The 72089-nt window shown below is 33.6% G+C and overlaps 3 protein-coding genes and 1 long non-coding RNA gene across 7 annotated transcripts in view; 3 read left to right on the forward strand and 1 right to left on the reverse strand.

Moving 5' to 3' along the window:
• Window positions 1-20287: 20287 nt before the first annotated feature.
• Window positions 20288-24892, forward strand: LOC114166543 (ethylene-responsive transcription factor-like protein At4g13040). Of its 3 annotated transcripts, none has more exons than XM_085667896.1 (7): window positions 20288-20422; window positions 21179-21301; window positions 21429-21508; window positions 22476-22560; window positions 23402-23582; window positions 24360-24481; window positions 24600-24892. In XM_085667896.1, exons 2-7 carry the CDS (start codon window positions 21259-21261, stop codon window positions 24716-24718), a joined length of 630 nt encoding a protein of 209 aa, XP_085524022.1. In that variant the 5' UTR covers window positions 20288-20422; window positions 21179-21258; the 3' UTR covers window positions 24719-24892. The 3 variants fall into 3 exon arrangements, with proteins under 3 accessions (XP_085524022.1, XP_027907092.2, XP_085524023.1); XM_028051291.2 differs by having other exon boundaries at window positions 20310-20462; XM_085667897.1 differs by lacking the exon at window positions 20288-20422 and adding an exon at window positions 20535-20720.
• An 8259-nt stretch (window positions 24893-33151) lies between these two features.
• On the forward strand, window positions 33152-36319 carry LOC114166286 (uncharacterized). The gene is made up of 2 exons (XR_014985212.1): window positions 33152-35270; window positions 36103-36319. It is a non-coding gene; the product is annotated as an uncharacterized LOC114166286 (long non-coding RNA).
• An 8138-nt stretch (window positions 36320-44457) lies between these two features.
• LOC114166039 (Mitochondrial import inner membrane translocase subunit Tim17/Tim22/Tim23 family protein) lies at window positions 44458-54614 on the forward strand. Of its 2 annotated transcripts, XM_028050692.2 has the most exons (4): window positions 44458-44727; window positions 45380-45493; window positions 53022-53126; window positions 54007-54614. In XM_028050692.2, the coding sequence occupies exons 1-4, from the start codon at window positions 44604-44606 to the stop codon at window positions 54285-54287; spliced, it is 624 nt and encodes a 207-aa protein (XP_027906493.1). In that variant the 5' UTR covers window positions 44458-44603; the 3' UTR covers window positions 54288-54614. The 2 variants fall into 2 exon arrangements, with proteins under 2 accessions (XP_027906493.1, XP_027906494.1); XM_028050693.2 differs by lacking the exon at window positions 53022-53126.
• A 17451-nt stretch (window positions 54615-72065) lies between these two features.
• LOC146882059 (uncharacterized) overlaps window positions 72066-72089 on the reverse strand; it is a 1973-nt gene continuing 1949 nt past the window's right edge. Inside the window, exon 2 of the mRNA XM_085667256.1 lies at window positions 72066-72089. This exon is cut by the window's right edge and continues 128 nt beyond it. Coding sequence (XP_085523382.1) covers window positions 72066-72089 — 24 coding nt within the window.

Consider the following 72089-nt stretch of genomic DNA (forward strand, 5'->3'; position numbering starts at 1 on the left):
CTTTTTATTTATCTATTTTTTATTTATTTTATCTTGTTTTATTTTATTTTATTTATTTTATTTATTTTTACTTCACTTTATCTTATTTTATTTTATTTTTATTTCAATTTCCATTTTATTTTTATTTTCACACCATTTTATTTTTCTGCTCTAAAAAAAAATATAAAAAAATATATCTGAAATAAAAAAAAAGGGTAATTATGAGAGTCATTTGACTTGACTCTGCCATGGCAAAATATGGCCAGAGTTGTTGGGGGGGTTTTGGACAGCAGAGGAAGAAAGGTGGGGGATTGGTGTGTCATGGCAACAGCCAGGGGGATGCAGTCTGAGCATACCAGTGCAACTATGGTTAAAGGGCAATTTTCCACACACAAGCAAAAAAAAAAGGGACGAATTTGAAGGGGAGACAGTTTCAAAAAAAGCTTACACGGAGAAGAAAGAAAATGGGAAGGTAGCAGATATCAGAGGAGAAGAGAGCGAGTCAAAACTGAAAAAGGAAACAAATGCGTTAAGTTTTATCTTCATGGTAAGGGTCTTTCTTAACTTCTGTTGCATAGATTGATAAATACGCTTCTGAACATATTAGTGGAATAAGTGTGTGAAGTTTGTCTTGAGTTGAGCATTGTTCATCCTGTTGTTCATATAGTATACGTCCACTGCACTCATATTCATGCTTGTCGCCTTATCACTCGATAACATCAAAGCAGTTTCCATGATCATCATACAATACTCTCATTCACGCAAACAAAAAAAACGCAGACCAAATTCTGTTCCTTAGACTCAACATCGTTTCATCATCTTCCATTCAGCCTCTACACCTTGATAGGACCACCACCCTAGCTTGATCGTTCTCTCCACCATAACTGCAGCCCACTCGTAACGGCCATCTCCGTTCTCGGTTTTCTTCACTCCACTCACCCAAAAACCCATTCTCCATTCAACTCCCGCAACGTTCCCATTCGAGGACTACCACCCCAGCATCACTATCCCGCACTCTTCCATCCCGCACTCTTCCATCTGTTATCATCTTTATCATTCAATCAAAGAATAGAAAATCTCCATTTTAAACCAAACCAGAATCCCATTCTAGTGCCAAACACTCTCACTTCCTCCGATCAGTCACATCCAAACACAGCACGGAGATAGATAAAGGAGTGGGAACCATCGTCGACGGCCTCGCCGCCGGCGGTTCGGAGCTTTGAACGGAAATCGCAGCGACCCTGGGTGTCGCGATAGCAGAGCCTGAGAGAGGGAGAGTGAAGGTCGAGAGTCTCTGGGTTCTCGACGTCGACGTCTGTGGTGGACGCCGCGGCCGCTGCCGCCGCCGACGTCTTTGAATGGTGGCGGCGAGGAGACGATGTCTCGGGTCGACGCATGCGCGAGAACAAGTCATGAGCCGCCGAGAACGAGAGCGACGTCTCCGGCGTCGATTGACGCCGCCGGCAAGCTGGCCGTGATGGCGTGGTGGTGCGGTGACGCGGCGGCGGGACGTGCAGCGGCGGCCTGGACGTTGTGGTGTGCGGTGATGGGAAGAAGAGACTGCTGCCATCGTAAGAGAAGGAGAGGCTTTAATTTTCAAGAAGGGTTTAGCTTGAGTGGGAGTTAGGTTGAACATTTCCGCCACGCGTACCCCTATCTTCAATCTCCGCACCTCCATTTTCTATGTGGCCTGCTGTGTTTTCTTCTTTGTGCAACCTCCCGTTTTACTAATCTTACTCCTCATGTTTCATTGTCTCTTTTGGGCTTGTTTTGTTTTCTTTACTTCCCGCACCTGTAACTTTTCTTTCTCACCCTCCTTTGTTTTGGAAACTTCTTTCCTACACCCCTGTTATTTGCTAGCATCACACCCCCTTTTTTTTGGATTGGTTTGCTACCTGCTGCACCCCTATGTTCACTAATTCCACCACCCATTTGTGTTCTATTTTTTTTTTATTTGCACTCCCATTTTTATTGTATACACCTGATTTACTTCATGTACCTCCCCTTAATCACCCATGTACCCCCATATTTTGTTTTCCACTTTCATCCTTCTTAATTAAATTATTTCTTTTTGTTTATTTATTTATTTATTTATTTATTTTTATTTTTTATTATTTATTTATTTTCGTTTTTTTATTTTATTTTTTTTCCTATTCCTAAAAAACCAAATATTTGAAAATTATAAAAAAATGCAAAAAAATAGAAAAAAATCAAAAAAAATAAAAATATTCTCTTTCACTTTATCGTGTCTGTCCGGTCGCTCGCACCGCGTGACACTCATTTTCAAAAATCCCAAAAAATAGTTTTCTTTCTCTTTATTGTGTCTGTCCGGTCGCTCGCACCGCGTGACACTCATTTCCAAAAAAATACCAAAAATAGTTTTTCTTTCTCTTTTCGTGTCTGTCCGACCGTTCGCGTCGTGTGACACATACTCTCAAGCAATTCAAAAAATACAAAAATACAATTTTCAAAATATAAATATATCATATTTTCAAACAAAAATGTCTTTTAAGAACTACGTGATCCTTGATTCTCCACCGTGAGATACGTAGGAGCAAGGCCAGTCCTTGTCAGGTTCACCTCAAAAAAATCAAATTATTTTCTCAATTGTTTCTCATATCTTTTAAAGAACTACGTAACCCTGATTTCTCATTTTTAATGAGAATACGTAGGACCAAGGTCAATCCTTGTCGGGCCCAAAAAATTAAAAAAAATAATTTTGTTTCTTTTTAGCATTTTTGTCTTATTATTTTTGGGAAAATTAATATTTTGAAAACCACATCAACTTTGCATTTTTAATTAAAGGTACCGCCCTCGAGCGGGCGCGGTAGGGTGCTAACACCTTCCCTACGCGTAACCGACTCCCGAATCCAAAATCTGGTTTTTTGCAGACTTGTTTTATTTTTATGGTTTTCCATAGTTTTCCAGAATAACTATGGTGGCGACTCCCAAATCTTTTTTAAACTCGTTTTTCTTTTTCGGTTCGTCGTCCCGTCGCTTTTCCGGTTGCGACAGATGGCGACTCTGCTGGGGACATCTAGAGAGTCAAGCCATTTAATTAGAAATGCGAACTTGATGTGATTTTTTCCTAATGTTTTCTTTCCCTTTTTCTTTTATTTGTGTATTATTGTCTCTATATGTGCTTGTATATATTTGCTTCTTGGATTAATTGGGTGTGAATTACTTTGCCTATTTTGATATATATTTTGGAATTGTTCTATATCTGCCTGGGAAATTTTCTGGTTGTTTTGCAGATGGGGGTTTGGGTATGCATCATTCTCCCTTCACACACACACATTGCGCATTACATGAGTGGGGCCCTATACCCGGGTCTGTTTAACTTAGAATTAGAGGGGATTGTGTAGCAGTGCCACGGTGGATGAACTTCCCAAGTGGTCATTGTGAGAACCCCAGCTAGAGTTTGTTTGCTTCGTTGGTACTCCCACATCTTGTTGTATACCAACTATTGTGGGAAATATCATGAAGTGGGCCATAGCTCTAGTGACCTTGATCCTTAAGTTTAGGGAACCATCCCGGTGAGCGCATGTACTTCACCCTAGACCTTAAGCGCCAAACCTCTATTGAGCACAAAGGGAGATTGCTTGCTTTAATCATCATCTTGTGGTGTGCGTAATGTACATGTGAATAAGTGCCTATTGAGGCACAATCACGCATAGCATTTTTATATCATACATCACATCTCATGAAAACAAGCGCCTTTTGAGGCATAAACATGCATTTCATTATGTCACTCTGCATTCACGCATTTCATTATGTCACTCTGCATATCACACAGGATATTTCCAAATGAGTGTATCACATTTCATCATCATATCATGGGAATAAATGCCTCTTGAGGCATATGCGTTACATCTCATGTAGGTTTTTCAATTAGTTGCATATCATGCATGATACTCTTTAATCGCATCGGCATACAAGTGAGTAGGTGCCTCTTGGGCACAAACTTGCGTTGCAATTGTTGTTTTTAGTCATAGTGGCATGTACATAGTTTTTTTAATCCATATCATGCATCTCACCTCATATGAATAAATTGACTCTGCAAAAGAGAGAAAGGAAATAAAAAAGGGTTGTCACATTTTGAGTCACTTGTTTTTCTCGCAAATCATCAAATTCACTTCTTGAAAGAAAAAAGAGAATAATGGGGTGTCACGCTTTTATGGGGTCAAATGTTTAATCAAGAATAACGACTTGACTTTTTCTTTTGAGACGTTCGTGTGCGCATGGTTTGAAACAGTCCATCCTTCGGCTTCCCTACAATGAAGGATTTGTCCTATCAACATTGACATTACTCAAGTTGATAAACATAAACCCTTAGAGTTGGCAAATTTTCTAAGTTTATCCTTGTCTACACTTGTTGGGTGGTCCTTGAATCCATCGAGACAAAAAAAATTTCGTTAAAAAAAAGGAAAATGAGAAAAGAAAATAAAGTTTGCTAGACTCAAAACCAAAAAAAGGCAGTTTTGGCAACAAAAAAAAAACAAAAAAAACATGCTTTGGTCAAATCAATAGGTTGAATGCATAGATAATGTTTGATATCATATCTTTTGAAGCATTTGTCTAATCTGCATAACATGAGATTTTCAAACTCATCCTTTTTTTTTTTTTTTCATTACATTGTCACCATAAAGCCTACATTTTGAATTTCATGAAGGATCAACATAAAAGGGGCACACTGGCCTGGATAGACTACGAGCAAATCTCTTAGCATGAAAAAAAATAAAAAATGTCTGCTAGACTGAAGACCTGAAAGGGTGGTTTAGGCAAAAAAAAAAAAAAAAGGACAAGAATAAAAGTAAGGGACAATCTGTAGCATGAACCAATTTTCTTCCTGAGTCGAAACTTTTTGAAAAGGGAAATAATCATATTTTGGAAATGATGTTTGGCCATGTTTCTTTATCATTAAAAAGAAAAAATGTCGTCCTTTGTTATTACCCCTTTGAGCCTTAAAGGAGCAAATATTTTTCTTTCAAATTACCTTGAAAAGGGTCCCCTCACATCGATGGTTTGCAATTTTGTTTGACAGACGGTTCACCAATAAAAAAAAAATCCATCAGAATCAAAAAGTTTGAAAAAGACAAAAAAAAAATGATGATGATGATGATTTGGTTACATCAAGAAGAAAAAAAAATTGATGTTTAAAAAAAAAAATGAACACATAAGAGGCAAATGAATTTATGATGAAGCATTATTCAAAGATCATTGTTCCAAAATACCATCACATCTTTTTGAGCTTTTACTATCCACATTTGCTTTCATACCCTTAGCCTTAACCACGATACAAGCATAATAAAGCCCACGCAGATCCAAGACTGATTGTCAGTACCTTTCAAAAAGTTTAAGTCATGGAAATCATTTTGACGTGCTGAAAGGTTCGTCCCTAATCAAAAAAAAAGGAAAAATAAAAATTGAAAAATATGTTTTGAGATTTGCTTTTAGTGATTCAGATAGTTTTTCATTCACATGTGCCTAAAGCTCATTAAAATAAGCCTGGTTAATCAATTAGATAAGGGGCATCCTCCTTCGTTGTTTCATTCTCACCCTGTTCATGGATTTCATCTTCATTTCCTACCATATCCTCTACTCTCAGCCCAAACTTGTCCAACAATTTCATACAATTGTCCAACATTTTTCTCTAAAATCCAAACTAGACAGTTGCTTCATTTCACCATTCATATGACTTGTCATTTCACCCTAACCTTCATGGTTATGCTAGAGGCAACGTCTAGAGTCCCCACCACATTTAACCTCTTCATGCCTTACCATAATTGGGGCAGACTAAACACAATTTGTGCGTCAATCCAAATCCTCAAATAAGGGAAACCTTTTAAGTCCCCATCTTTTTTCAACCTCTTCATTCCTTCTCGATTGGGGCAGTATGTCGATCCAGATCCTTAAATTAGAGAAACCTTTGAAGTCCCCTCCTTTTTTCTAATCCTTTCATCAATAATTGGGGCAAGTCAAACACATTTTGTATCCCGAGGCAAGTCCATTCCCTCACACCGGGTCAACTTTTGAAGTCCCTACCATTTCTTCATGTCATCAATAATTGGGGCAAGCCCAAACCTACTTGGTGCCTTGACACCAAATCAAACTAGGCCGATCCCCTAGTCAATCCTCGTCTCCTCGTCACCTCATCCAACCCCTTCCAAGCCATCGGAAATTTCATACATGTTGTTTAGATAATGCTTCAAAAGAAATAAAAAAAGTTTTTCGATAATTTGATCAGACCAAAGAGTTGATTTCAAAAGTGAAGAAAAATGAAAGAAAAAATAATGTCTCATGAAGAAGGGAACACCCTATTATCTGACCGAAGGCAAGTGAAAGGAAAATAAACCAACTGGGGCAATCCTTTTCACCCAATCCTTTCCATTTCCACTACCCCTTTTGAAACAACATCCCTCGTTCATCCAATTTCTCCTCCATACACAAAAATTGGGGCAATTTTGTGAGTCTCACATAAATTTCTCACCCAACGCTCATGAATCCCCATATTCGGAAACAAAACCCCTTGTTCAATCAAAATTCTTCTATGAATACCAAAGTTGGGGCAGCTTTCCGGGTTTCATGTGAATATGTCACCATAACATTCATTGATCTATATCCTCATACCCCTTTTCCCATATACCAAAACTGGGGCAATCTTTGGGTCTCTCGTGTTTTTCATCCTGACATTCACAAGTTAGATCTTCTTTTAGGAGTCTAAGAGAAATGATGAGCCCACATGGTTATCCAAGTCTCCTCAAAATCCTCCCAAACATCTCTCGCTTTTCACTTTTTCGTGAACCCGAGCAAGCGTGCACGCATATTTCGAAAGAGAAAGTCAAGTTAACATTTTGAGCATTACACCTCAATAGGTGTGACATTCCTCAATTTCATAAAACATTGAAAATAAATATGAATTTGATGATCATAAATGAAACAATTGACTCAGACATGCGTGAAAAGAACAAAAGACAAAACACATTCAACTTTTTCACCAGGCTTTCGTCTTTTCATATCAGGGTTTCGACACCCTCATCCTAGCATTAAGGGTTTGACACCTAGTGGCAAGAAATTCAAAAAACTTTTCTCATAACATGTGTCGACATCAATCCATCAAGACAAAATCATCATATTGGAGCCATCTTCATTCATATGAATGGTTATCATTTTCTTCCATTTCAAAAATGCGAAAAGATCAACAAACATTCAGGTTTCCTCCTTCAAGTTACGAAATTCCTATCAATCAAGTTTCTCTTGCATATCGGGGTTACGACACCCTGATCTCTGCACCAAGGTTACGACACCTTGTTTCTCTTGCATATCAGGGTTACGACACCCTGATCTCTGCACCAAGGTTACGACACCTTGTTTCTCTTGCATATCGGGGTTACGACACCCTGATCTCTACACCAAGGTTACGACACCTTGTTTCTCTTGCATATCGGGGTTACGACACCCTGATCTCTCCACCAAGGTTACGACACCTTGTTTCTCTTGCATATCGGGGTTACGACACCCTGATCTCTGCACCAAGGTTACGACACCTTGTTTCTCTTGCATATCGGGGTTACGACACCCTGATCTCTGCACCAAGGTTACGACACCTTGTTTCTCTTGCATATCGGGGTTACGACACCCTGATCTCTGCACCAAGGTTACGACACACCCTGATCTCTGCACCAAGGTTACGACACCTTGTTTCTCTTGCATATCGGGGTTACGACACCCTGATCTCTGCACCAAGGTTACGACACCTTGTTTCTCTTGCATATCGGGGTTATGACACTCTGATCTCTACACCAAGGTTACGACACCTTGTTTCTCTTGCATATCGGGGTTATGACACCCTGATCTCTGCACCAAGGTTACGACACCTTGTTTCTCTTGCATATCGGGGTTACGACACTCTGATCCCTGCACCAAGGTTATGACACCTTGTTTCTCTTGCATATCGGGGTTATGACACCCTAATCCCTACACCAAGGTTACGACACCTTGTTTCTCATGCATCTCTGGGTTTCGACACCTTGATCCCTGCACCAATGTTTTGACACCTTGTGTCTCTTACATATCGGGGTTACAACACCCTGATCCCTACACTAAGGTTTTGACATCTGGTCTCTCTTGTTTAAGTTAGGGTTCCTACGCTTTGCCAAGGTTCTACATCTTGTTTTTCTCCTTATTAAGTTGGGGGTCTCGACACCCTATCAAAGTTTCAACAACTTGTTTCTTCTCTTTGAAAACATGGCTACCAATGTTTGAACGCCTTGTCAACTATCTCTTGCAATCATTACTCCATTTCAAAATAGGTCGATTTTCATCCTACATATCTCCACAACAATGAGTTTGATGATTGAAAAGAGAACAATTGACTCTAGCAAAATTTTCAAAATGCATAGCATAACAAGTTTTTCATCATGCATTCATGCATTCCATGATCTTGATCTCTACAATAATGTTTTGATCCCTTGTGCTTAAAAATAAGAAAACATGTTTTCTATCATGCATAACCATTTGCATGTCATATTATCATGCCGTGGTTTGACACCAAATTCAAAAAAACAAAAATCTTGACATCATAACACAAGTGAGCATTGTCATGCATCATACTTCTTCAAGCCATTGTCTCTTCTGAAGGAACCAATTTACAAGAATCATCCTCTCGACACTTCTTGGATTAGTGGTCCTCTTCATTCATATGAATGACCTATATTCTAAGCCCAGTTTCGTACTGGCCCACCAAGCCCAATTTTGTATTGGCCCATCAAGCGCAACTTTGCCTGGCCCACCAAGTCCATTTCTGTACTGGACCACCAAGCCCAATTCCGCACTAGCCCACAAAGCCCATCTCATTTGGCCCGCTAAGACTATCTCGCATGACCCTCAAAGCCCAAGATATCGAGCCCACAAAGCCTAGCTCGCCTGGTCTCCTAAGTCTCGTCTTTTTAGAAAAACAAATAATGAATAATAAATAAAAAATAAATAATGAAAGAAATAAAAAATGCAAAAAAAAAAAAAATATTTTCATCATGTTTCATCACTATCATACACTCACATCATATCACATCATACATCATACATCACAAAAATAAATGAAAGTCGATTAAAAAAGAACATCGCTCAAAAAGGAAATTGGCGAAAAATCAGTACAATTATTTTGCACAAGCTTCACCAATGTAAAGCATTCATGTGTTGTTTGCTGATACATCAAAATCAAACCTCAGGTTCTCCTTTCAGACAACGACCCTCTCCTTAGGATTGGTCAAGTCCAAATCTTCCTTTCCTCACGACCCTCTCCTTAGGATTGGTCAACTACAGATCCTCAGATCCTCACGACCCTCTCCTTGGGAATGGTCAAGTCCAGGTATAGACCCTCTCCTTTGGAATGGTCAAATCAACATTGCATCCAGACCCTCTCCATGGGACTGGTCATCGATTCCTTCGCCATCAAGGCCCTCTGCAAAGCAATGGTCATTGATTTCTTGGTTGCATCGAGGCCCTCTGCGAGGCAATGGTCATCGATTTCTTTACATCAAGACCCTCTCCTTTGGAATGGTCATTGATTCTCTTTGTCACATTGAGACCCTCTCCGTAGGACTGGTCATCGATTCCTTCACATTAAGGCCCTCTGCGAGACAATGGTCATCATTTTCTTTACATCAAGACCCTCTCCTTTGGAATGGTCATTGATTCTCTTTGTCGTATCGAGGCCCTCTCCGTGAGGATGGTCATCGATTCGTAGGCCCCCTCCTTAGGATCGGCCAAATCGTTTGTTGGATCAAGACCTTCTACTTTGTAATGGTCACTGAATCCTTTCAGATATAGACCATCTCCAATGGAATGGTCACTAATCTCCGTATGGTCACATCATGACCCTCTGCAAGGTAATGGTCATTGATTTTTGTGTCACATCAAGACCCTCTGCAAGGCAATGGTCATTGATTTCCTGGTTGCATCGAGGCCCTCTGCGAAACAATGGTAATCAATTTCTTTACATCAAGATCATCTCCTTTGGAATGGTCATTGATTCTCTTTGTCACATTGAGGCCCTCTCCGTGGGACTGGTCATCGTTTCCTTTACAACAAGGCCCTCTGCAAAGCAATGGTCATTGATTTCTTGATCACATCGAGACCCTCTGCAAGGCAATGGTTATCGATTTTTTTTTTTACAAAGAAACCCTCTCCCTAGGAATGGTTGAATCCACACATAAAATTAAAAAAAATGATGAGAAAAACAAAAAAATAATTTTTCAAAGTTTGTTGGCATAACGACCCTATCTGATAGAATGGTCGGTGATTTCTTTCTCCCACCCTGGATAAGATCTGGTGAATTCATTCTCTGGCCCTCTTCTTGGATTTGGTCATCTCATCCCTCTAAATTAGTTTTATTTATCCTTTTCTCTTTGGAATTCGGACAAAATTAGTGTTTATATCTTTACTTATTTTTCATTATGATAATATGAAAATTCCAATTTTTATATTATCTAATAAAATTTAAGTAAAGAGGGGCAGCTGTCAACACTCAATTTTGTCCGGTTAATAAAACAATTAACTAAGAAATTAGTTAAAAAAAAATAAAAAATAAAAAAGAGAAGAAAAAACACATCACAAAAAAAAATCAATCAACATTAATTTGAATGTACATATACACTCCTTTTCTTTTATTTATTTATTTGTTTTTGTTTTTAATTTTAATTTTAATTTTTGTCTTGCTTTTTATTTATCTATTTTTTATTTATTTTATCTTGTTTTATTTTATTTTATTTATTTTATTTATTTTTACTTCACTTTATCTTATTTTATTTTATTTTTATTTCAATTTCCATTTTATTTTTATTTTCACACCATTTTATTTTTCTGCTCTAAAAAAAAATATAAAAAATATATCTGAAATAAAAAAAAAGGGTAATTATGAGAGTCATTTGACTTGACTCTGCCATGGCAAAATATGGCCAGAGTTGTTGGGGGGGGTTTTGGACAGCAGAGGAAGAAAGGTGGGGGATTGGTGTGTCATGGCAACAGCCAGGGGGATGCAGTCTGAGCATACCAGTGCAACTATGGTTAAAGGGCAATTTTCCACACACAAGCAAAAAAAAAAGGGACGAATTTGAAGGGGAGACAGTTTCAAAAAAAACTTACACGGAGAAGAAAGAAAATGGGAAGGTAGCAGATATCAGAGGAGAAGAGAGCGAGTCAAAACTGAAAAAGGAAACAAATGCGTTAAGTTTTATCTTCAAGGTAAGGGTCTTTCTTAACTTCTGTTGCATAGATTGATAAATACGCTTCTGAACATATTAGTGGAATAAGTGTGTGAAGTTTGTCTTGAGTTGAGCATTGTTCATCCTGTTGTTCATATAGTATACGTCCACTGCACTCATATTCATGCTTGTCGCCTTATCACTCGATAACATCAAAGCAGTTTCCATGATCATCATACAATACTCTCATTCACGCAAACAAAAAAAACGCAGACCAAATTTTGTTCCTTAGACTCAACATCGTTTCATCATCTTCCATTCAGCCTCTACACCTTGATAGGACCACCACCCTAGCTTGATCGTTCTCTCCACCATAACTGCAGCCCACTCGTAACGGCCATCTCCGTTCTCGGTTTTCTTCACTCCACTCACCCAAAAACCCATTCTCCATTCAACTCCCGCAACGTTCCCATTCGAGGACTACCACCCCAGCATCACTATCCCGCACTCTTCCATCCCGCACTCTTCCATCTGTTATCATCTTTATCATTCAATCAAAGAATAGAAAATCTCCATTTTAAACCAAACCAGAATCCCATTCTAGTGCCAAACACTCTCATTTCCTCTGATCAGTCACATCCAAACACAGCACGGAGATAGATAAAGGAGTGGGAACCATCGTCGGCGGCCTCGCCGCCGGCGGTTCAGAGCTTTGAACGGAAATCGCAGCGACCCTGGGTGTCGCGATAGCAGAGCCTGAGAGAGGGAGAGTGAAGGTCGAGAGTCTCTGGGTTCTCGACGTCGACGTCTGTGGTGGACGCCGCGGCCGCTGCCGCCGCCGACGTCTTTGAATGGTGGCGGCGAGGAGACGATGTCTCGGGTCGACGCATGCGCGAGAACAAGTCATGAGCCGCCGAGAACGAGAGCGACGTCTCCGGCGTCGATTGACGCCGCCGGCAAGCTGGCCGTGATGGCGTGGTGGTGCAGTGACGCGGCGGCGGGACGTGCAGCGGCGGCCTGGACGTTGTGGTGTGCGGTGATGGGAAGAAGAGACTGCTGCCATCGTAAGAGAAGGAGAGGCTTTAATTTTCAAGAAGGGTTTAGCTTGAGTGGGAGTTAGGTTGAACATTTCCGCCACGCGTACCCCTATCTTCAATCTCCGCACCTCCATTTTCTATGTGGCCTGCTGTGTTTTCTTCTTTGTGCAACCTCCCGTTTTACTAATCTTACTCCTCATGTTTCATTGTCTCTTTTGGGCTTGTTTTGTTTTCTTTACTTCCCGCACCTGTAACTTTTCTTTCTCACCCTCCTTTGTTTTGGAAACTTCTTTCCTACACCCCTGTTATTTGCTAGCATCACACCCCCTTTTTTTTGGATTGGTTTGCTACCTGCTGCACCCCTATGTTCACTAATTCCACCACCCATTTGTGTTCTATTTTTTTTTTTATTTGCACTCCCATTTTTATTGTATACACCTGATTTACTTCATGTACCTCCCCTTAATCACCCATGTACCCCCATATTTTGTTTTCCACTTTCATCCTTCTTAATTAAATTATTTCTTTTTGTTTATTTATTTATTTATTTATTTATTTTTATTTTTTATTATTTATTTATTTTCGTTTTTTTATTTTATTTTTTTTCCTATTCCTAAAAAACCAAATATTTGAAAATTATAAAAAAATGCAAAAAAATAGAAAAAAATCAAAAAAAATAAAAATATTCTCTTTCACTTGATCGTGTCTGTCCGGTCGCTCGCACCGCGTGACACTCATTTTCAAAAATCCCAAAAAATAGTTTTCTTTCTCTTTATTGTGTCTGTCCGGTCGCTCGCACCGCGTGACACTCATTTCCAAAAAAATACCAAAAATAGTTTTTCTTTCTCTTTTCGTGTCTCTCCGACCGTTCGCGTCGTGTGACACATACTCTCAAGCAATTCAAAAAATACCAAAAATACAATTTTCAAAATATAAATATATCATATTTTCAAACAAAAATGTCTTTTAAGAACTACGTGATCCTTGATTCTCCACCGTGAGATACGTAGGAGCAAGGCCAGTCCTTGTCAGGTTCACCTCAAAAAAATCAAATTATTTTCTCAATTGTTTCTCATATCTTTTAAAGAACTACGTAACCCTGATTTCTCATTTTTAATGAGAATACGTAGGACCAAGGTCAATCCTTGTCGGGCCCAAAAAATTAAAAAAAATAATTTTGTTTCTTTTTAGCATTTTTGTCTTATTATTTTTGGGAAAATTAATATTTTGAAAACCACATCAACTTTGCATTTTTAATTAAAGGTACCGCCCTCGGGCGGGCGCGGTAGGGTGCTAACACCTTCCCTACGCGTAACCGACTCCCGAATCCAAAATCTGGTTTTTTGCAGACTTGTTTTATTTTTATGGTTTTCCATAGTTTTCCAGAATAACTATGGTGGCGACTCCCAAATCTTTTTTAAACTCGTTTTTCTTTTTCGGTTCGTCGTCCCGTTGCTTTTCCGGTTGCGACAATACGGTCACCTAAAAAAAGGATGTCAAAAAGATTTTTAAGTAATAAGCTAGCTTTTATTCTTAAAAAAAAAATTGAGTTGCATTCTTTGAATTAAATTGATTAGATTACACTTATTTTACTTTCCATTCACCACTCACTAATTATGTATCACCTTGTGTTGTATGATTCTAATAGGTTTGTGACAATAGCTCAATATATACTTAAGTATTTTAAAGATAAAAGTGAAGAGACAAATTTACCAATTGTTTAATGTTTCGTTATTTTGGATATATATTATTTATATTACAATTCGGTTGTAATTTGAACTTCTTCGTACTTTTCATCTTACATGAATGATATGTTGATAAATATTTATATACAATAATATTAGTTATATTATATAGACATTTCTTTTGTCATAAATAATATTATTTATATTTGTTAGTGCGATGTTAAAATCTAGAATAATTGAGGCGTTGTAAAATATGTAGTCATTGGTTTAAAAAAATATGTTTAGAAGAATAGGGAAAAAAGAATATGATTGACCAACATGATGATTTTTCAAATCCGAAACATTACCAATACAAACATTACCAACATGATGATTTCATAGAAATTGTCATCATTGATGATGTGATATGAAACTCCCCTATTGGCTACAAAAGTGGATTTAATACTAATGGATGAAATGGTTAAAATACTATCTATCATATTAAAACCTTGAGTGTTGACTTGAGATTTCTTAAGCAATGCTTTAAAATTTTTAACTAAATCCATGTCAACAATCAAGACTTATATGTTCAATTTTATCACAAATGATTTTTTCAACAAATTATCACCACCCTCAAAAACAATTTGCATGAGTTTCAAACCTCAAAATGTGACTTGTTGAGATAATTTTCATTATTATAATTTTGAGAGAAATTGGTACTTTTAATGTACTATAAAAGAAGAAGAATTTATTATGGAAACCATAAATTAAATTTCACTACAATGCTACAGTGTTGAGATGAGGACAAAGGGTATGAAATTGTTGAAGGCGATGAAATATAGAAAGAGTGTGAACTTCAAAGATTTGGGTGCAGACGGTGCATGGTAATATTATGCACATTAGATTAGTTTGACTTTAATAAAGGGTCCACATAGACAAATTTCAAAAAGGTGCACCAAAGCATTCACCTTAACTAAAATGAATTTGTTTATCAAAACTATTAATATTAATAACTAGAGTACTTTTTAAATAATTACAATAATAACTTAATTTATGTTTTCAGAGATGATATAATATTTCTAAACATGTTCAAGTTAGTAAACATAAATAAGAATTGAACAAAATAAATTTGATTTCACTAAATTAAATATGTTTATTTATTATATATTACGTCAAATAGAGCATTCAAATTCATCAAACAAATCAGTTTGGTGTAACTACATGGTTTGCGTCAATCTTTGTCAGCTAGGTTTACCTAAAAATTAATTTAAAATTGATACGAAATAGACTCATGCTATAACATCACATCTAGATATGGCTAAGCTCATGCTCTATAGTATTTATGTATGGTCGACTCTATAGTATATATATATGACCGACTATATAGCATCTAAATATGACCAATTATATAATGTCTACATATGGCCAACTCTTTTGTCCATAGATTTTGCATCATAGTTTATTGGAACATTTGGACGACACTGTAACGACCGTTTTCACTTTTAACGTCTACTCTTTGACCGACTCTAATTTTTTCTTTTCTTGTAGTGGTTACTCATAATTAAAATTAGAAATTTTACTCTTTTATAAACAAATCATTTTAACTCAATATAATTCAAATTTTAAAAACTATATTACAAATATTATATCATTTTAATATCAAATTGTTTTTATTTTTTAGTTATCTCAAATTGCAAAATTATATATATATATATATATATATATATATATTTGTTAAATATATTTTTAGTCTTTAAATTCTGACGTGAAATTGAAATTCATATTTATCTCAGATAATTTGTTTCTCAAACTTTAAAAATGAATAGATATAATGGTTAACCCAATTGTGTTATTCAATGGTGTTTTAAGCTAACATTTCCATTTAACACCTTCTAACTCAAATGATAATCTAAAGTTTTATTTAAAAAAATTATATTCTTTCATTTTTTAAGTTTGAAAATCAAAATGTATCAAAATTTAAGATAAAAATGAATTATAATTTGTCAAAATTTAAGTACTATAAACATATTTAACTCTTATCTTATTTAACATATTGATATTTTTATTTAGTTTATTAGTTGTAAATTTTTTATTTAATTTAATCATTGAATTTGTGGTTGTAGAATAATTTGTTTTTATAATTGTGCCTCCAATCTAATTATCTTGATTTTAATTCATTAGAAAAATCATTTTGTATATGAAAGTTATATTTTATAGTTATTATTTAAGTTATATCTAAATATGTTTTTAGTCACTAAATGTTTACATAAAATTAAATTTTGTTTATATTTCACACCGAGAATAAATTCCATCCCAAAATCTTGTACCTCAATGACAATTAAAAATTTGTTGATGCAACATGTTTTATTTTTTTTAAATAATTATGAAAATTTGCTCCAATGAGCTTAATTTAAATTTGAATATCTTAAAGAATAGTTAAAATTTCAATGAAATAATAAGTCATATACACATTAATATGCAAAAAAAAAAGTTATTAAAAAATTTGAATTTAAATTCAGTAAAATAAAATAGACTGATATATATATATATATATATATATATATATATATATATATATATATATATATATATATATATATTGATGGATATGTTTCTATCAGGTAAGTTTGAAAAAAGGTATTAGTTCATATGTTTTTCTGTAGTTAATTACAAAATAAATTTTTATATTAATATTATTTTTTAGTTGAAGTGCAAGTAAACCTATGTTTTAAGTTGCTTATAAAACGAAGAAATATTCCAAAATATGCCATAATATGGGCCTGTAACGGTTTTCCACATAATCAGGATTACATTATCTAACTTAAAAACTTACCATAGTGGTTCCATATTTTTTTATAGTAAAACTTGTTAAATATAAATAGTAAAATTAAATGAAATAAAATTATAATAAAAAAATTAATAGCAATTTATTTTTATTCAAAATATTATTTATTCATTTTTTTATTTTTTTTCTCCTCTATAAAAAAAAAGTAATGTTAAATTTTGATTTATAGACAAATGTTCATGCAAAATATAATAATGTTTTGTACTTATTCTACAGAAGAAATATTTAAATTATATAACAATAAAAAAATAAAAAATAGGTTAAAACCTGTACAAAATTACAAGAAAAAAATATTTTAAATATTTATACTTTTATTTTTATTCAATCTTCGATAAACTATTGATTACAACTTTTTTCAATTTATGCTATTAAATTTCATACGTAGAATATACAATGTGTAAAATATTTTTTTTAATCAAGTCAAAATCATTTAATATATCATGACAATAATAGAGTGAAAAAAGATAGAGCACACACGAGATTTATATTGATTTGATTTCTTGATATCTATATTTAGGGTCTTCTAATAAATCATAATTAGAGAGTTTTTTCCATTATGTTTCAAAGATTTATAATATTTATAAAACACTTAAAAAATCTTATATCTAAGACAAGAAAAACACTTAACAAGGCTATACACACTTGCACCAAACAAATCACTTTCATAGTGAATTTCAGCAAATAACAGGTGACAGGGAAGCCAAGATGGAGGTACAGGGACATCAAAATTCACAATTCAGTAATCAGATTGAATACACTTTGTTAAATTCTGATTTTTCTTCATCTTGCCAAGCCAAGATTCATGTAGTTAATTGCAGTCTTGAGAGATCTTGATGAACTTTAGTTGATCCCTTCAATGTGCTCCAATGCCTTCTCTAAATCTTTTTTCCAAAATTCAATTGCTTAAAAACGTAATGATAGAATAACAACTTTCATGTTTAAAAACCTGTGCTGATAATTTCAATCGATTATATTAATTTTCTAATTGATTAGGTTTTTAATCAATTAGATTATTGACCTAACTGATTAATATTTCAGTTTTTTAACCACCTTTTAAATTTTTCGCGCCATATTGATTCATAACAGACTATGCTTAGGTTAAGGTGATTCAATATGTACTCTACTTTGCTCTAATTTTAATCTACCTTTATTTTTATCCTAATCACAAGAAGATATGCATGACATTATTCATTTTCCTATTTCAGGGGCATAATCAAAAACACAACTCTACCATACAAACACAAACATATAGATAACACTCCTAGTCCAATGCTCTAAGGGCAACAAGATTTCATATGTATCCCAAACTTGGGATTATTTTTATCTTCAAACTTTATTAATGAATGGATGTAGTCCTCGTGAGTAATCGAAGTTCAAGATTTGTTGATGTGACATACAATGTTGTCATGTGATGACATTTGCCACACCAACATATCTTTACATTGTGTTTAGATGAATAATTTCAACAATTCCAAGAAATTGAAATACCTAGTAATTAAATTACTTGAAATTGAATTCTCTTTATTTTTTAAGTAATTATTGGGATGAAGTAATTGAAATATTTTAAATTTCAATTTTCTTGTTTGGATAAAGCAATTTAATTTATATTTTACGGCGAACTCAACTCTACCTTTGAGTCTAACTAACTTAGCTCGACCTTCAATTCAGTACGACTCATATTGACTTTTGGTTCAAGTTGACCTTCGGCCCGACTTGACCCGACCCGACCCTACTCGACCTTCGACGTGGCGCGACCTGACTTGACCTTCAACCTAGCTCAACCTTCAACCCGGTCTGACCCGACCTGATTTTCGGCCAGAACCAGCTCGATCTTCGACGGGGCCATGCTCGACATTCGGCCCAACTTGACCTTCGACCTTTCCTGACCTAGCTCAACCTTCAGCTCGACTTGGGTCGGTCCAGCTCGACCTTTGGTCCAGCCTGGTCCAACTTGACCTTTAGCCTGGCTCGACCTGATCCAACTTGACCTTGGACCCAAATCGACTTGTCTCAACCTTCTGCTTGACCCGACTTGACTTTTTGGACCTGTAAACTTTTTTCATAACTTAAAAATTTCAATTTCTTTCTATTTTAAGTGAATTTCAAATTCTATTATTTTAGGTATTTGAAATACTTTCTAAAAATTCTTCAATTTCAACTTTCTTTTACTTTTCTCATCCAAACATGTCATTCTCTTTAAAAGAATTTCAATTTCTCCAAATAAATGATTACCTTATTGAATTATCTCATCTATAAACACCATTAATATTGTCTGGTTACTAGGACTACATCCTACTATAAAATTTGGGATAAGGACAAAATCTAACTTCACATGAAAATGATTTAAAACACATTTAACTCTTTAAATTATATAGCATAACATTATTTTTAATTATTGAGTTTTTTAAAAAAACACTAATAAAAAATATAGAAATAATATAGAAATAGTATATGAAATAAATGAGTGAATTGTTTTTGGAAAATAAAATTACTTTCTTCAAAAATATCTATTGAATAATAATAATAATAATAATAATAATAATAATAATAATAATAATGTAAGTATATAACTGATATAAAAATTCAGATTTGTCATAAGAATATGCTAAAGAATATTGAGAATATTTAACAAATAAATTATATAGTTTTTATTAGTATCCTTATGTGATTAAAGGGTTTTATTTTAATCTCAACCATTATGTAAAGATAACTCCTTTAAATCGCCAAACAATATTTCAAACTAAAAATATTATATTTGGATAAATCGTGACATATTCTTTTTATTTAACAGATATTAACCAATTCTTTCATAATATTCATTATCATCCTGTTCTTTCCATACATACTAAATTATATTTTGAATTTAATTAAAATATATTGATGATATACAATAAATTCGAAATTTTATAATTGTTTTATTTTAAAATTTATTAAAAATAGTATATCTATGCTATTTAATAAAGAAAATGTATCTTTATAACAACTTTCTAACTATTTTTTATTGAATATAACTTGTTATCAACTTATCACTATGAATAGATTATATTTTATTACTTTTTAGATTTTGTAATTATTTTTTTAAATTCAGTTAATTATCTACAATAAAAATATTGTCTATAATAAAGTTGTAAATATTATTTATTTTATAATATTTTATATGAATATTTTTTTTTTAAATTTAATAATATTTTTTTATTTTAATAATTATGATAAGAGTTATTTTTTATTATCATGAGAAAAAAATTGACACACATGTGTGGGCATGTTTTTATTTATTTTTTCTCTAATGCTGATATACAATTAGTTTTATTTATCAGTAAATAATTTTAAAACATTAAAATTTAATTTACAAACTAAGATGAAAAAAGGAAATAGGTAACATATCATAAAAAACTGCTAAGAAAATCATAATCAGAGAAATAATCTAATATAACATATTCTCCTGAATATAATAAGGGAAATCTCTCACCCATTATCTTAAAAGGGTTAATATAGTAAATTTATCATGTTTCTCAAACTCCTAACAACCTTATACCTATTTGGTTGTTTTAAAAGGGACAACACAGTCATTCAAAAATTGGATCAAAACCTTGTACACAGAACTTTCTCTCTTCATGTAATCACTTCACTACCCTTCCTTTATATATAAGTCACACTACAGAGGCTGTGGAGAAAAAGCACACACCAAACATCAAGGTGAGGGTTGATGGTAGATGTATCTGTAACAACAATTTACGTAAATCTTCATCACCTTTTCCTTCAAAAGTTGGTGCAAACCAATTTTCTTATTTTGCCTACAATGATTTCTTTTCATTGTTTTGAAATTTCTCTCTTGGCTTAGTGGGTTTTCTCTTGGATTTTTGTCTTGACCTACGTGTGAATGTCTGCTATGGTTTGTTCTCTGTGTGTGGTCAATTGGGTTTTGGTGGAACAGGTGTTTGGTTCATGGGTTGACCCAAAGCAGAGAATTCTGAGTTCGCGCAGATGAGATGATGTTTGTGTGGATGAATTATTTTATTATTTTTTGTTTCTACCAAATTAATATTATTGTGGCGTATATTAATTAATTCTGGGAATTTTACTCTGTCATGCTTTATTTTCTTCTGCAGTTTTTTGGTTTATGTCTTTGGGAAGAGTTTAGTGTTGATGTGTTTTTCATGGGCTAGTTGTACTTTGTGAGATGATATGATTGGATTACTGATTTTCATGATTACACATATAAAGGTTGTAGTGGTGGTTAAAAATGTATGGTGATGATCATGGTTTCTCTGCATTGTTATAGGTCTGTTTTTGTATGGGTTTGTCCAAGATGGCCTAAAGATGAAAGACATCTTCATTTTGATTGCATTTGCATTCTGGGATGCCTTTCTTGATGTTTATTCAATGTCTTTGTTCTCCTATGTTTATGTTCCTATTTGTTTTCTCTCTGAGAATGTTTTATTTGTCTTGCAGGTTCTCCTTCAGTATTGAAGAGGGATTGGTACTGCTATCAGTGTCCTCTAGAAAATTTGGTTGGTAGATTGAAACTAACAATGGTAAGTCTGAGAAGACGTAGACTGCTGGGACTATGTTCAGGTGAATGTTTTATAAAATATTTCATTTAATTTGGTTTATGTCTTTTTATTTTAGTCTTGAGTTTGCTTTTGTAGCTTTGAGTTTGCTAAAATTGACATTATTTACTAATTTAATTCAAACTTTGTAGGGAATAGTTCGTTTGTCACTCCCCTTCCTCTTTACTGTGAGCATCTGAGTGCTACTGAAGCTTCAGGTCAGCAAGTTCAAGTAAGTGAACAATCTAATTTTTCTGATATGACTCACTTCTCCAATCCTCTAGGAACTAATGAATGATTGCATATTTCTGTTTTGGTGCTTTTTTTATTTCCTGTAATGGTAGTATCTGAGGTTTTTGGTCCTCTTGTATTTAATGTGATAACTCTTTTTCTGTTAATATTATGTACTTCATTAATTTTATATTTTGGTGTATGTGAAATTGAGGCATAATTTAAACATCATTTATGTCATTTTCTATAATTGAAAATGTTTAAATATGTTTCACCACTATTCATTGATATAGGGTTTTTACTTTCCACTTTTCCTACAATAGTTTTGTATCAAGATTCAACAAGCACAAATCATTTGTTTATAAAATTTTCATTTATGCCTCCACATAGTTGTTTTCGGTTTACAAGAGAGGAGTTTCTCCTGTTAAGTAATAGCAGTGAAAGATAACTTGGACAAAACTAAATTGAAAAGTGATCTCCTAACATTTTTCTGTTGTCATCTCCATTTGGCTGAATGAATTGAATAACTCCTTTTTTCTAGCATTGGTTATTTGCACTTCATGCATTGCATATTGCATAAAAAAGCACAAAAATAGGTTCACACTGAATTTGATTGAACATATAATAAACTTCCAGTTATAGGCATCTGGTTTTCAACAAAGTCCACTAAATCCTATGAAAATTTCTGTTGGTGGAAAAAATCAATGTTACTAGTTACTTGTGATGGTAAAAGTATTCACTACAAGAAAGAGGAATAAAAGGATTGTTTCTGTTTGTTTATACTGTGCTTGTTCTTTACATCTGGGTTTACTTAAATCCTAAAATTTGCAACATGCTATTGTTTAATAGTAAAATCTTGATGAAATTATCCATTGATTGATACAATTAAACGTTTATTCTATCTTTTCTTTCAAATTTTTTCAATTGAGAAACTTATAATAAACAACACTTCTGTTTGTGTTTCCTAGAACACTGTCGTGAAAGATGAACCGGGATCATCAAATGCATCTGGTTCCAGCTTGTCCAAAGAGGAGTCTAGTCAACAAAGCCTAGGTTTGGTTTCCTAGACATCATGTTATTCTTTTTGTTATATCTGATCTATTTTGTTTTGTAACTGGAAAGTCAACCTAGTAAGAGATGTTCTGCTTACAAAATGTTTGTAATGCTTCTTCCCCTTTTGTTTTTTGCTATTTTTTCTTTATTATTCACTGATTCTATACAGTATGAACTGCAACAAGAAAAGTATAATGGGAAAATCATGAATAGAAGTTGGTAAGGAATAAAACTTACACAATCCTACCTTTTTTGTAATAAAGAAAAAGTGACACTCTTAGTTTGTAGGAGTTAGTAATCAGTCTTATCATAGAATGAACACAAGGTCTATCTTTTACTTATATGAGAAGGAGATGTGTTTGTCATTTTTTGTTCTGATCTGATATCATTTTAAATCACTAGTCTAATTTGATCTTAGATTGTGGTCTGTCTTTCTTATCGAACATTGTTTATGACAATGTTTTCAGATACAAATACTGAACAAGATTATTTAATAATTTTTTATTGGAACATCTGCAACTTCTTGGTTAATTCTTCATCTAATTAATTGAGCCTTTTAAACATTAATTTCATTGAGTATATATTTTCTTCACTGAAGTCCATTATAGAATATAATTTTGCATAAAACTCTTAATTGATTGACATTGAATGTTGTGCTGTGCAATGCAAATGGTACCTGACAATCATGGGTTAATTGAAAAGGTAGGAACTGTATGCTGTTTTGATCATAACATGAAATGGTCATTTAGTTTACTTTCTCTATATCTGATTTCATTTCAAATTGTCAGAGTTTTATCTTCTTTTTTTTTTAACTATAACTTACTGAAAAAGCATATATCAGGACCACCTGTTAAACGCAGAAAGCAACATTTAAGGAAACATGCTCATGATCAAGAACCATGTTTTATGAGGGGGGTCTATTACAAAAACATGAAGTGGCAGGCAGCCATAAAAGTAGACAAGAAACAGATCCATTTAGGGACAGTTGAGTCACAAGAAGAAGCTGCTCATTTATATGACAGGTATTGTTTTGAATTGTACCATATTAAGACTACGAATGGTCTTTTTAGATAACTTCTGAGTCATACTCATTTACAGAATATGCATTTCTTACAGTCGTATTGTGCTTGATAAACTGCCAAACTTTGGTATTCATTTGCTTACTTATTCAACCTTAGACAACTTACTGAGTCACAAGAAACTTACAATAATAATCTGTACATTTTAGATATTCAATTTTTATTATTGGACCTTCTACCGTATACTAATTTTTTTCTTGATTAACACTTGTAGAACTGTAGTGACCTTTAATTACTCTTTTTACAGCACCATTCATTTCTGTTTTTGAGTAGTAACATTGCATTGGGAGAAGGATTATTGTGCTATCCAAGAGAGTTATCTAGATTCCTCTGCATGTATAATCTATTCTTATGAGGCTATTTTTTTTTTAATGGAGTTTAAAAGCCATTTGCTGTGGCAAGTATGTGTATCATAGTAATTCTACATTCTCTATACTTATAAAGTCTTGTGAAGATTTAAACATTCAGTTATGTTGTTCTGCATTAGCAAGATGATTCAGAGTCTTTAACTATGTTATTTTGCAGCCCCCAATTTTATATTAAACTTTGTTACATATATGTAAAGTTCACTATCTGCAGTAGAAGTCTCAGCATGTTTGAGATTTTAATATCTTCAATGAACATGAACTAGAAAAATAGTATTAAATCTATGCATTGCAGAATTTTACTATTGTTTCATTGTACTAACTGAGCTACTACTTTGTGATCTATTTCTCTAAGGGCTGCTTTCATGTGTGGAAGAGAACCCAATTTTGAGCTTCAGGAAGAGGAGAAAATGGAATTGTGTAAACTAAAATGGGAAGATTTCTTAGCAATGACTAGACAAGCAATTATCAGCAAAAGTAATTTTCTTCCCTTTCAATTATTTTATATATATATATATATATATATATATATATATATATATATGCATTTTTAGTCTTAAATTTTAACAGTTGTTCCATACAAAATGTTCAACAGAGCATAAGAGAAAACATGGTCCTGAAGCAAAAGATGTCAATATGGAAGTTTCAGTGCATTCTGATGATAGGAAAGTAGTAAATCTAAACCAGCAAACAACAGTCTCCAAAGATCTCTGAGTTAGGTGGGAAGGATAATTCGGTTTTAAGAATTTAGATTTAACTTTTAGATTACTTTTCAATTTCATTAACGAAAAAATTGTACATGGCACAGTTCATAGCTATTTGCTTCCTTGTAATGGAGGATGAAGATTCGTTTATGTTTTATACACAACATTCTTTTTTCTTTTTGAACTGTTATTAATTCTCATTCTAGATAAATAAATCTTTAGACATATTTTTAGGCATGCCTTTTATTACACAGTAAACAACTCACATCCACTAAGAACAAAACTGATCCACTAAGAACAAAACTGAAGAACTCTCTTTATGAAATAAACAGAAAAATTGAAAAATAAATAAAATCAATTCTTTTTACTTTCTCTTAAACCCAAAGAATTTATTCATATATTAAATTAAAAAGTAATAATCAAAATCAAATAGAACAAAATCACTTATTATATATTGTTGTATATTTAAAGTTATTTTTACTGGGATCTAGAGCGTGAATTTTAAGACAAGTGACAAATTCAAGTGGTGGTTAGAGTAGTCTTGATGGAGAATATCCACTTGCAATATACTTTATGATGTCTAAGTCGGTAAGAGAGTTTTAAGATCTATAAATATATAAGAGTAGAATAGTGAGTATAAATCAGATTATACTCCCTAAGAAAATATCATATGTATTTATAGGTTTCTAGTACCATGAAATATGTTATAAAATTTGAGAATATTAGATAATATCAACAAATAATCAAATAATAAAATCTTAATGTATGTGTCATAAAATAACAATAACAAAAATATACCACTTAGCTATATTAACCATATATTTTTGTTGATATACGGTATAAAAGGAAATTTATGACATCAATATATCATATAATTAAATTGATTTCACCATATATCGTGTTAATATATGGTAATATAACCAACAAATATTTATGTTAATATTATTTAACCACCTTAGGCCAATAATGTTGAATGAGCCTTGTTGGACCATGTTCTTTAGTGTATTTGTTGGGTTGGGTAAGTATACAAACCCCCCAAGTTCGGGAGTTTGATTGGCAGGTGGAACGAACTCGTTGCGATTATAATGGGCCCTTTGGCTGAGTTGTAGTCAGCTTTGTGCTTGCAGGTGGATTGAGTTGTTGTGACTGTAGGTGACCTTTTGGCCCGAGCTGTAGTCGGTTTTATGCTTGTAGGTGGATTGAGTTGTTGCGACTGTAGGTGATTGTCTTTGATTGTGATGTAGTCGGTTTATTGATGCAAGTGTCGTCTTAGGCATTTTGAACTGCCATTTTAGGTAGCTTTTTGTGCTCTTGTTTAAGTAGACTTTGTATGTGCTACCGTGTTAGGCATGTTTTGCATGTGCTGCCGTCTTAGGAAGACTTTGTATGTTATGTCGTCTTAGGCAGGTTTTATATGTGTTGTCATCTTAGGTAGGTTTTACATGTGTTGTCATCTTAGATAGGCTTTATATGTGCCAAAAACTTGTTACAATATTGACAACTGTACCAAATCGTACAAGTAATAAAGTGGATAAGTCCAGATATCGTTTTCCCAAGAGACTTGTGTAACACTCAACAACTCTTGCAATTTACACTTAATTGGACAACAAAGTTCACAAAAATACAAAGAAACTATTTTTGTATTTTTATCAAAAGTTGTTGTGCAACATAAATTTAACATAGAATATTTACAATTTTCAAGATTAGATTTCATTCACTTCATTCTCATGCATTCTTAGATATCTCAATTCCAATTTGATGTCAAAATCAACTCACAAATATACCCAAATCTATTCCAAGTGACATTGAATGTATGATAACTATCAAGTTCCAATCCCTTGAATCCTCAACAAGCAATCATGCATCAAGTTTAAGAGTTTTAAGATTACTAATGAATCAAGTTCTATGCATAGATACAATAATCCATTAGGTATTTAACTTTAGTTATAGGCTCCAAAGATATTTCCCAAAAGAACCAACAATCAAGGCATAGGTGATTAAGTCATAATAAGCATTAAGCATAGAAATCAAATACTAACAATGAATTGGAAAAAATATATGTATTAACATCGCAAAATACACAAGAAATCATATTATTACATTTAATACCAACAAATAGGTTTAACTCTCAATGGTGGAGAACATGTTTACAAGATTGAAGAATAAGGAAGAAATTGAAACCATAGGATCTCTCCCAAGGTCCTTAGTAACTGCTCCATGACCTTATCTTTCCTAACAAGAGTTTTCCTCATACCCTTACTACAAACTTTCCAATAGAAATCCTAAAAATGATTTTACATTCTTAGCCATGACATTAACACTCCGCTAGAGAATATCATTCGTACTTTATCCTCTCTCACTTGAGTTTCTCGTTGTACCTTGTTATAGAGTCAATCATTTATTGATCTATTAGCATTTTCAGGCATTAAAGATTTTGTGGTCATCTTGATTTAGACCAATTTATAAGTTATCATCATTGTGAACTTCATCAAAACTCCATCTCTGAGTTGGTATATTAGACTTTCTTTTAAGAATCGAGTTATTGTCTATTTGATGGAAAATGTCAAGTTCTGATGAGAGAGATTGAGAGAGGAGAAACACACCACATAAAGGAAGTTATTTTTAATTCAAGTTTATGTATTATTTTTATTGTGTTTGAGATAGTTTTCAAATGATTTTTCATCCAAACATATATGTTGCTCTTAATGCTTTTAAAATAGTTTTCTGATGACCTTTTAATTTGAGCTATGCATTGTTTTTTTAATCTATTCCTCATGCTTAATAACATTGAGGTTAAATAATTTCATTGGTCTTCATTTTCGTATGGAAATCTCAAGTAGGTTTCATTCTTTTAATTTGTCTCAATTTGGTCCTTATTTTGGAAAGTTTGTTATAATTAGGTCCTTTTTGTTACTAATAACAACGTTTCAGCTTGTTTGTTTCTTTTTTAATTTTTTTTATAATTAAAAAAATGTTATGTGTCAAATTCACATTGTGCCACGTGGTAGAGGCAATATGATGTGGTCGTGGCAGTGCCACGTGTCATTGTTTAATGTGAAAATTCTCAATTTAGTCCATATATTTGTTATTTTGTCATAATTTGGTGCTAATTTTTTTTAAAAATTGCATCAATTTCATCCCTATTCAAATATTTATATATAAATAATTTCTAGAAAAATGTTAGAGTTGATTTAAAAATAACAACTTCATAAATTGAAATGTAAAATTTTAATTAAATATATTTATTCTAAATTTTTATAAAATTGTTTTAAAATTTTATATTTAAATTTATAAAATTGTTATTTTTAAAGTAACTCTAACATTTATCTATATTATATATATATATATATATATATATATATATATATATATAAATATTTAAAACAAAATTTAAATAAAGTTCAATGTAAAATATAAATTTAAATAAACTTAATTTCATTAAAAATATCAATTATAATAAAAATATCATTGTAAAATTTATATAAAAAATAAATTTGGCCTCAATTTGGATAGAGATGAAATTGCTTCAATTTTAAAAAATTGGAACCAAATTGATGCAAAATAACAAATACAGATACTACATTGCAAATTTTCACGTTCAATAGTGACACATGACACTGCTACATCACACAACCTCTTCCATGTGGCACAATGTCAATTTGACACGTGACAATTTTTTTTAAATATTAAAAAATTTAAAAAATTAAAAAAACTAGGAGTTGACACGTGACACATAATTCATGACTTGTTATTATATTATTAACGGAAATCACCTAATTAAAATAAAATTTTCAAAATAAGAACCAAATTAAAATAAATAAAAGTAATGAAATCTATTTAAAATTTCTCAATAAAAATGGGATCGATAGAATTATTTAACCTAACATTGACACTCTTATTAATATTTATTATCCCATCGAGACCCAAAGTATTTGGTTTTTTATTCATTAAGAAATCTGATCAATAGAATTAAGATACACTAACGTCAACAATGTGGTGATTTTTTTTTTTCAAAATAGCACGGTTTCCCTTTTTATTTTCTCACATAGCATGCTCTGCCTAATATTTATAGCAATAGCACAATTTTGAAATTGGTTTAGAGGTTGGTTTCTGGAGAATCGAATTCTAACTTCATTTATGTTGAACATGACTTGAAAACCAGTCACAATTCAATTTCTGGAAAACCGAATTCTGAATTGGATTTTTTTTATTTTTAATTTTCGTTTTTATTAAAATTAAAAGAATTTTTTTATTTTTTTATTTTTAATTAAAAAGGAAGGAAAAATATTCTAAAATGTAATAACTGATTTAATATTTTGAAATAATTAAATATTTTAAAATATATACATTTATATTTTTAAATAAATTAAGTTTTTTATTATTTCACATGTAATATATACATAAATTAAAAATTATATTTTAAAAATAAAGGAATAAATAATCGATCAAAAATTATTTGTGAAAAGGAAAAAAATATTTAATTGTACAATAATTTAAACTAAAATAATTATTTAAAAAACAGTTAATTATTTAAAACTTCACACGTCAAATTTTAATATCAAATATTAACTACAAATCATCCATGCCTAATTTATAAACTTTCAACAACAACAAAATGATAATCAAATCAATTTATTTTACAATATAATTTTGCAATCAAATATTTTTTTCCTTCACCAACAACTTTTCAATCAATTATTTATTACTTTTGAACATGTAATTTTTAATAATCTATACGTTACATTTCAAATAATAATAAACTTAATTTATTTTGAAATATAATTATACATTTTTCAATATTTAATTATTTCAAAGAATTACATATGTAACATCCCAAAAACTGGATAACCTCAGATTAATAAAACGTCACATACATGAATGTTCAAAGACTATAGAGTTTGGAGTATGAAGGTACACCGAACACCAAACATACCCATTTTACATAAAAAAAATGCCCCACACGGCCCAAAACAAAGTACACAGGTGAAAAATAGTAGTTCTAGGTCTTCTACAAACAAGACCATCATAAGTAATAAAACTCCTTCCGATGGTCTCCACAGTGGGCCCAATACCCGACCATAACCATCAAGCTGCAGCATCCCTACTATCATTGCCACTGTCAGGGGTTCTCACATCTGCTCACATCAATAAAATTGATGATCATCGCAAAGGAGGAAAACCACACACAACCATACAAACAAGCGAAAGGGTAAGCTAGAGCACAAGATTTTTACATCATAACACACAACGTCCAATCACATAGTCAAGCATAAATAATGAAAAACCACACAGGAGATACCAAACCATTTAAAACTCCAATACTAGACAATTCGGATACGCATAATGAGGCACCACCACAAAATAGTGGAATTATGTCCTAGTAGTGAGGCGTCACCACGAGGCCTTCGTGGAATTACACCCTTACAAGAGGCACCACCACATGGCCTTTGTGGAATTACATCCTGGTTGTGAGGCACCACCACGTTATCCTCGTGGAATTACGTCCTGTTGTTGAGGCACCACCATGGATTCCCCCTAGGAGGGCCCATAGAATTACGTCCATTAAGTGGGGCACCACCATAAGCTCTCCCTACAAGAGCCATGGAATTACGTCCTACTCACACTTTGTACGTGTTTCACCAACCAATCAGAAAGTTCCCATAATACCAACATCATGCATAAACAACAATTCATACATCTCATGCTTCCCAATTCAAACAGTAAGCAACCATATCAGTGGGCCATTCACATCGTAGTACAAAACCTGTCCCAGCCTCGCTCAGGCTAGAAGACCTCGCTCAAGCGAGAGATCCTCTCGCTTAGGCGAGCCCCTCCTCGCCTAGGCGAGAGCTCGAGCCTTTGAACAACGGCCCCTACGGATTCTCGCTTAGGTGAGTACCTTCTCGCCTAGGCGAGATCACGCTTCACTCAAAAAAGAAATCCAGTCGCCTGGGCGACAGTTTGCACATAAAAGCTTGGGCGAGCCTTTGTTAGTCTCGCCTGGGCGAGACACGCTCACTTGGGCAAGAAAAATAGTGCCCACCACTGTTCACTCGCGGAAACACAGAACGCGACACCAAAAGAAATCATGCTTTCACTAATATCACACAATCAACCACGAACATACATCACACATATGATTCAGACCCAGAAGCATACAAAGATTACAGATAACTACAAACTCAAGCTTCCCTTACCTGGAAAGGGTTTAACAGAGGATTCTGACACCACAGTAGTGAGTACATCAGCTCCAAGAACAATTTAAGGAGTTGGAAAACAGTGGAACCATTTAAAATAGGCTACCAAGGTGAACCCTAGTTAGACTCAAGACTATAAAGCTGAAAACAAAGAAGACACAGGGAAAAATTACTTACATGAGCAGAAACAATGGAGTTGCGTGAGCTCGAAGAGGGAAATGTTCAAACCCTAGTAGAGCTTCTGTTAGAAGAAAAAAGTATTTGAGAAAGGGAACGTTTGCAAATGAGTGCAGAATGGGAAACCCTGACTGCTTTAGGGGCCTTGGCACCCTATGGGCCAGCCTTTAGGCCCATCTGCTTAGGATAAGTTCTTAAAATAAGACAAGAAAATAAAAGGTCTTACAACATCAATCACAAATAACAATTACTAAATTAATTTATTATAATTCTTACAATTAATTTTTTTCCCTTTCTTTAAGAATAAAACTAAATAAATAAAAAATAAATTTTAGATTTCTCTTCAATTTTTAAAAAACAAAAATTAAAAAAAATATATTTAACTCAGTTTCCAGAAATGAAATTGTAACTCGTTTTGGGATAATTTAAGAAAAAGAATAAGGTGCGGATTTAGTTTTTAAGAAACCGAATTCTGACCTATTTTTAAAAGTGTGCTAGATTACCGAATAAAATATATGTACTTTGGGTGATTATCTTTTATATCCGTACTATTACAGAAGAAAAATTCACAATGTGGCCCACACTCTTCACCTTTAAATAGTTAGAAGTATTTTAGACATTTTTCATTGTAGATTAACACCTCAAAACAACACAAAAAAGACAGAAGAACTCTGCTTATGAAATATAAAAACTGAAAAATAAATAAAATCCATTCTTTATACTTCTCTTTGAAAGATTTTATTCATCTATTAAATTAAAAATTAATAATAAAAACAAAATAGAATAAAATCAATTATGATATATTGTTGTATATTTAGAGTTAATTAATAATTTACAAGTATATTTGAATATATTTAATTTTTTAAAAAATAAAATGTTTTACACTATTATAATATTGAGAAAAGTCACAAATTGTAGTTACTCGTGATAAAAATTAAATATAACTCTTTTCTCTTTTATATTAAAATTTTATTTTTTATATCAGGGGAGATGAAGAGGTAGGGAATGGAAAACCATGTGTTGGATATGGGATAGAATGAGAATATAATATCTAAATTTTCCTTAACTGTATATATTTTTTATGCTAGGTATAGAACATTAGTTGAGAGAATTAAAATAAATTATTTTATTGCTTTTTAATAATATTTATGAAAAGATAAAGAGAAGACAAATAAATAAAATTATTTATAAAAACCAAATATTGAATATAGAGCGAAATTAGTCATTTTTTTTCAAAATAATCCCTATAAATCTACCCATTACTCTCCCTGCCACACTTTGTCTCTTAAAATGTTCACTATAAATAATCACAAATCACTTAAATTAGATACACACGATCCTCACAAGTAATCTCTGATCAATTTTCACAAAGCTCACCAATAATATATACATGACTTGTACAAAATTGTAAATGTTGTGAACAATTAAAATTTGGATCACTCACATGTATTTAGTCTTATACTCAATATATTTAATTTTTAACACAAGAGGTATGTTAAAATTTTCACATCAACTACAAATAATTACAAATCAAAATAAATTGTGAAGATAAATTATAGTTCAATTCACTTTTTAGTGTTTGATTTTTTTAGTTGTTTGTAAATTAATTCTTTGTTTGAGTTCTCATAGTTGATTCTCGGAAAGACTTAATTCTTTTTTAACTTTTTCTATAAACAGTTATACTTTAAAAATAAAATAAAAATATTTTTTTAAAATTTATAATAAATTTAAATTAAAATTATATAAAATTATGAATTGTTTAATTTTTTTAAAATTAAATTAATATTAAATATAAATTGTGACGCGCAACCGGTCATATTTTTTCATGTCTTTTATGTGAGTTGTTTTCATTATATATAGTTTTACACCACATTGAAGATCATTTTAATTTTTTTTAGCTATAAATTTATTTTATCTTATAAATAATATTGATAACTCTTTTAGTAATTTATAATATTTTTGAAATGTTAGTAAAAGGAAAGGATATGTTAACAACCAAAATTTGACTACTTATTTTACAACCTGACTTGACATTTCATATTTGATTTTTTAATTTGTTTTCTAAAAATTCACAATGGCAGCAACTAGGTTAAATAATTCGCAACTTGTATTTCATTCGTATACTGACAGCACCATTACATTTTCTCTCTCTCACAAAACCCTCTCGCCGCAATGAAAACCAAGAAGTTTCAGCTTCGTTTCTCGCTAGCCGACAACGTGACGTGTCGGAGGCGTTGGATCCGACAGTTCGATTGATGTATCTGACCAACTAAGGAGACTTAGACAAGATTGAGGAACTGTTGGACGCGAGAGCGACATCAATTTCACCGACATTGACCGTCGCACCGCACTCCACATCGCTGCCTGCTAGGAACGCACCGACGTTGTTAACTTGTTGCTACGATGAAGCGCTGAAGTTGATCCGCCAGACTGCTGGGGCAGCATCGTAATTTCACTTCTCGTCCTCTTTCATTATTCTTCTTGTACGTTGTCACTGATTTTTGGATTGGATTGCTTAACGGCCTCTCGCTGATCCAATGTACTATAAAAACCAAGACGTCGTGAAGATTTTGGATAAACATAGTACAAAACCTTTGGTTAGTCTCTTGTTTTCCTTTTCTTCTTTATATTAGATGTAAAATTGTTTGTTATTCGTCTCGAGTTTAGTTAACAGGTGCTTTTACAGGCAATATTATCTTCGGATAGACTTTTAGGAATTTTATTATAAAAGTGAAACACAATTAACATGCATAGCCGATTGGTGATTGGATAACAATGTAAAAGTTTAAACTGCTCAGCATGGATTTGGACACTTCAATGTTACATTTATGTGAAATTCAAATCTTTAATTAAAAAAGCAAGAATTCACAAATCTTTAATTAAAAAAACAAGAACATAGTTAGAGAATTTAAATAGTAAAATGTGGATATTTTAATACATTTCATTCGTTGAGAATTTAAATAGTAAAATGTGGATATTTGAATACATTTCATTCGTTCCTTTGTTGGTTGCTTGTTTATTATTTCCCAATTTCTTTTCAATCCTAAAAGTGTGTCCTACTTTTGTATATAATTTTATATGTTTTCTATTTAACCCTTATATTTTTTCTTGCAACTATTATTGCTGCATTCATGGTTAATCTATTACCCATATGTTTTCTTGCAGCTATTATTGCTGCATTCATGGTTAATCTACTACCCAAACATAAAATTTTCTTATTTATATTATCTATTGTTTCCATTTTGTGATTCAACTTTTATAGTTTGACAGCCTGTGATGAAATGTTTGCCTTTTTTTTTCTCCTCTCCCCCACAAGCATATACTAGTTTCCATTCTCTTCTTTCCCTCCAACTATACTCCCTTGACGTGTTGTTTTCATGCTTAAAGTTCGGGTGAACAACCCTTTTAGTTGCATTTGTGTTTTTGTTTTTGTTGATAATGAGCCAAAGAAGCAAGAATTGTGGAGGCATGAAGTAGAGGATGTTTTTGTTTGTGGGGTTGGTGATATTGAAATGGGTTGGTGGTATTCACTCTTCACATAAGCTTGCTTACTTTGACATTAATCTAGTAGATTAAATTAATGGAAAAAATCATTTTAGTCTCCTTTCATGGAATGGAAACTTTTCTTCGTTTTTAATGTGATTCACAATTTGAAAACTAGAAATAATTAAATAGTTACGAACATAAGTTTTAACGATAATTATTTATTGATTTTGTTGTTTAGTTATTGACACACTCCTTAAGTGAAAGTAGATACTGACCATCCCAATGATCAATGAGAAAAAAAAATATGATCAATTCTCCTTAGTTGACATCATTGCATGTTAGAGTAATTATATGTGATCCTATTTGTTTGAGAGCAAAATGGAAAGGTCTTACGGTGTTAATTAACATGTTATATCATAAAGAAAATGTAACTTAACAAACCTGACAAATGTTCTTGGAGGTTTCCTTTTGAAAGATATTCATAAATAAGTGCTTTAGCATCACCTTCATCACAATACCCGACAAGAGAAACCACATTTCTATGATGAACAAGTGTTGCAAATTCAAGAAAAGAAGAAAAAAAATAGGACTATTTAATCAATTGTTCCATCTAACCTTTGACTTAAACTCTTTATAACCTTGATTTGATGACAAAGAGAGTTTCTTTACAGCAACTCGTTCACCACTTTGCAAAGTGCCAAGGTAAACTTCACCAAATCCACCTTTTCCAATGATTGTTTTGAAACCATCTAACATCTGACTTAAACTCCTTATACTTTTTGATTTTTTGTGCTTTGTTTTATGATAGCATATATTAGGCATTGTTTATGGTATGATGGAGTTTTTGTTTTGTTCATGGTTGTCCAATATGTGGTGGAACATGGGTTCATGCTATATAGTTGGCTTCATGTCAAAATTCATGAGTTTCTCATTTGGTCAAGGAAAAAGGAGATGTTTAGAGTGATGAACTCAACAACTAGTGACCAAGCAACTGAGTGTTAAAATAGATGTCTAGCGTTGTTCTAGATAATACAATTTAGCTTCCTCACCAACCTTCAATATCTCCCTCATAATATTGTTTTCGTTTATCATATTTAGTTGAGTTTCTTTAGCATATTTTAGCCATCATGAAGAAACTGATCTTAATTCTGTTGTGGACAAAAGAAGAGGTACGAATACTTTTACATCTTAATCTTTCTTCAATACAGAATGGTAGAATTAGGAGTACATGAGCTATTCTAATTTGTGACATTCTTCTTCTTAATTTCTCTTTATAGATTGGTATGTAGAATTGAATTTATCATTTTCATTAAAATGACTAGATTTCTTTTTAGAAGAATGTAAGTAGTCTACTATCTTTTTTCCTTGGAAAGATATTATTAAATTCATTCACGAAGGGGAGTTCAATAACAAAGCTATAAACAAGACTAGTTATTCAAGTTTTGAATTATAAGAACATTACTTTTTACGTAATGTGGTTTTTATTTGCATCATGCTTGAATATAACTTGTATATATTGTTTTCTTTTGAATAGGCCCTTGGTCATTCGAGTAATTCAAGTTCAAGTTCCCAAGGCCTAATGTGAAAGAAGAAAATTCGTTTTTAGAACCAGATAGGATTGTGCCGCAACAAAGTTTTTATATTTAGAACATTATGTATTTTCTTTTTTCAACATGATGTATTTTCTATTTTTATATTTACATTGTAATCGTCAATACTTTATCAAATCATCAATAAAATTATTTTGGTAATTTTTTGTGTACTTTATGAATTTCTATATTTTATTTATCTTTTATTATAAAAATAGTTTCATTAAATTAATAAATTATAAATCCAGATGGGTAATTATAAATAAAGGAGGTTTCAAACTCCCATAAAATAATAGACAAGATGATAGTCAATAATGAAAGAGGTTAAATTAAAATCCTCCACAAAATAACCTCCGCAATATAATTCGGATAGTAGGGGTAGTTCAAAATCTCTACAAATGACTTGTGGCGACTCTAACTGTAGATGTGATCACTAAAGACCAAATAAGTGCTTGTTTATGTTACCTGATTTTCACATTGTAAAGCCTTGTTAAGAAAACATATTCGGGGCATTCTAATGTATTGAATCATACATACAAATTTTACTCTTATGTCTTTTACGAGTAACTTCTATATATGAAAGGATGACAGAATATAATATAATAAAATTAGAATATTATAGAATAATACAAATCAAGCGTTTGATGCATATGATAACAAACTAAATAATTTTAGGATATAACATTAATTATATTTAAATTACAAATTATTATTCAAATGTTATAAAAATTGACTTAGTTTGAGTTTTTTATAAATTATGAAAACAAACAAAAGAATTTAACTAAATTATACAATTTTAAATTTTATTTATATAACTATAAAAAATATTAAAAAAAATATATAAATACTTAGTATTCAATTCAATATTCTAATATATGTGAATCTATGTGACACAATAAGTATAAATATAAATACATATAAATACATATAAGTATAACTATATTTCAATAATTAGGAAAAAAATATTTTAAGTACCATCATAATGGGTGAATATTTTATATAAAGAATACACAACATGGAGAGAAAATTATCGTATGCATAGGTTGTTACAAACCTAACTCAGTTCCTTTTGGGATAAGAAATACACTATAGTGGCATGATAGGATACATGACAAAGTAACATTAACAATCAATGTTGACACATCAAACATCATATTACAATAGGATAGGATAATTATCATAATCCTTTCCACCAAACAGAACCTAAAAGCTACCAATTCATATGAATGTTACAAATGACTTCAGTTTACTACATGAAAAATGTAAGTATAACATGTTATAAACCAACTATCTTGTGCTGCTATATGTTTGGTGAAAGCAAATGGATTGTTCCATGGATCTCAACACATCCCTTTAAAAGAAAGGAATTTGGGCTTGAAGCATGGAAATGCATCATCCCAATCGTGTCTTATGCTAAAATCAACTTACAAGTGGCAAGATTGATATCCTGAACAAAACATAAAATATTATAAATTTATTTAGAAAAATTGATTCTGGTTTCAACAGGGAAAACATGCAATATGAAATAACTAGATAAAATAAGATGCTGTATGATAATTCACATCTTTGTAAGCTACTGTTTCTATTTTATGTTTTCTTCTTGGTCAAATTCTGCATGCTTCATGCTCTAAGCAGTCAGTTTTGAGATCACCACACTTTGCATTCCACATCTTTGTCTATAGCCAATGAGGGATAAACTCTATTGGTTATACAAATGCTCCCTTTTCCCCCAAAAGTCTCAATAATGGAACAATCAATATGCATAACATGAACCTATATGCATCAAACTAGCAAGCACAAGATAAAACAAAAAGGGTAATCTTTATCATTAGCAATAAACATACCAAAGTTCTTAGTGAAATAGTTTTTTGCTTGGAGTCTATGTCAAAGATGGTTCCATATTATGATTTATCAAGATTCTGCTGATGAAGATTTGTGAAGTGTACACAACTCTCAAAATCTCAAGTCTCAATCATAAATCACCAGTGCAATTTCCAATCCTAGTAGTAAAGTAGTAATATTATATGTAACTTTAAGTGTAATTTTTTGGGTTTTGACTAGTCATATTTTACTTTGGTTGTTATTTTCGAATTGTGCCTTGGTTCTCATGTTTATTTTATCATTTGAAAGTTGTCTAGATGGTTAGTTAACAGTTCTAGAAACTAGGTTTGTACAATTTTAAGGTTTTAGCTATTTTAGTCACTAGTTTTAGGTCTTAATTAGTCATATTATGAGTTTTTGGTAGTTTATGTAATGTGAGTTGTTTCTTTGCTATATTTTACCCTTTTAAACTTGTTAGGGCAGTTTCTTTACAGATTGTTATGGTAGTTTAATGCAGTTTTCAGTTATACCACTTTTAGCCCATTCTACTTACTAGTTTTGACAACTTTGACCTCTGTTGGTTGTCAGGTTCATAACTTTCTCCACAATAATCCAATTGAGTTGATTCTTTTGGCATTGGATTCTTGATTCAATTATCTTTAATTTTAATGTAAAAACATATTTTTTGGATTTCTATGGTAGGTGCAGTTTATATTTAAAAAGTGGAAAATAGTTTGGGGTTTTGCTATAAAATAGTGCATTTTTAGGTGTTTAAAAATCAGATTTTGCATGCTTTTTTCTTTTAGTTAAGTGGCTTAAGTATTAATAGTCTTTTACCATTTGGGACTTGCTTAGATAGTGAATATTAGGTATAAATAGCTTAAGTTTTCATTTTGATTCTTTGTAGTATAGTAGTAGAATTAGTTGATGTCTCTAGTGCATTTTTTTTTGTGTGCATACTTCAAATTTTCTTTCTTTAATGGTTCGTGACTTTTAGCTCAAATTTGTTCTTCCATATATCATTTACAATGTGTTGAAGTAGTTGCACGATAGTTACATTTGCTAGTTGGTATAGTTTTACATTTTAGCCTGTTTTAGCCTATTTTAGTTGAAGTTTTGTGTTTTGCAAATCAAATGTAGGTTATAACCAAGACTAAAGGAGTGCTAAAAGACTAAAAAGTGCTAAAAAACAAGCAAATAGCTTGAATTATAGTTTTTTGCTTTTGTAAATGAGTTGAAAGAAAATTTGATGAATTATCACACAAGGATTGATTGAACTAAATATAATAAGAATATAATGTTTTTTATTCTATTGACAATGAATATCTAACTAAATTTAAGGTTTTTATAGACCTTGGTAGGAAGATTTCCTACAAGATTGAAGCTCAGAGAGCCATACATTATCTGAAATTCATTCTTGGGAACTAGTGCTGCATGTCTCTGTGAATATTATTCATGAAATAATGTACATTAACATGAAGATAGAGACATAAACTATGTTGAGTAACATTTGATCACTATTAAAGCTAATTAAAAGGTTTTAGAGCTACTACAAACATTCAAACTTGCACTTACTTCATCAAAACTCAGATTCAATAATTTCAAAAGTCGAAGAAGGCTTCTTTCAATGTTGAACTAGTTAACAGATAAAACACCCTTAAAATCAAAGAGAAAATAATAATGGTTTTACCTGATTCAGTGCGAAAGTGAAATAACCAAATAACCGGTGACGCATCCCATGCTTTCCCGTAGCTAAATACCGCCACAGATCACAAATCTATAGCCCATAATGCACAAATCCAATCACATTCACGAACAAACTATACCTGCAAATTGACATACAAGTTATAAAACCAACCCCTTAACTCATTATTACCAAAATAAAAAACTTGCTAGATGAAACTTAGTAATATAATACCCGAATTGGTTGTACAAATAGAAAGAATCCAGAGCTCAATTGCATTTCTTATCAACGATAAGCACCGAGAAAGATGCGAAGCAGAAAACAAAAATGGCAAAGTGGTTAGTGTTGCTCTAATTGGTTGTGAATTTTATTTTTGGGTCGAATTTAACTGCAATTTTTGGTAGGGATCGCGAAATTGGAAATTATATCCCTAAACTGAAGAGCCAACAAAACCCGAAGAACAATCTCAATGGCATAATTTTAGGGGCAACAAGAAAAAAAAACTGACTTACTTAACCCTAACCTCGACAACCAACATTTCAAACTAAAAAACTACAAAGTCTTTTCCTTTTACAAAAAAACATGCCTTAACTACAAACAATACCCAATACAAATATAAGACACAAACAAAAAAATCAAACCTACCACCACGCATAACCATCAGGCTTGTTCGAAGAAACGACACCGATAAACTTATTCAAAGCTCCTAGGAACTAACGGAAGCGAAGACAACGATAACCCTAACACGACTCCAACAACCACACAAATCCCTACTTTTGTAGAAAATGGTTACAAAGGCACAACCAATAACCTTTTGTGCAATAGATACATAAACATGTGTTGAAGAAATACAAGAGTTGAAGAGGATTTGAAGAAGAGGAGTTTGAAGACGAGGATCAAAAGGATGAAGATGGCGCTTCACTTCACTTTTTTAAGAAGGAGAAAAGTTGAAAAGGACAATAGCGATTTCGTCTCAGAACGATGAACAAATGAATTCAAAAGAGAGCCAGAGCCTTTCTCCCTCCTTGTTTTGCCACCGTGGATATCGCCAAAGATTGAAAAAAATTACCACATCAGCAGCCACGTCATGTTGTAAAATTGTTGTCAAAAATAAGATGTCAATATATCATTTTCCAAAGGAAAATGATATATTTACTACCATTTTTTAACAAATTCTCTCACTACCTGACGTGGCAATAATTTTTTATTTTTTAATTTTTTTTTTCACACTTTCTCGTTGGATGCTTGAGTACGAGAGAGAAAGGGAGGTTGATGAGTGACAGAAGTGAGAGAAGCAAGGAGAGATAGAGGTTGAGAGCGAGAGAGAAAGGGAGGTTGATTCGGGAGAGGAGTGGGTGAAGGGCAAGGAGAGAGAGGAGTGGAAGTTGTGAGAGAAGCAATTTGTTCTTTCTCCATCCCCAAGTTTGTTCTTCCTCCTTCCCCTAAGTTTTTTCTTCCTCCATCTCCGAAGTGTCTTCTTCGTCCATCCCCCGAAGTTTCTTCTTCCTCCATTCCCCAAGTTTGTTGTTCCTCCATTTTCGAAGTTATTTTTCGATGGGGTTCGTCATTTCCCCGTTGGTGGAGCAAAAAAATTATTGGGTTTACCCACTGCAACAAATTCGTGGTTTATGGTTTAGGTTTGTGGAAAGGAGGCATTTTTGTTTCCCTTTTTGGAGAATATTTGATAAAGTGTGGATTTTTTTTTGTAACAGTGTTGTTCAAGAGTGGAAGCGGAAGGTCAGTTGTAGAAAATAATCACTCTAAAGCAATCGGTTTGTAAATGCGAACCTACATTTTTCTGCATTACCTTTTGATGCTTTGTTTTTATTTTAGCCTAAAATACTCTATACACCCATACCGCTTTTTCTTTTAAATTTTCTAATTTTATTATTTTGGAAAATAAACATTTAAAGCAGACCACATCCATTTATATTTTAATTAAAGGTACCGCCTTAGGACAGGCGTTGTAGGATGTTAATATCTTCCCTACGTGTAATCAACTTCCGTACCCAAAATCTACTTTTGTAGACCTTGCTCTTTTTTATGGTTTTCCATAGTTTCCTATAATAACTATGGTGGCGACTCCAAACCTCTTTTTTAATATTTTATTTTTGGTTTGTCACCCCCTCACGATTTTGGTTGTGACAGTCATAATAGTGTAATATAATGTGAAACCCTAGAAAATGACATTTTAAAAGTGATACTAGTTTAAAAATAGTAAGGCTTGATTATTTTAATATTAAAAGATTTTAGTATAAATAGTATTGTTATAAACGAGTTTCAATATTTTAAAATACATCATCTCTAAAGATCACTTTTCTAGAGTTTTCTAATATCTCTCTAAGGGTTCTTTCTCTCTGCTCATCTAATTCAAGAACTAAGACCGTATGAGTGTTTCTCGCGGTGAGCTCTTCAATTTGGGTCGATCAGTTTCCTCGTTCACGTAAGTTAAGTTTTAGTTTTTTCTTTGTCTTTTTCTACTATTTATTCCATGTGAAGCTTTTTTCGCTTGCATGTGAGATTTTAATCTTCTATATGAGTCTTTGTTGATTAGTGATCATACTATAACATCATGGCAGATATTACTAATTTAAATAAAATTAAATTATAAGTAATAATAACTCGGCAATTAGTAAAAACTCTTTCCTGAAAACACAGGAAATTTAAAACTTTATTAATCGCGCTAAAATCAACCTCCAAAAGTAATTCATTACAACACCATGTTCCAACACTATTTTAATCCGAAAATTACAAAATAGTAAAAACAGTTCCCCAAGGAACCTCAATCGCTAGCCCCCATACCGACTATAAGCATCACCAACACCACCTGAAAGATCATTTGCTCCCAAGTAACATGTTACACAATCATCGCCAAACACGCACAAAGAGGGCGAGCTTAAAGAATAAAAGAAATAATAAACATCACAATGTAAATCTGTATCTCGGCGTATTAAATTAACCTAATACCCCATCGGAGAACCTCCATCTTTCGACACTAGAAATCATGACCACCGCCATGTACATCCAGATTCTACTCACTCTAATAATGGCCTTAAGATAACACTTGCTGCCACGAGCCACCACTCGTGGTTCCATCTCTACAAGCCACCACTCGTAGATCACTCATGCGGAAATATCATGTTACGAACTACCATTTGTAACGCCAAGTGGAGCTTCCATATACAAACCACAATCTGTTTTCTCAACACAAGATTCCCAACATCACATGCCATACCCGTGATTGCCAATCAAGTGGAGCCACCCAATACGAGCCATAACTCGTATGGTCACATTGAATTTCTAATATCACCAGGCCACTACCCGGGATCACCATGTGTTGACAATCCATTTCGAGCCAAAACTCATTGATGGGCCTCAACAAGTTTAATACTCAAAGTCATAATCACAAGTCGTGTAAAACTCTTAATATCATCCACCTGACCTATACAAGATCAATACACACTCAACCTGGGTCTTAGGGATTCCAATGCTTCCACAAACTTGCCCGCTCGTGGTACAACTCTACAAACCTCCCCGCTCGCAATCCAACCTTACGGACCTCCCCGCTCATAGTCCAACACGCACGATCCATCCAGCTACGAACCTCCACCCTTATGCATCCACATGCTACTCAATTCCCCCAAACATCAAAACGCAATAAGAATCACCAATTCATAGTATCCACGCATCAACCAAACACTAAGAACCAATTTTTCTCGATCAGAATCAGCCCAGAATCCACAAAATCCTAATACGAGTCAATTTTGCTTGCGTCGCCTGGTGGGTATTTATCGCCGCCAAGCGGTTCACGCCAAAACCCAAAAACTAATGTAGGCCACCCAAGAATCTGATGTCAATTGCATGTATCCAAATAATTAAGTTTATTGTCAACTGCTTATGTGATTATAGATGTAGATATGTTTTATATCATGTTTATAGGTATTTGGCATGATTTAAATATATGTATGAATATTGTTTTTGTATGCTAGCTTACCCTGTTGTGTGTTTTTGTGTCTTCTTATGTGGTTGGTCTCTTTCTTTTGAGATGATCATCTATTTGGTGAGAGTAAACGAAGTTGCACGTTTAGAGAGACACTTTTGGAGGATGAGGGGCTATGAGTTAGAGTTGTAGAAGGTCTCAAAGAGTTTTAGTAAGTGATTAGTTTATGTATAGATAATATATTTTTATAGTCATATCATTTATAAGACTGTAGTAATATATTTTGTACAATAAATGATCTGTTTGAACACTATGATGAAAATCCTATTTTATTAGTTTTAAATTGTAAAAAATTGAGATGTTACATATAACATATAAATGTAATAATTATTTTAATTTATCTAATTAAAAGCATTAACTAATCAATTAAAATTTTAAAAAATATTTTATATGATTAAATATGTTTTAATACTAATTTATATGTATATACGAATAAAATTTAAAAATAAAAAAATTTGAAAAATTTGAAAACAAATTAATAAAATATAAAAAATATATTTAAAAATTTTGGAAAAAAAAAAGTACCAGACCAATCCGATCCAACTTGTTAGCTCGTCTTACACGGAACATGCTACCATTATTGACCCTTTTTTTCTTGATAGGTTAGTTTGATCCATTTCGTTTTTTACGGGTCATGAATGGATCGAGTCAAAACGGGCTGAGCTAGTCCATTTTGCCACCCTTCATTTTGAAGTAAATGGTGTGGATGGAAGAAATCATGGGCGCGAAAAGCAAAAAGCTAAATTATTTTATATAAGCCCAATTTAGCCCAATCGAAAAGAACTCGCTCCGTTTTCATTTCCAAGTTCTTCAGAAACTCACTCTATCACATGAAACTTCATTTGGGAGTGACACAGAGAAATCAGCGACTGCACCATAAACCCTTAAAATTAAATCAATCAAAAATCGTGGATTGAAAACAAATAATCCGAAAGAAAAAAATGGGCTCTAAGAACGAAGAAGCTTCAGATGAAGGACCTAACTATTCACCTCCTTCTTCTTCTTCTTCGTCTCCTTCTTCTCATGCTTGGAAAACTCGAATCGTTATTCCAACCCTCCTCGCAGGTCTCTCCTTTTCTCTCTTCTATTCTGGTGCTTCTTTTCCCCAAAATTTTTCATGGGATCACCTTGCCCACGATGAACACTAATTTTATTTTATACATACTCATGATTAAGCTGGAGAAGTTAATAACTTTGGAATTTGTGTTTTGCAAAAAATTGTTAGTTTTTCACAACGTGGTGATCCCTTTTTATACTGGAAAATGTGAGATATTTAGTGTCTCGAATAAGAAGATCCATGTGATTCTCTAGAAAAGTTAGAGGAGCTAATTTGTGTTCTATTTACGTATGATTAAGACAATGTTTTAGTAATGATTAGTTATTTACTTTTTAGTCACTATATTTCAAAATTGTCCATTTTATCTTTATCTTTATATATATATATATATATATATATATATATATATATATATATATATATATATATTCTATATTTAATCGTTTAGTCAAAGTTCAGATGGCAGAGGCAAAATGAAATTGTAGTAGTATGTATAAGGAGTAAAGATGATGAAAGTAATATGTGTAGGGATCAAAATGGATGATTAAATGGTGTGTGAAATGTTGCAAATTTATATTAGATTGAGGATTTGGGTGGGGATAGAGAGTGAAAGAGGATAGAGTGTTTGTATTTATGATGTTTGTGATTCTTTGGGAGCAGGGGTTGCTGGAGCTGGAATTGGGTTAATTTCAAAGCATCGAAAAACACTTGGTCTTGCTAATGTGTGTTCTAGCTATGCTGCGAATTTCGCCATCGTCACAGGGTGCTATTGTGGTAATTGTTGGATTTTCTTTTGATCTGATTCTCTGCTTTTCTGTTTGAAGTTGTTGTTGTATTTTGTACTTGATAGCATTGTTTGTGTTGGTTAATGTGGCGTGCTTTGAATCCATGAATTTATTGATTTGCTGCGGTTTCTTATGGATTTGGTTGGACCCCTCGTTTTTTTCTTTAACACGAGAGTAACATATTATGGAATGGGAGGCAGCCTTTGAATTTATGTTGCTGACGCAGAAGCAGTTGATGCCTTCCCCTCATAATGTTTCACCTTGATTTTCTGAAAAAGAAAAATGAGAACATCCATTATAGGGTTGGAGATTTTATATGTAACTGTGAAAAGAAAAATATGGCCTCAATATTGGGGAGGAGTGTTTATGTGTTACTGGTCTGTACTTGCCGTGATTTATTTTTAGTAAAGCCCTATTAATATGACCTACTTATAAATAAGTGAAATATGCTATATTGTGTTGTAGAGAATCCATCTATAAATTGGAGCATGGGTAGTGACCTCCATTTTCCCTCATTACCTTATATACATTTACAGTTAGCCTTATGGAACATTTTGATGAAGTAGATTGGTAAAATTTGAAAACGGTTTGGTGAAGTAACATTTTATCTATCAGAAGTAACATACTTTCATAAATAACAGGAAGCTATTATTTAGATTTGCTGAGAATTTTAAAAATGAACTACAGCTTTTTTAATTAGCAGATCTTTATTACATCATATTTAAATTTCTTGCAGGGTTCTTCATACTTCAATGTCATTATGTTATGAAATTCATAACTAATTACTAATAATACCCAGGAAAAATGTATTTTCAGTTTGTAAGTTTGTTTCCAGAAGAATACATTGATAATCAAACAAGTGCTTGGTTACTTTGATAATTTTATAAAATGTTTCACAGATTAAATAATCTAATAGTAGTAGTTATAGTAACTCATTGGACGTAAACCAGATTTTTTTTATCTATGTGGATGTGATATTGGTATCAGTATCATGTAGTGAATTGTCGTAGAGTGTGACACAGTGAGTTGTCAACTCTCAGAAGTGATGTTATGATATAAATTTGGATATTATTGAGTGTCTAAATTCCACATTAAGTAATATAAGATGCTATGTAAAATATTTAATTGCTTGGTTTTTCAGAAATTTTGTTTAGGTATAATGCTGAAGCCATGTATTTATCTTGCTCTCCTCGTGGGAATTTGCTAGGAGCCATGAATTGAAAAGAGAAAGAAAAGAAAGATTTTATTAAATAGAATGAAAAGAATGATAAATTGGAGAGCACTCTCCTCCAAGTGTTTACCCTTCGATAACAAATCTCCCTCCCTCCTATCCTTCTTCCCCTATTTTTATCTTACTACCTCTCTAGCTAACTAACTAACCCATTAAATATTCTAACTATCCTAACTAATTTCTCCTCATCCTTATATCCTGACAATACACTCCTCCACTATCAACCTTGTTCTCAAGGTTAGAATGGTGGAAGCTTGATCCCGTGGCTCTTCATAATCACCACGATCTTTACCCACTCTTTCTAGAAGTAATTGCAGTGCTTTCCTACCATAGGAATGGGAACCCATTGGCTACTGCTTGCAGTTTCAAGTCTGGTGGCATGAGTGATGGTGGAGATAAGGGTGGCTTTTGTATAACAGCCTTTGAACCTTCCTTCTGCCTTGGCCCCACTGCCGAGCTGTCATAGATGCAATGAAGTTTAATGCTGAAGGCTCTCCTAACAATTTGAGATTCCAAGATTCCAATGTTATTGATGTTTCAACCTCCTTCATTCTAAAATCTGGGTCCAACAATGATTCTGATTCATATTATGGAAATCTGAATTTCGAAAAAAGAATGATGCTTTTTTGTATCTCCACCTTGGACTTCCTTTCTACTATTGGATTACCAAGAAAATGGTATTTGCAGCCCACATTCTTTACTTTATTTTCCTTTGGTTTCTCCCATCAATGCATGCACTTTTCCTCCACCATAGTGTTTGTTTCTCTTGCTATTTTACCTATTCAATGTTTACCACTAGGCTAAAAGCTACAACTGATAGTCAAGATACAACTTTTTGTACTTGAAACCTTAACAGTCCAAGTGTAACTATTCAATTGTGATTTGATTCACTTGAATATGTCACAAGACAATTGATGCACAATGCAACTTACAACAATTGATGCCCAGTTATCCTATGTCACAATTGATGCCACTCGGCCTAGCTGGTACACCAGAGGATAATTGTGCAACCTACAACAATTTCCCTTTGAAAAATTTCCCTATTAGGAATCAAATTCGTGACCTTGACTCAAATATCAATTTTTGGATCAAATGCTTATCTCTAGGTCAAAAGTTATAGGTGATAGTCAATAAACAACTCTTTCTACCTAAGAGATTAACCACCCAAGTGTCATGATTCAATTGTGACTTGATCCACTTGCCTACACTGTGGGACAATTGATGCATCTTGCAACACACTAAGTGTGGTTCCTGGTTAATGAGTCTTCTTTACTTCTACCTTTTGATTTCAAGAATTGAAATAGATTGCTATCACACTCAGCTGCCAATCTTTGAATCAATTTACCCTTCTATGCTTCCATTAAAGGTAGGCAGTTCCAACTTTTTCACCTATAGCTAGCCTTTACTTCAATGCATTTTGACCCACTTCCCTCCATGCTATTTTTGTTTTGCTCTGTCAAATATGGATCACCCTCTTCATTCAATATCTTTTGCAGCATGTGCTTCAAATTTAAAATGTTGGTCCTCTCTTTCCAGAATATTGAAAGTCTTCAATTCTTTGCAGTAAGTTTCCATCTTAGTCTGTTCTTCTTGCATTATGGCAGCCAATTTTTCAAAGATGTGGCTATCATAGCTATCTTTGAATCTTTTTATCGTAGCTGTGAAAAGTGATCCCCAATCTGAATCTGTGTTATCTTGGGACTAATAATAGAAACTAAAGCATTGCCACACCCTCCATGTTCATGAATGTGTGTTGCAGCTTGTGGATGAATGAATACCTTGTACCACAGTATTTTTCAGCCATAGCAGTACAACCAATTGGGTCTACCGACTCAAATGCTCATCGCTCTTTTTGACCCAAATGCCTCCATCTATAACTCTGGCTCTTCCTTGAAGATCTGATAGGCCGAACCAATTTGATAGAAACCAAGAATTGAAAACAGAAAGAAAAGAAATATTTTTATTGAATAGAATGAAAAGGCTTGAAATAGGAGAGCATTTTCTCCTCCAAGGGTTTCTCCTTTACAAAGGATTAACAATAACAACAAACCTCCCTTTCTCCTATCCTTCTTCCCTTATTTATGTCTTCTGTTGTTATTCCCAAAAATGTGAATGAAGCACTTGATCATCCTGGATGGCGACAAGCCATGATTGCAGAGATGCAGGCTCTTGAAAGCAATCATACTTGGGAGCTCGTGCCCCTCCCTTCGGGTAAGAAAGCTGTTGGTTGTCGATGGGTGTATGCAATTAAAGTTGGCCCCGATGGTCAGGTTGATCGACTCAAAGCCCGATTGGTTGCAAAAGGGTACACTCAGGTTTATGGCCTTGACTATTGTGACACCTTCTCTCCCGTGGCCAAGATGACTACTATTCGCCTCTTCTTTGCAATGGCAGCAATTCGTCACTGGCCGCTTCATCAATTGGATATCAAAAATGCCTTCCTTCATGGTGATCTTGAGGAGGAAGTTTACATGGAGCAACCTCCTGGGTTTGTTGCTCAGGGGGAGTCTGGTATGGTATGCAAATTGCATCGATCTTTATATGGCCTCAAACAATCACCACGAGCTTGGTTTGGAAAATTCAGCTTCATTGTTCAGAAATTTGGGTTAAGACGCAGTGAGGCAGATCACTCAGTCTTTTACAAACATACCTCTCCTGGGAAATGTGTCTACCTAATAGTATATGTTGATGATATTGTTATTACAGAAATGATACTACTGGAATATCTCAACTGAAGGAGCACTTGTATAAACATTTTCAAACCAAGGATCTCGGAAGCCTCAAATACTTCTTGGGCATTGAAGTAGCTCAGTCAAAAGATGGAGTTGTAATCTCTCAAAGGAAATATGCTCTTGATATATTACAAGAAACATGTATGATTGACTGCAGACCAGTAGAGAGTCCTATGGACCCAAATCAGAAGTTAACAACAGAAGAAGTCGAATTATTCTCCGATCCAGAGAGATATAGGAGGCTCGTTGGAAAGTTAATTTATCTCACTATTACGAGGCCTGATCTATCTTTTGCAGTTGGAATTGTTAGCCAGTTTATGCAGACTCCATGTCTTGGACATTGGAATGCCATCATCCGTATTTTAAGGTACCTCAAGAAGGCTCCAGGACAAGGTTTGCTATATGAAGATAAAGGAAATGTTCAAATCCCTGGGTACTGTGATGCTGATTGGGCAGGCTCTCCTATTGACAGACGCTCTACTATGGGATATTGTGTCCTCCTTGGAGGAAATGTTATCTCTTGGAAAAGTAAGAAGCAAAATGTAGTGGCTCGATCCACCGCTGAAGCTGAATATCGGGCAATGGCATCTCTCACGTGTGAACTCATATGGGTAAAGCAATTTCTTCGAGAGCTTAACTTCTGTGAAATTCAGACCATGAAGATGTACTGTGACAACCAGGCTTCTCTCCACATTGCATCAAATCCAGTGTTTCATGAGAGAACTAAACACATAGAAATTGACTGCCACTTTGTTCGAGAAAAATTGATGACCAAGGAAATTTGTACTGAGTTCGTTGGGTCAAATGACCAACTTGCAGATGTGTTGACCAAGTCATTAAGGGGACCTTGGATTGAGTTCATTTGTTCCAAGCTTGGTTCATACAATTTGTATGCTCCAGCTTGAGGGGGAGTGTTAGAATTATTACCTATTGTATCATTAACCCTATATGTAGGGTGTTGAGTGTGGGAAACTACCTACTGCCGTATCTACTGTTGCATGTATCATGCCTAGTATCTTAGAGTAGTCTTTTCATATGTACTTGCTTCATTATAAATAGAAGAGGAGGAGAGTGGTACTGTTGTCCACTACTCATATTTTAAAGTCTCTGTCTCAAGTGGGTCCCCAGATATCGGAATGGATGACAGAAAAACTAGAAGTACATTTTGATTGAGACCTTTTAGGAAAGGTAGATCTAACATGTTTTCCTAGTTGACATGACTCACATTCTAAAGTCTGGAGATGACTAAGTTCAGGAAACATTTTCTTTAACTTGGACAGGTGAGGGTGACCAAGCCGATCATGTAACATTTTAGGATTAGGAGCTGCAACACATGACACACGTGGACGAGATCCAAAATGGTATAATCCGCCCGCTTCATATCCTTCTCCAATCTGTCTCCCCGAGCCACGCTCCTGTATAACAAAAGATTTGTTATCGAAGGTTACAGAGCAATTCAATGTTTTGGTTAACTGACTTAAGGAAATTAAATTGAAAGGACAATTAGGGACAAAAAGGACAGATTTTAGATTTAAGGACGGTGATAAGATGGCTTGTCCGACTCCCTTTGAGGATGTTTTAGAACCATTTGCGAGGGTTATAAAATGAGATTTTTCTTGGAATGAAATGGTTGAGAACAAGGAGGTATTACCAGAAATGTGATCAGAAGCACCAGAGTCAATTACCCATGAATTGTGACCTTCCATGGATTGAGAGATGCAAACAGTTGATGTACTTGGAGCTTGAGATGACTGTGCCAAGCTGTTGGATTTGAGGCGTAGGTACTCTTGATACTCGTCCTCAGTGAACTTGGAGTCTGTAGTCTCTGCCTGGGAGACATTGGCTGTTTTGGCAGGAAATCCATGTAAAGTGTAGCAGTTTTCTTGGGTATGACCTATCCTTTTACAATACGTACACTGAGGACGCCCACGACCTCCACGTCCACCTCCTCTAGTTCCATGACCTCCTCTTCCTCGGGTGGCGACCATGACAGATGGTTCCATTACAGCAAGAGTTTCTGGAGTTTGAAGAGTTGGAACACGTATCATGCGGGAGATCAAAGTTTCCATGGAAGGAACCTCATGAGAGGTCAAAAGCTGATCTCGGATATGATTAAAGTCTGGGTGTATAGCGCGGAGGATCATTACCATATAGTACTTGTCAAGCTTTTTCTTCATTTCATCTAGAGAGTCGACTTCCAAGAACATTCGAAGTTCTTCCACAGCAGCTTGAGCGTCATTCATGAATGACATCATATCATGGTTAGTCATTTTCATAGATGCCAACTTGTTCGCCGAATCATAAAGGCGTTGAATATCATTTGCATAGATATTCTGAGTTCGCTTCCAAAACGAGTGGCAAGTTTTGAAGGCCCGTAGGGACATCAAAAGTCGTGGTTCCACCGACTGCCACAATAGAGCACATAGTTGGAAATCTGCTTGTTTCCACTGTTCAGCTTTTTCAGAAGGTACGTGGCTGCCATCTTTCTCAAGGTGTTCGTGGTGTCCTTGACCGAGAAACCACATCTCGACGGCAGCGGACCAAGATAAGTAATTTTGGCCATTTAGTTTCTCGGACGTGATGCAGGGGCTTCCGGAGAATGAAATAGCACTCCCAGTACCTCCAGTGGCCATGATATGATCAAGAGAATAAACAAAAACAGAGAGGATCTCGGAAAACAGTGAAACAGTGACGATTTTCGAATTTGAAAGTGACGATTTCCACAAGAGGTGCTACTGGACTTCACCGGAACAGAGATTTGAGGGTCAAAACGGGTAGAGGAGGCTCCGGCGACAGAGGTGGTGCGACGACGAACTGGCGACTGGAAGGCGGCGCGTGGGCGGCACGGTGGTTTCCGGACGGAACTGCGTCGGTGGATGGCGGCGGACGGTGGCGGACGGCGGACAGCGGCGGAGGACTGCAGACAGTGGCGGACAGTGTTGAAATGTTGTTTGACAGTGTTGGGTAGTTCAGAAACGAGGTTAAACGAACTTGGACAGCCGCTGACCGCGGCGGTGATTAACGGCGATCAACCGCGGACAGCGGTGACGGACCAGATGAGACAGAAACCAGAGCGGGATCGACCCACTCTGATACCAACTTGAGACTGAGACTTTAAAATATATGAGTAGTGGACAACAGTACCACTCTCCTCCTCTTCTATTTATAATGAAGCAAGTACATATGAAAAGACTACTCTAAGATACTAGGCATGATTACATGCAACAGTAGATACGGCAGTAGGTAGTTTCCCACACTCAACACCCTACACATAGGGTTAATGATACAATAGGTAATAATTCTAACACAAAGGATTAACAATAACAACAAACCTCCCTTTCTCCTATCCTTCTTCCCTTATTTATGTCTCACCGGCACTAACTAATCCATTAGTTTTCTAACAATCTTTACTAATTTCTCCTTCTAAATTGTAATCCTCCTCTTAATAGATAAGTTGATTGATTAATTGGATCCTAGGTTGGGAATGGGGCTCAAACCCTTGTAGATCACTTTTTACCTAATTTACTAAGATCCAATGCTATCTAATTTGTTAGGTGCACGAGAATATGTGGCTGCAACTAGAAAAACGGGACCTGACGACATATGGAACTCAGGATTAGCTGGATTTGGAACTGGTGCTCTTCTTGGGCGACTGCAAGGTTTAGTTCTGCCCCTCTCACTATTGCTGCGCTCTTGTGATTTTTGTCAGTCATTAACCATGGTGAATTATCTATTTGTTCTTCATCTTAACTTTTATTATGTATTTTAAAAAAAAATTTCTCTTGGATCTTACTTACCATTACACTTTCTTTGTATTTTGTGTGTACTATTTGCTGCAACTTGTTACATATATCATTTTATTCAGGACATTTGATCCTGCCCAACAACTTAGACTGAAATAACTTTGCTTGATGAGATCTGAAATGTTTCCATGTTCAGTTTCCTTGCTCAGTTGTTTTTCTTTTTTGTCTGTGAAATCTTTTTCTGCTTAACTTTTTTCTAATGATTCCTACATTGTCATAAAATTATGTATTAGTACCTAAAGCATGTTTTTCACTAGGGTAGTCAATGACAACGGATTTCTTTTAAAAGTAGAAATTGATCAATACTTTTATCGTGAAGAACTTGGATGTATGTGATATAGCATTGTCAATTACTTACATGGAAGTAGAAGAAAATGTATCATTTCAAGTACATTTTTGTTTTTTTATCTTAGATTGCCTCGTATTTTTAATATTCTAAGGGTAAGGTTCTTGGAGATTACCACTAGGATTGATGTGGAAGTTACACACCCTTAGAGAGGATGAAGGTAATGTGGAAAGCGTCTCTTAATTGCAATGGTACCCAAGGGATTAGTCTCATGACAACTCTTGTGGGAATAATTTGGTCAAAGAGAAAGAGTTTTCCCAGATTGTTTAAATTTTGAAAAATGCATTATTTGAATGTAAATTAAATGTAATATTCTTGCTCAAATTTGGTCAGTAGTTACAGAGGCTCGGTTACAAGCCCTGAAAATTGATTTCACTTGTGAAATTTTAGGTGGTCAACTGGGTGCACTCCGGTACTCTGTCGTCTTTGCTGTTGTGGGGACAGCAGCAGACTTTACTTATTTGAAACTGAAAGATGCTTTGAGAGATTACACTAAAACAATATACCAAGACATCGAGAATTCTAAAGAGAGTGGATCTTGGTTAAAATTGCCAGAATGGTTTCCGGTTAAAGTACTCGATGAGGAAGCCCTTGCTGCTAAACGAGCTCAGGAAGAGCAATTCCTTCAGCAGAGGGCAAGGATTCGCAGCCTTAAAGAAGAAGAATCTTGAGAACTTAAAATTTTTGTGGATGTTTTGCCTGATCCTTGAGCGAGGCAAACTTCCACCACGTAAAGCATTTTGTATACCCAATTTTATTTTATTTTATTGAGTTAGTTTGTAATAATGTACTTTTCAAGCTAAAAAGCAATGGCTTCAGCAGAGATTTTGAAAATGTTGAGATTGAAATTCATGTACTCATTTGGATTGTCTAATGATTTCTCCCTTCTCAGGGTAAGACAATGTCCGGTTACTAGGTGAGGAAATCTATAAAAGTTTAAATGTTGTAGTTTGACATTTACAATCTCCATAAATGGCTTCACATGGCATTGTTTTCTATTCTATTATATCATGTCACTCTTTTACTCTTGGTGTTGTCGAAAATCATTTGTCTTCACAGGCCCGTGATCAGAATATTTACCTCTTTAATGGGTATAGATTATGCAACACTCTGTCAATGGAAAACACCCAAAAAATGATCTTCGTGGAGAGCTTCTCACACAAAAGTAGAGGCCAATGGAGATGAATGGGATGCGCAACTACTTGGAGAAGAAAGAAAACAAAAATGGAGGAATAATATATTTTAGGTTTTATTATTATTATTATTTTCCAATAAGGGTTAAAAAGGATCATTTCAGCATGCCTATGGGGTGTCTCAAGAAAACATGGGATGGAGGAAGCAATGGCCCGAAACTTAATCTTAAGAAATCACACTTTTGAAACTTCTGAGTTGAATTGTAATTATTAAACATATTTCAAGTGTATAAAGAGTCTCAAGTCTAAATCTAATGTTCAAATAGAAAATATTAATTAATACATTATTTATATTTATATATTATTTAAATATAGTTATTTAATTTTTTATTAATATAGTTATTTAAGTATTAATTAATATATTACTTATATTACATACTATTTAAATATACTTATTTATATTTTTTATTAATATTAGCGAAAATATATGTTTTAAAAAAGTCAAATCGAAAATGACGGTTAGACTTAAAGAACACATGTAAAATTAAAAAAAAAATGTAGACAGCGGAAAATCTCCTTATATAGATAATTATTTAAATAATTTTTAATTTTTAGATTATAAAGTGTAATTAGTATATATATATATATATATATATATATATATATATATATATATATATATATATATATATAAATAAATAAAAGTATCTTCGTCTCCTGTATTTTTTTAATGATACTCAATTATTTTATTAATAACAAATTTAATTGTAAATAGATTTTTTATTTATCAAGTTTCATTTTATAAAACATTACTATCTTTCTAAACCTTGTTTTTAATCCTTCTTTAACATCTCTCCAGGGTTTCTAACTCATTCTTCATTTATTCTTCGATCATAGATTAACACCGGACACAAAGTAGATGATTCTACTACTTTAACCAATCGGATTCGTGAATAGAGTAAGTTCTTTTTCTGCTATTTTTTTAGAGTCAACTATGTTTTCTACTCACATGTTGGTTGCTTATGGCCCCATTATACTTAAAATGATTCTTTGTATGTCTATAGTCTTAGTAGTATGTTCATATCATTGATATGATTTTCCTATGTGTGAGGGTAAGTTGTTGAAGGAGTACTTTGAGAGCTCTAGAAGCGTCAATCCAGGTAAGGGATGCTAGATTATAGTACCTTTAAATTGTGCTTGATATGTTGAGCTTGATTGAAAAAAATTGATTGGTGAGATGAATTGTAATTGCTTAATTATGTGGTTGTATAAGTATCTAGGGCTTGAGGTAGGCTATTATAGTCTTTGAGTTAGAAATGACTAGAGATTGGCCTATTCTAGGTATATTGGATATACAATTTAGTATGCTAGATTAGAAGCTAAAAGATGTGCTTGACTTCCTTGTGTTGTGTTATTTTGATTATGGGTGAGAGTTTCTCTAAGATATTAAATTGATCAAAGTGGTGTTTCCTAAGTAGTAATACAGTCATATTGAATTCAAAAAGAAACATAATAAGTAGTAGATAACTCATGAAAAAGTCACATTGATAAATCAAAACTCATAGAGAAACTCAACTTTTCTGATGTAGTACTAGGTGCCCTTATCATGTTGTTGGGTGCTAAACAAGTGTTGCCTCACTGTCTCAATTATGCTAAGCGAAAAACTTTAGTACCGCTGAGCGCAAAAGTGACAGTGTGCTCTTGTTTTGATGGTGTTGGGTAGTGGATAAGTGGTGTTGAATGCCATTGTGAAAGTGGAAGTTAGTGTGCTCCAAGGGCCAAGGTGCCAGGTGTAACCTAGGTACCGTTAGGTGCCATCTGGGAATTTAATTTCTGGTGGTTTCAAGGCTTATGGCATTGGGCGCTAAGGGGTGTTTATTAATTTGAAATTTTATGAGTTATATGTGAGAAGGAAAGTTTTAACTAGTTGTAATTTCCTTTGGTTTGATATGAATGATATGAAATGAGAGGGTTGTTATTCCTAACGTGGAAATACTGCTCAATACCCAAGGTCCTCCTACGGTCGTGTCAATTGTATATAGTGGCGAATATTGACCATAAGTTTTGGAGGGGCCAAACTAATATCCTCAAAATTTATATATGTTCCAAAGAGTTAATATGAAACTCCTCACATGCACTTGTGATTCTTTGAATATTAAGAAATAGTTCTTCTAGTTCAACAATTGGATCCTTACTATGATGCTTCAATCGGGTCATTTTATCATTTTTAAAGTATGAATCTATTCTTCATCAATATATCTATTTAAAAATAATGTTTAAGAATAAAAAATAATTTAAAAAATCTAATAAAAAATTGAGAGGCAAAGATACTAAAAGAAAAATTTATGATAATCAGGTCACAATTAAAAAACAGTTGAGAAAACATAGTACATAGGGAATTGTCTGAACTTGTCCCTATTTTGACAGAGAATTCCCACATTGATTAGGTTTGGGTATGTGTATGAGAAATATCAAACTTTTTCAATTAGGTATGGGGGATGTGATGATGATGTATATATGAAAAATGAAACTAGAAAGAATGAAGTTGTGTCTAACTTGTTTTTCTCCGGAAACAAAAGAAAACATGTGAGTGTGAAAGATAAATATAATATGTGAAAAACTCAAAAGACAATTAGAACATAAAAAATATCTTAATAAATTTGTTTATTCTTTATTGCATTTAATTTTATGTTTTATTATTTATTAACATTAAATATTATATTTTATAAAAGAAATAAAAATCTTCCTAATTTAATTTATATCGGTTTCGGGTGGAGGGGCCAAACACTTACTAAGAACCACTTCAATTTTACTCCTTTCTTCTCTAAGTCTCCTCTCTTCGTAATCTGCGATAACTTCCTCACCAAGAAATTTTCCTCCTCGCTCGATCGGTTGAACAGAGGATCAGGGTACTTGTCTAAAGGCTCCGATGCTTAAGTCGGTTGATGGACTGATCGGTGTATAGGTATAACTGCAGTAATAAATGTGAATTAAAGATCCTCACCAACCTACCTTTGGACCCTATTTATAGTTTCCAGTATGGGCCTATAATTAGGGTTCCTTAATCACGGCCCAATGATCCTTTAATCAAGATTACTGACTTGTTTAATGTTAATTAATCCAGCTGACTGGTTCAGCTTGGCCGATCGACCGATGGCCGCTTGACTAGTTGGGTTATCTTCTCTGAGTTTAATAACTTTAAGTGAATATTTGATCTATATGGCCGATCGATGATCATAGGTAAGACATTACGCGAATCACCTATGAGGCTGATCGACCGGTGGATCTCCATGGGTTGATGTGTGATCAACCTGGGGACCGATCAACCGATGGTCCTTTACTAGGTCACGTGTGATTCGTCCGTGGGACCGATCGACTGATGGTCCCTTATGAGGTAGCGCGTGATTCGTCTGTAGGACCGATCGACCGATGGTCCCTTGCGAGGTAATGTGTGAATCATCTGTGGGGACCGATCGACCGATGGTCCCTTGTGAGGTAGCGTGCGATTAATCTGTGGGACTGATCGACTGATGGTCCCTTGTGAGGTAGCGTGTGATTTATCTGTGGGACCGATCGATCGATGGTACTTTGTAGTTCATCTGCGTGGCCGTTCGACCGATGGTCTTGTTTCATAGGTAAGCCCTCCCAGCCTTGTTCGATGGACCAAAAGACTGTGTGTTGCCGATGGTCCGATGAGACATATAGTACAATATCCATATATATATATATATATATATATATATATATATATACACACACACACTACATATAATTTGGAGGGGCCATGGTCCCCCTCATCAATAATTAAGACCTGACTTTGGTTGTATAATGTTGGATGAAAGAGCCATGAGGACTTTCAGGACCTTTATGATTATGTTATTCCTTAGACTTTGATTATTATTGTGATGTGTGGTTTGTGACAATATGTATTATCTTTTCTTCTTAGTTAGAATTTGAGCATATTAGTAGGATTTTAAATTATTCTAACTTACCCTCATATGTTTAGTTGTGGTGTTGGTATCCACTTACTATGATCATGTATTTCACAAAAATAAAAGATAATGTAAGAGTTAAAGAGAAGTAACACTTAAGTTCAAAAATCCATATGTTAGTTCGAGTAGAGATGCTTTAACCACCCTTTAGAAGAAAATAATAATAATAATAATAATAATAATAATGATGATGATGATGATGATGATGATGATGATGATGATGATGATGATGATGATGATGATGGTAATATTAGTGGAGGAGAGAATTAATTCATTAACCGGCAAGAAAGCAAGATGTTGAGAGAATCTTGCCAAAGAAATAATATAGTGATTAAAACCAATAAATAATGAACAAGGAAATAATCAAATTTAACCTAATGAAGATAATTTTCAATTGAATGAACTAAGGTTAAAGAGGACATTTGTTGAATAAAATTATGAATGTCACCGAAGAAGGATTGAGATAGAGATTACAAGAAAGTGACCATCGGTTGCGTTGAAGAGTAACCATTTATTGGACTTACTTGCGCACATAGAATAACCGGACAATTATCACACAATGTAGGTTTTAGGTGTAGTTGGTGTTGTAGGAATAACCATTTATAAGAGTATATAATAAATAAGAGATTCTGTTTTTAATTGTTCTATCAACTTTTTTTTTTGTATTATATATATTAAAAAATAAAATTAATGATGTAAGTGTATTTTAACTCTTTAGTTGACCCATTAATGTTTCGAATTAGAGAAATGGAAAGGATTATTTTACATGTTAAACTGATCCATTAATATTTTGCATATGGTCTAACTCTTCTATAAGACTCTATAATCTAGAGTATTTTTTAATGCATACTTTGGAAGGATACAATATAATGACAATGCAGCATGAATAAGTACAAGAATGAAAAATAAAAACACTAGAGCAATGAAATTTTATTGAGATTAAATTGTAGAAACAGGACATTTAGAGCTACCTCTGTAAAACCATTTTTTTTTTGGCAAATCGTAGAAGTTGTACTGGATCACATGAGTAACAAATGGGAGGAGTATGATTCTCTCTCTGTTTTCTTTTTCTTAATATGTATCTCTTATCTTGTTTCTTTGTGCACTATCCTTTTGTTGGGTTTTTTTTATGTTGGTGTTTTAATTTTTATATTTTGAATTCTTTTTAGTATTTTTTTTTTTTATAAAATGGTTAGAGCATTTGTTATTCTATACATTTTTTTTCGATAAAAAAGATATTAAACTATTTCATTATATTAACGATAATAAAAACTTAATTTGTACATCTTAATAGTTTAAATAATATTTGTTCACCTAATAGTCTGACATTGTTTAGTAGTCAAGACCTAAGATGATTTAAATACTCTTTTTCCTTTCACCATTTAAGGCGCCTTTTAAAGACAAAACAGCGACAGAGCTACCATTTCAAAGCCGACAATACCTCATCTAATTTTGTGATTAGCAACCCCAACCATGCCATGTAAAAATATCTAAAAATTAGAACATTGACGGATCTTGAGCACAAATCTTGGGGATGTCAACATTATATACTCAAAATTTATATATTTTTTTATCATTTCACTAATATCATAAAAATGAATATATATTTCAATATAATTATAACTCTAAAAAATTACATATATTTAATACATAAATTGTTCTTTTTCTCTCACATTATTTGAATCCATCAATAATTAAATCAAAACTAAAATTTAAAGTTATTTCTTTTTTAAAGTAAATAATCATATTGTGTGCATGAAATTATCTTTCGTTTCATTTTGAAGTATTATTTTTAAAAATTATTATAGAAAAAAAATTCAACTTAAGTAAAATGTATTTCCTATTATTGTCAAAAATCGACATAATTCAAATATGATTGATGAATTCTTCAAATTTAAATGGCTAAGAGCATCATCGATAAAACAGTCAAGTTGAACTTTTAAACTAATTTTCTCAAATGAGCAGGTAAGTAAAAAAATTATTATAAATATTTTCACATTTCTTCAAATTTTTAAATTTAATAGTTATTTGAGTTTTATTTCTAAATAATTCACCATTGGTCTTGTCTTGCATTCCATGATGAATGTGTTGAAGGTGAAGAAGAAGTAGTTTCTTTGGTTTGTGAGATATGAGAGGATGGTTTTAGAGCCACCAGCAATCCGCAACTAATAAACTTACTTGACCCAATAGATGATGCTAAGTAATGTGGTCCAATAAAGTTCAATTAACCTCATTTTCAAAACTACTAGCAAAACATGTTAAGGTAAGTTATTATTGTTGTTGTTATTATTTATTCAAGGTAAGTTATTATTTTATTGATATTGGTTAATATTACATTACTTATTTTATCACATGATTAAAGGTCCAAAAGACCCTGTAAATATATATATATATATATATATATATATATATATATATATATATATATATATATATATATATATATATATATATATATATATATATATATAGTATTCCTAAGGAATACACACTCTCTCATACTCACTTTCTCTTACTCTAAGAGATCCAAACTTTTTTATTGATTTGAGCGTCAGAGGATCTTTTGCAAGAAAATCTTCCTCTAACGAGGGATTCAATAGTTATCAAGAACATTCAAGTCATCACTTGGGTTGGATCTTTCCACCTATACAAAGGTCCAGGTTCCCAATTTCAATAAAAACATTTGACACCCATCATCTGGCCAAGTATAACTTTATACTACCTCCACATATGTATTACCTCCACATATGCATTCCTTTCGTTCTCATAACACCCTCATGCTGTAAGCTAAAGTCAGATTTTCACCACCGTCACCTTTGGAATATCATTATCTAAGATAGAAAAAAGTAAGGCACGACTGAAAAAAGAAGAAGGAAAGCTCTCTTTAACTCATAATTATGGAATCAGACCTATGCTTCGTGGTTGCACATAAAAATGAAATATTATGGAGTTTGATTGGTTCAAAGTTCAATATGGCACCACCATGATTTTGACTTCTAATAAGGTTTTGTGCGTAAATGCCAAATTTGAATTGTTAGATTCAACAATGCACGTATCTTAGATTAATACATTTAGAATTCACCAATAATTTCCCTTATCAGACAACTTTGAAATGTGTGTCATGAATCCAATGAATTTATTGATACAACATGTATTCAAACATGCATTTAATTTTCTCACCAAACATCCATTTCATGCAAGTATTTTAAAATGTTAAACGAAAAACAATGCATTAATGTATCATTATAATAAGATATTGAGATTCTGAACTAGGTTAAGAATTTCAATTTTACGAATATACCGTGTTGTGTTATGATTATTCTGAGATGATAAGCATCAACAACATCGAAAACGTTTCGAGGGCATGTTTGTTGACGCCATCGACCAAGGCACGACTAATACCAGACATGCAAGTGTTTTTTCTAAGTGATAAGTGTTAAGAATAAGTAAATTTTTCATTTAAAATTGACACTTATCATGTATCAAATGATATTATTTGTGTACCAAACAAACTTCCTTGGCTTTAGATACATAATGAGATATTGAGAAATAAATTTTTATGAATTATAATGATATTTTGTTGTTTTGTAGTAAAAATAAAAGAAAATATTAAGTATGCAACCGAGCCACAATACTGGAGTTGAGCCATGGAAGTAGAAAATACAGGACAACATATTTAGACTTTCTGGCTGAGCACAAGAAATGAAGCTGAGCCTCGTGAGGAAACTCTCTTTGCAAGAAAACCTGGAGTCCAAATCCATGAGGCTGAGCAGCCAAGGAAACACTTCCAAGAAAGAAAGGTCATGTGTTAAGCACCAGGACAAGGAGTTGAGCTGAGGAGGAAACTCACTTGTAAAGTAACCCCTATAGTTAAGGACCGTCCAAATATTCCTATAAATAAAGACCTTGAGTCTTCATTCTAAGCATTGAGTGGAGGCTCCACAATGTAGTATTAGAATAGAATAGGGTCTGTGAGGCACGAGGGAGGTGCTCTTAGTTAGATCTTATGTGTAGATGTTGGTGAAATTGCATTGTAATATTCTATGAGTAGTTGAACTCCCTCATGTCTAGGTTTAATGTAATCAATTCTATTCTATTTATTTCTACTTCTTGAGTATTTATCTTTGCTTTCATTCAATTGTTTGTGGTTTGATTTATGCTTAATAATGACTTAATCACTCATCTATTTAACTGGTTTGAATTTTGAGTTGAGAAACTGATCTCAAACTGTGGTCCAATCAAATCATCATAGATGTATTGGATGTTTCATGGCATACCAGAGTGGATGCTGGAGGAGAGAGTCTTATACATTAAAGCAAGGACTATCATTCTACTAGGAGTTGAGAGATCACACTAGGGTTTGGAGTCCTTAGGTTCTAGTGTATCAGAGATGATCCTAGATCTACATAGAAAGAGTACTCCCAAGTAGGGATGGAAAAAAAATCCACGCCCGCGAGTATCCGCAGATAAAATCCGTGACGGATAGTTGGTACCCGCGGGTAATAGATATCCGCGGGTAACGGGTAATTTAATACTCGTTTCTTAATGGGTCGGGGTCGGGTATCATATTACCCGTACTCGCGGGTATCCGCTATCCATTAAGAAAATGAAATTACATATTTATCCTTGTTAGGTTATGAGATATTAGGTTGATGTTGAAGTTCATTTCTTTTTTTGGCTCATTGTTGTCGTCCAAGTGCTCTGGGATTTTCGAACAGGCAAACCCATGCTTCTTCTTTCATTTTCTCTCTTACACACTTAACATTCATCTCCAAAAGTTGTTTTTGCTCCTTCTACAACTCTGTTTTTACTCAACAACCCTTTTGGGTATTATCCTTTTTGTTAACCCATTTTTCTTTCATTCTCTGCTCCCAGTTTTCTCGTGCTGAATCTTTCGAAGGCTGTCCTCCAATCCTTCAAATTTTGCGTGAAGCTTCAAAAGGGTTATGTTTTATATCTCTTATTTTAGTTCTAGGTTAATACATGAATTGGAACGACTCATGACTTTGATTATTTCTTATTGAATAAACTCAACTATCCAATTATTTTTTCCTGTCCGATTAAGGTCGTTTATGGATCTAGGGAATTGAGAGATACATTTTTTAAAATTGGAAGTTGTGATAAGGGCTAAAAATTGACTTTGATTAACCACCAAAAACAAGGCCATTAAAACTTGAAAATTTGTCTTCAAATGAAATTTTAAGACATAATTTTCTTTTTTTCTAAAGATATTAAAACACCACACCAAAGAATATGATTAAAAAATTAAATAAGAAATATATATTTTATATTGAATTCATGTGAACCTTGCAGACAATATATATTTTATGGTATTTCTAATGATCAAGAAAACTTAAGAATTGAAGTGAACCTAGTTTTTTTTACTATTTCAGTTCAAGTTCCATTCATCTTTTATGCATGAATGATTCTTTCAATTAGAAGTAAATGTCAAATCACATTTTCCATCACACTGGCATGTAAAGTGGAAATTCATACTTTATTACTCATTCATATTTCATTTTACACGATCTTTGTATTTTTATTTCCATAGCATTTAAATTTTGCCATAATCATGTCACATGAATGATTATATTAAACATGATTTAGTCTTTTTTTATATTCAAAATTTAATTTTTTGTCGTGTTTTAATATTTATAGAATGTCTAATCAAGATACATTTTCCCCTATGGATGATGGCCAACAAGGAACATTTGTAGAACCAAATGCAAATGTAGGAGATTCAAATCAAAATGATGTTCCTATAGATTCTATTCCAGGAGAAACCGAAAGTTCAACTCCAACTGTTAATTCAAGAAGATTACTGTCAGATGTTTGGAATCACTTTAAGAGACAAAAGGTAGATAGAAAATGGAAAGCGATATGCAATTATTGCGCCAAAAGTCTTTTGGGTGACACAAAGCAAGGTACATCACATTTGAGAAGCCATTTCAAGAGTTGCAAGCTTCGAACAACATGGGACATCAGACAATCCTTTTTAAAAACTCATAAAGAAGGTGGTGAAACTGTAGGTTTTGGCAACTATGTGTTTAATCAACAAACAACTAGAGATGTACTCTGTAAGATGATAATTCTACATGAGTATCCAATGTCAATGATTAATCATATAGGCTTTAAAGAATTTTGTGATGTTGTTCAACCTCTATTCAAGGTGATTTCTCGAAACACCTTAAAAAAAGATAATATGAAGGATTACAATGTAGAAAAAGAGAAGATGAAATTAATGTTGTCAAGGATTCAAAGTCGAGTTGCAATTACCACTGATATGTGGACTACTACTAATCAAAATAAAGGCTACATGACTATAACAACTCATTTTATTGATAATTTATGGAGGCTATAAAGTCGACTTGTGAGGTAATAACATTTTACTCTATTTTAATTGCAATTTTCATATTAACTTTGTTCTTCTTGACTAGATTAATTAAATTTGTCTTTCAAATATAGGTTTATGTATGTGCCTGCTCCTCATATTAGTCAAGTTCTTGCTGAATTGTTGGTTAAATGTTTATTTGATTGGAATCTAGATAGAAAAGTTTCTACTTTGACAATTGATAATTACACTACGAATGATGCTATGATTGATCGCATTTAGATAAGATCTCAAGTAGGTCTCTTATTTTGGGTGGCCAACTATTTCACATGTGATGTTATGCACATATATTGAATTTGATTATGAAGGATGGTTTGTCCATAATTGCTAATGTCATTGAAAAGGTTAGAGACAATGCTAATTTTTGGACAGCTACACCTAAAAGAGAAGAGAAATTTATAGAGACATGTGCTCAATTGAATATTCAATTCAAAAGAAAATTAGTTGTTGATTGCAGAACTAGGTGGAATTCTACATTTTTAATGCTTCAAGTAGCCATACAATACAAGGAAGTATTTGATTGTTTATCATAACGAGAAAGTCAATATAAGCTTCGCCCAGTGCACATGATTGGCTAATGGCAAATGGCAAATGAAATTTGTCAAAAGTTGGAAATATTTTATGATGTGACACTTATGTTTTTTGGTACTTCTTATCCAACTGCCAACATTTTTTTTCCAAAGGTATGTCAAATTAAGTTGGCTTTGATGGAATGACTTAACTATTCCAATTATATTATTCATCAAATGGCTGCATCTATGGTTTTACAGTTTGATAAGTATTGGGGTGTGATCAGTGGAGTGATGGCTATAGGTATTGTGTTTGACCCCAGGTATAATATTGATTTGTTGGATTATTTTTTCCCTCAAATATATGGTGATCAATCTGATTGTGAAATTGAAAAGGGGAAGATTCTTTTTAAGGACTTGGTAAGAGAGTATGAAATGAACAAGAAAGGTAAAAAGTTAGTTTCTTCATGTCAAAATCCAAACATAAATATATGCCAAAGTGTTGATGGAAGAAAAGATGCTTGGAGGAGAGATTTTTCAAAACATCAGATTGCAAAGAAAAATGAACCATCAAATTATAAGTTGGAACTTGACTATTACTTGGAGGAACCAAACACTACTTGATTTAGATGAAGAATTTGACATTTTAGTTTGGTGGAAGGCTAATGGGTTAAAATATCCAATTTTGCAAATGATTGCAAGAGATTTTCTAGTCATTCCTATCTCAACAGTTGCTTATGAGTCTTCTTTTAGTACCGGTGGTCGATTTCTTACTCCACATCGTAGTAGATTACACCTAGACACTTTAGAGGCATTGATGTGTGTTCAAGATTGGCTATGGACTGACATAGAAGGTAATTAAATTAGCACTTCAAATAACATATTTATATTCATTCAAATGATTGACTATGACAAATGAATTGATTTTTCTTTTCAGGTTCATCAAAATTGAAAGTGGACAAGATGAAGCTTAATACAATACTAGAGGAGATAATTGATGATGATGCCAGTAGTTTTATTTTTAGTATTTTATTCCAATTTTACTAATAATGTTACTATGTCATTTATTAATGACTTTATTTGTGTTTTATTTGTTTCAGGAATCAAGTGGTCACCATGAAGATATTGGAGAGGAATAATAGATCTTAGATTGCTATTTTTAGAAGAATTATTTTTTAAATTTCTTATATTTGAGATGTATGTTTTATGTACTATTAATTTGAATTTATGTTTTAAATTTTATTTAGTTGTTAATTAACTTCTATTTGGATGTACGCTTAAATGTTAATTTTTTTTTTGCAATTTAATTTGGACCTCATTTAAAAACTAATAATTTTTTTTAAATATTCGCGGGTGTCCAACGGGTACCTGCGGATTGAAAAATATTCGCGAGTATGTTTTATGCGGGTATCCAATGGGTAACGGGGCGGGTAACAACTATGATTTTTTCTTGCGGGTCGGGTAGCGAGTAGGCACTATCCGTACCCGACCCGACCCGTTGTCATTCCCAGGACATTGAATGATTTGCAAAGTAAGTAAACAAGATGGTAGTGGTGTAGTAGAAGAAGATGAGATGAAATCAATTCATAGTCCCTACTCCACTCAATCTATCTAATAACTATTATTTTTATTTACTTGCACTTTCTATCAACCAAAAACTCAAAAATCTAACTACCAATATACATGTTAAATCTCAGTGGATACAACACTTGTTGATACTACTATGTACCAGTACACTTGTTGGGAAATGGTTGTTGAAAAACAATCATCACCAAGTTATTTTTTGTAACTTCAAAAACTGCAATTATAATTTTTTTATGCTTTGGGAAGTTGAGGATTTCTAGTTGCTATAAAACCATCCTCTCATATCTCTCAAACCAATAAAACTACTTCTTCTTCATGTTCAACACATTCATCATGGAATGCATGACATGAATTCATTTTAGGTTTAATTACTCTTTTGGTCCATGTTTTCGTCTAAAAATATCAAGTTGGTCTTCAAGTTTTTTAGTATCAATTTGGTCTAAATTTTTTAAAAATTAATGCAATTTGTTCCTTTTTGTTAAATTTCTTGAAGTAGATCAAAGATTTTTCATTAAAATTAACACTAAGATTATGTTAATTATTCCAACAAAGCAAAGTCATTCTTACTAACAACTTCAATTTTAATGAAGAATCATTGATCTATTTCAAGAAATTTAACAAAAAGGATCAAATTATATTAATTTTTAAAAAATCAGGACCAAATTGAGACTAACAAAAATTGGAGGACTAACTTGACATTTTCGGATGAAAATAGGAACAAAAAAAAAAATTAAATCTTAGTTTTAATATTTTTCTTCATTAGGCATTCTAAAAGTTATTTTTGGATTTAGGAAGTTTCTTCTAAAACATCTGATCCGAAATATAAACAAAATTTTATAACAAGTGTTTCGAAAGACATTTTCAAATTTGAAAATACCTTTCGAAACATTGTCACTAGTGTAGGGGAGGGATTTGACCGCAATTATTTTGACCTTTTGGCTTCGATTTCACACCCGAGGCATATACTGACGAGGTAAAAAAGGATCTGTTTATGCCTCAGTTATGAACTGAGGCAGTAACCCTCGCATATGCCTAAATGGGATATGCGAGGGTTACTGCCTCGGTTCTGGAGGGAACCGAGGCCTAATGGGTATCATGAATTTAAAAAAAAAAGCTTGCTGACCCAATAACAACATGACATGTGGCCATGATCCTTGTACACGCATATGCACCAACCACAGTGTGCCACATCATCATCTTTAACCTTCTCCTAAATCAGAAACTCTAGCCACCATTCAAATCCTAAATGTCGCTAGTGTACCGTCACCACCATCTTCGACCATCGCATCACGCTGGAACAGCTTCACAAGGCCTCCAGTCATCTCACTGGCGACGTAGAACAACCTCCCTTCACCACCATATCAAAACGGAAAATGTTAAACCGCCAACATCTGAACCACCGTGAGCCAAATCGCACGTTCAACAAACAGGAGGGTTTCATAAATAGAAAAAGGAGAAGCACATACCAAAAGCGAGATTGAACGACGACAATGGCAACTTTGCAACCTCTAACGACGACGACAATGGAGGAGGCCTGTGCGACGGTAGGCCGGTGGTAGAGTAACGAAGGAACCTTTGCTTGCTACAACAAAACTCCAACGAAGGAACAATGGCATTTTGCAACGGAATTGGCGTTCGAAAATGGAAGAGAGAAACATTGTTGCTGCTCATGCGAAGAAGACGAACAGTAGGGAAATTTCTTTTTAACCCTAAGAAGACTTATTGCCTCAGTTGATTTTAAACCAAGGCATAAACATCTATCTACCTCGGTTACAAGCAACTCGAGGCATATTCCACTTGAAAAGCAATCAAATATGCCTCGGTTATAAGAAACCTGAGGCATAAACATCTATCAGTCCCGGTTATAGGAAACATGAGGCATAAACATCTATCTGCCTCAGTTAGATGTGACTCGAGGCATAAAAATCTATCACTTGTTTAAAAATATCACAGCAGTGGGAAAAAAATTTGGGGGGTTTATGGCTCGGTTCTATGTACAAACGAGGCATAAAAGTTCAAAAAAATTACAAATGTGTCACCGCGTCTTAATATGCCTCGTTTGCACCTGAACTGATGCATATTGGACATTGTGAAAAGTTCATTCTGCACTAGTGTGTTATGGATTTCTTTTGTTATATTTTGGAATGAATGTTCTGGAAATAATTTTTCGGATCCGAAAATATCTTTCGAAATCGTCATTCCAAATATAAAAATATCAAGTTGGTCCTCTAGTATTTTTTAGTCTCAATTTGGTCTTGATTTTTTAAAAATTAATGTAATTTAGTCGTTGTTGTTACATTTCTTGAAACAGATTAATGATTTTTCATTAAAATTGACCTAGGGTTATGTTAATTACACGAACAAAATAAATCATTCTTATTAACCGCTTCAATTTCGATGAAAAAACATTGATTTGTCTCAAGAAACTTAACGATCGAAAAGAACTAAATTATATCAATTTTTAAAAAATCAGAACAAAATTAAAACTAACAAAAACTGGAGGACCAACATGAGATTATAGACTCAAAAGAGAAGATTCACTTAGCTCAGAGAGAAATTGATTTTCTAGTAATGTTTTTCTCTCAAGGAACCTATCAACCTCATCCTCATATTGTTATACTGTTGAAGAACTTTTGAATTTCCCTGGTCAGAATTTGACTGCCAAACAAATCCAACAATTTCTAGGCATACTCAACTATATTAGAGACTTTATTTTTGGTGTTGCAAGATACACGAGCCTCTTATCCAAATTATTAAAAAAACAATCCTCCCCATGGGAACCGGATCAAACCCAAGCTGTTCAAGAACTGAAAAAGATTGCCTAAGCTCTACCAGCCTTAAAGATTCCTGGAATTGGAAAAATGATTCTTCAGACAAATGCCAATGACCATTACTAGGGAGTAGTTCTCATTAAAGAAGATGGAAATAAAAAATACTATTGTGGGCATGCTAATGGTCAATTCAAAGAAGCAGAAAATCATTATCACACCAGCTTCAACGAAGCATTGTTAGTAAAAAAATGGCATGAAGAAGTTTGATTTTCATTTGAGAGGACATCACTTTGAAATTCAATTGGACAACTCCTCATTTCCAAAGATTCTTGAGTTTAAAAATAAAATGTGTAACATCCCGTCAGGATATTACTAATTTATAAATAAATGGAATAAATAAAAACAGCGCATTTAATAATACCTCATTTTCCCAAAACGCGGGATAATTTAAAGCTTTATTAATTGAGCGGATAAAATTTAGAACATCCATTACATAATTAAAATCACAATGTTGTTAAGTCACCCATCCGGGTTTACAAATGTTTCCAAAACAAAGTAATACAAGTAAAAGTTTCCCCAAGTCAATCCCCTCTCCGCGACTAAGCTGCACCAGAGCCACCTGCATCACCAACATCTGCTCCCGTGTATCGCGTACATGATCATCGCCACACACACGCAGATAGGGTGAGCTTAGCAGATAAAACACGTATATATACAAAGCTATAAACATATATATATATATATATATATATATATATATATATATATATATATAAATCAGTATACATACACATAACATCACTTAACTTAACTTCCCACATGGCCCTATATGTTTATTTCCGCAATCTGATCCCCAATAAGGTTATTCGTGTTCTACGTCGTCTGATGATTACTTCAAGGTGACTTGCTGCCATACCTATCGGCCACAACCGATAGAGCATGTGCGGGAAAACATGCTACGGATCATACACCGCAACGCCAGGTAGAGTTCCCATACACGAACAAAGCCCGTATCGTCCCAAGACTACCAAACTCGTCAGCCAACAACTGAGGAGGGCAATCTATCTGGACCCATCCGTACTGGCCACAACCAGCACACTCATACCGGTAACACTCGCCAACGCAAGCCACAACTCAAGGGTTTCTCGTGTTCATCCGCCATCCCGAGCCACAACTTAAGAGATGCTATTCCGAGCCACAACTCAAGGAATACCACGTGCTTAACCCCTATCTTGAGCCACAACTCAAGGGATACGTTCCGAGCCACAACTCAAGGAACTCCAGCAACCTCACCTCAAAAGTACTACCAGAAGCCTTGTAGAACACCCTACGAAGTCCAACAACTAGGACTTACAGCAGCTAAATCGCCTAGCGGGGGACACATACCGCTAGGCGCCACAGCTTCCAGACCGCCTGGCGGGTGTCGCGTACCGCCAGGCACACAACGCCTTTTTAAATGTTCACGCAACAGTGACCGCCTGGCGGAACTGCCTTTGCCGCCAGGCGCACCAATTCCTAAGACCCCTCTGTGATCCCGCTACCGCCTGGCGGTCCAGACCCCACCGCCAGGCGCCATGACAGTACAGCATCCTCTGGTTTTACTATTCAAGTTTAACACAGTTTCTCCCATATCTCCATTTGATCTATTCCCGAATTATTACCTAAATGGTTACGAACGATGATAAAATCCAATTCTCAACATCCTAACTTGAAAACAACACCCCATTTGGTCATAACACAAAACTCCTCCATTCTTAACTTATTAATACCCCTAGGTTCATTACACCTAAGTTACTGCCAAGTCCACTTCGCTATTGGAGCTCTCATTCCCGATAGTTGGTCAATTCTTTAACCCTTTTCGCACCCAACTGTTGCACTATTCAGAATTTCTATTACCCCACAACAGGGAAAGACACCCCCAAACTATTTCATATCACTACCTCCTAAAGCAATTCCCCCTCCTTGAGACTCATGCACGACCTCCTCATCAACCTACCCGAACATCACGAGAACTTTCACTTTTTGATTCCAACCCAATAGAACAAAATCCATCCTCAGCGCACAACACCTCAGGCTGCAGTATCTCTGCCACT

Source organism: Vigna unguiculata, chromosome 10 (assembly GCF_037176805.1).
Source record: "Vigna unguiculata cultivar grain cowpea cultivar isolate G323 ecotype 2 chromosome 10, ASM3717680v1, whole genome shotgun sequence".
In the NCBI taxonomy this organism is placed as follows: Eukaryota; Viridiplantae; Streptophyta; class Magnoliopsida; order Fabales; family Fabaceae; genus Vigna; species Vigna unguiculata.

Coding starts and splice junctions, on each gene's coding strand:
- LOC114166543 (XM_085667896.1), top strand. CDS start 21,259: ATGGTAAGTCTGAGAAGACGTAGACTGCTGGGACTATGTTCAG. Junction 21,302..21,428: donor ACTGCTGGGACTATGTTCAG/GTGAATGTTTTA, acceptor CAAACTTTGTAG/GGAATAGTTCGTTTGTCACT. Junction 24,482..24,599: donor ACAAGCAATTATCAGCAAAA/GTAATTTTCTTC, acceptor AATGTTCAACAG/AGCATAAGAGAAAACATGGT.
- LOC114166039 (XM_028050692.2), top strand. CDS start 44,604: ATGGGCTCTAAGAACGAAGAAGCTTCAGATGAAGGACCTAACTATTCA. Junction 44,728..45,379: donor TATTCCAACCCTCCTCGCAG/GTCTCTCCTTTT, acceptor CTTTGGGAGCAG/GGGTTGCTGGAGCTGGAATT. Junction 53,127..54,006: donor TCTTCTTGGGCGACTGCAAG/GTTTAGTTCTGC, acceptor GTGAAATTTTAG/GTGGTCAACTGGGTGCACTC.